Below are 72,089 nucleotides of genomic sequence, written 5' to 3'. Positions count from 1 at the left end.
AGTTAGGTAGGTAGCAAAAGAATTAAAAATTAATGTGAATGCTATTAAATATATTGCTTAAACACAGCAAAATGCTTTGTATGACATTACTGCTATGAAATTCAGAAGAACAAATATATTTGTGTCATTCCTACTCCATCAAAAACTCATCTGCTCAAGTCAAATTGAAAATATCACAGACTCAGATTTACAAATACTTAAACTGATTTTGTACAGATAACCCTAGAGGCCTGAGCTTTCCCTAATATGTGGAGATATTGAATCTAGCTTTCTGGGAGTTAAATGAGAAGAGCCATTAAGTAGTAATTTGCCAATGGAAAATCATTCATAAGCAGATAATGAAACAAAAAGAAAAGAACAGGTGTTTTATTGCAAGAAAAAATACTCATCATACTTCTTTACCCATATATCCAGGAGTAAGAAGTATTTATATTATTCAACAATCAGAATCACTTTCAGCTTCTCAGGTGTTGATGTGTCAAAATACACACACTGGCTAGGTCATAGGTAGGTCAACAAGCAGATACATATCAAATATAAAGACAGAACACAGGGCTCCAGCTGAAAGAGTCTGGAAAGGTGCTGCCAAAAGAAAGTGTGATCTCCAAAGATATCTCTACACTGAGAAATTTTTGTCTGGGTAAAGGTTGGACTTTCCTGACATATGCTCTATTTTTAGTTATGGTTAGGGATGAAACAAACAGAAAGCTAAGGGCTAGGTTTGTAGGAAAATGATCTTTTAAAGGAAGAGCTGAGGCTGAATAGACAGAACAGTCCACAGATGAGTACTGCACCTCTGATGGGACTGATATCCTCTCCAATCAAAGCAACCCTTTGCTATAAACTGAGGCCAAGACCATCATCAAGGGCTAGGGTAACAGTGAGGAGAGGGACAAAGCCTACAAATGCAGTTGGAGCAATGTTTCAAAGGAGCTACAAAAAGAAAGTGTAGGTTCCAAAAATGTATAGTCTCCCGACAACTCATTCATCTGAGTTGTGGTCCTGCATGGCATGAACTACTGCTCAGCTGAGGCCAAGATTTATAGTTAGGTTTAGGGTTAGGAAAGAGAGAAAGCCTAGGGTTGCAGTTGGAGGGGGGATACAAAAAGACCACCAAAGCCAGGTGAAGGCTGCCAGAAGAACTATCCTTGGAAAAAAAAAAAAAAAAAAAGAAGGCAATGCCATAGCCTGTGGGATTTGAGTCAAGGCTCAGCTGAGGCTAAAGCTAGGTTTGGAAAGAAAGCCATCCAAGAACAGCAGTTACAGTGGAGCTGCAAAGGAACTGCCAAAGCAAGGAATAAGCTGCAAAAAGAATTATCCCCTGAAGACTTGTTCACCTGGGCTGTTGCCTGGGGGATGCTGAGCTCAGCAGATGCTTTGATTAGGGTTACAACAGACCCTGTCATAGGGTTTGTCTGGGCTTGGCATCAGATGAACCTTCAGCCTAAGTTCCCCCTGACCGTAGCCCACATTAACTTGTTCTCTGGGGGCAATTCTTTTAGTAGCCCAAGCCTTGATCTGGCAGGCCCACTCTGACTGGTTTTCTGTGTTTGTTTTTTTTTTTTTTTTTCCTGAATCCTGAGAAACCCTAACAATACCCTGACTTCCCAGGCCACGGTTCCTACTTCAATCAATATTTCAGAGAAGAAAATAAAGTTTTGGTCTTTTTTTTCTTAGAGGATTTCCAAACTCCTAACCACAGATATTCAATACTTACTATGTGTTTTTCTCTTAATTGTAGCTTTATTCCTAAAAGTAATCTTAACCATAGGCTAAACCTAGATGCTGTCCTCCTCCTTACTCAGAAAAAGCTTTACTCAAGGGGGAAATCTAGCTTACAGTTTTTCTGGCAGCCCCTTTCCTGCACCACTCAAGCTGTAGCTCTAGGTTGTTTTTCTAAATCATTAAAGAGCTGTTAAAGAAACTGAGTGGTACAAAAATAATTGTTTCCTTAGGAATTTTTCATATTCACTAGCATTTTTTTATTATTATTGCTTAGGTTCATTTTAGGGTTTGGTTTAGGATTATTTTTTACTGAAAGAGAAAGCCCGGAGCTAAAGTGTGATTGCATCTGGACAGCAGCTGACAAAGAAACCCAAGGGCTAACTCTAATATTTTCTTCTGAAGAATACTGAATCTTTGGATAGAGCGCTGTCTTTGGCACATATGTCAGACAAGCATGTGGGTAAGAGTAGACACAGAGACAGAGCTCAGAGATGAATGTGGAGTGGAGATGCAACATATCCTTCAGTGTTAAATGGGAGCTGATGCTAAAACTGGGGAGTTGCATCAGATTTCTGAAAGCATATTTAATGGATGGATAAGGTTTCCTTCGCTATGGGTCAGCTTAGGTTAGAGTGTAGGGTTAGGGCTAGGTCTGTTGGGAAAAATAAAAAGGCAGGAGCTGCAGGTGCAATGGGACTTGAAAAGGGCTGCCAAAGGGATCTGGGAGTTGGAAAAAATATTATCCTGGGGACTTTTCAGTATGGGTAAGTCTGTCTGGCCTTTTGTGATGCTCATCACAGATTTAGGACTTGTTGATAAGGGTTTAGGTACTGTTATAAAAAAATAAATTCTAGAACAATATTTTGGAGGCATCTTTTAAAATTAGGTAAAGCCACCAACATGCTTTATCAGGAATATTGATTCCTTTGCTGAACATAGGGTTATGCCTAGAGTTAGGGTTGGGAGAAAGAAATCCCACAGTTGCCCTTGTAGGGGGACAGGAAATAGACTGCCAAAGGAAACTGAAAATTCTTCTGTAAGGAACTTTCTGTCATGGCTAAGAGAGGGTCCTTTTTCTGAGGCTCCCCTTAGCATTAGAGTTTGGGTTGAAAGAAAAAAAAACAATTTGCTTGAACATATAAGACATTTCCATACATACATGTTTTTACTAGCCTTAATGCATTCATGTGCCTGCATAGTAACCACCAGGAAGGATTACTTGTGCTATTCACAAGCTTACGCAGCAGGCATGCATTACCTTAGGCTAACTACAAAATCAGCTGTGGAGAAGAAAGTTACAAGGTCTTCCACAAAAGAATGGACATTTTGCTTTGTTTTCTAGCTTACAACAAATATACTTTATCCTCTTTTCACAATTATTTTGGTAATGAAAAAATAAACTGTTCTTGGTGTGTATGATATTATTTCTTTAATCTTCTATATGTCTATTCACACAACCACATGCACACAAGTCTACTCCAGAATTTTGCGCTGAGATATCTACCAGCCAACAAGGACTAGGACTGCCACTGATGGTATCAATCCCAAAGTTCATCCTAATAGTGTTTTTACTAAATCTAGGAGAGGAATAATGATTGACAATGGGCAAAGTTTTCAGCTGGAACATGTGGTCCTAAGACTGAAGGTAATGCAGCAACTGAAAGTACAGCCCAATAAATTGGTAATTTTGGGAACAGCTGTCAGGGTTGAAGGGGGCTAGAAAATAAGAAAAACAATTAAAGCACTATTCTAATTGCATTTGGCTTTTCTCCTCACTAGAAGCATGTTACAATACACATCAGAAGTCACTGAAAGTGTTTTCAGTGACTTCCAAGGCAATGTATGCGTGATATTCTATACAGTTAGTCTATTATTTCATACTAATTACTTCGTACTAGGGTTTTCTCATGAGCATAATCATCTATATCATCTATATGATTATGTGTGCAATTTACTGCAGAAAAGTAACACACCAACAGCTCCAGGATTGTAAATGTAACACATAGAGCATAGCTCATATTTCAGAGGACATAAATATAACTATTCCTCCTGGATAATCCTTGATAAACAAATTGAGGATGTTTGAGCAACGTGAGCCTGAGTGTATCTATATAGGAGGTCTTTCTTTAGTATAAAAACCTCTTCTCTCAGGAAGGAAGGAACTTAAGTCTTTGGCTCTCCTTAATAAGAGCCAGAATCAAATTTTCATAACTGGAGGAAGTTCAGATTTTGTTTTTTAGTTCAGTTCATTAAAAGCAACAAAGATCCACATCCAAATGTCACCAAGGGGTTATTGAACACATACTGGAATTAGGAATAAATAAATTAGTGTACATGAACTAAGGAGTCTCTCTGTAAGGCTTTGACAGAAGTAAGGATGTGTGTAGGAATAACAGTTATGGGAATAACCTTAACAGTGTTTCACTGACAGCTCATACTTAGCTTGCTTTTTTGGACTAGCCTCTTCCCATGAAGCTGACCCAGTTTATGCCTAGGCTGCTTACTGCTTCCTTGAGCGTGACATCCGTTTATCAAGTCAGAATCCAGACCACTGTTTTGCATTCTGCTGATCAGGCATCAGCCGAAATCCTCTTCTAGCTTGTACATGCCAATCTTTAGAGCTTGAAAGCAAAAAAAAAAGAGAGAGAGAGAGAGACTATTTCTTCCCAAGAAATGGCTGTTGTTACATTTCCCATTTAATCATTTTTTTCTAATATTTAAATATTTATAGCTGTCTACATGAAATATTTTACATCCTTGTATTATAAAATATATTCAAATGACAGTATATATGCATAGACTGTGCTGACAAAATGAATCCTAGAAAATCCAAATATTCCATTCCCACAGGGCGTATCACTAATGATTAAAATGAAGACATAACAGAACTAGAAAACAAAAATCTGCAGCATTCAGCTAGATAATACTGAAGGGTTTTTTTGATTGCTTCATAAACATGCAACACATCCAGGTATATAAGTCAGTTCCAGGTTGCTAATTGCCCAGAGCAGAAGGCTAAAACAAAAATAGATATGTGCTGCATTTTGTTGCTTTTCCTGCTTACCAATAGTGCAGATTCTAGTCTGTAAATCTACAGATGCCCAGATAATGACTGAAGCAAGAGCATCACAAGGGAAAACATATACAGAAGTTAATAGCTGGAAAGAAAAGCACTTGTGCTGCCCTCAAATAATTGCCTGTGTGGTAGAAATAAAGACAGAGCTCCTGGGAGAGGGGAAAAAAGTTTTTAAGGACAAATGTAAATTTTGGCATATTCTACTTTTCATATTTTACAAGTAACGCAGCATAACTTTCTATTTATATAGATGTAGGGGTAGGTTGCGCTCTGGAACAGCAAGCAAGTAAATTTAATAACTTGTCTTATTTTAAGTTACAGTATACATGTGAACTCACACATATATGGAGATAAGTGCTCATTGCACCCCTGGATGCAATTCTCCAAGTGTGAAGGAACAAAACTGAAATCCTTACAAATGCTCTAAGGAAGAAATTTAATCTCTGCAAGATATCACTGGGGCCCATTGTCCCAAAGAGATTTACCTGGGCAGTGGCAATGGTCCTGTCTATACTCTACTGGGGCACACGCATTTGCCCTAGGGCAATAGGATCAATCACAGCTGCAGCTGCTGGAATAAGAGATGCTGTTTACCCTCTAACTCTTATTATGGGCAGAAATGAAGATACCAGTGCAAAAGCAGTTGAGAATTTATTGTTATCTCAATGAAATACTTTTAATATTTCTTCCTTAAGTGGAAGTGGGGTGTGTTACACCATTTCCAGTATCCTGTGGCCCTTGTTGGGAGGAGAAGGATGTTTACGGTCAGGCTGGAGGGTCTTCTTCCTCAGTCTTGAATGAGTGGGTTTATTTTTAAACAATTTCTTAATAGTCCGCTTGCTTCTTACACCATCCGAGCTGTAGTTCAATGCATTAGCCTAGGACACTGCTAGGGCTTACAGGATAAAAATACACATTAGAAAGTGCAAAAGAAAAAATGGAAATGTTTTTAAGCAAGACAAGGCTACAACAACTATCAGTCCAGACATATTTGCTATGAGTTTGTAGTTTAGCACAAACATCTAATATTCATTCACATATGCTGCCACCTAGAGCCCAATGTCGTGGCATTATGGAAACTAAGGTGACAGGCTATCTTTCAAGCAAAATTATTCTATTTGGGTGGTTATTTTAAGCAGTAAAGGGAAATGGAGGTGTTGATATTAGGAGCAGCAGGTGTCAGGAAAAAGCAAGCAGTCAATAGATTTTGTAAGTGCCTTGCTTATAAAATCTTCAGTGGAAAACCAAATTCAGATCTTAGATTTCAAGGCTGAACTGAGCATTGGAAAGCAAGTCAGAGATACTATTCCACACACTTTGAAAATATATGCATTCCAGCTCAATTGTCAGGTCTGCCAAATAAAGGCCAGCAGCCTAAGAAATGTTCTACTTTAGAAGCCTTGCCTTCAATTTTGACGAAAAAGTCTCCCAGTTTTCACAGAAGTCTCAAAGAAACTATATTTAAGCCTCTCTGCGCCACTAGAATATTGCAGAAGACAAAATATCCCCATGAGCTGGCCTAGCTGGAAATCCAAGACAGCCTGGAAAATGAGCTATCCTGCTATGCTTTATAAATTACAACCAACAGCAACCCAATTTCTCAGCTAACCTGAGGGAGCTGGCAGCATTTGCTACAAGATGCCTAATGCAGCACCAGGACGTTCACACTGTGTGTAATTTGTTTAGAAATGAGATATGAACTTGGATCTCAATTTGCACAACAGGATATGATTTGATTAAATGTGTCTGGATGCATCTGTAATGGGATTATAGATTTCAATTAGGAGTGACAATCACTGCAAATTAATACTTTTTCATGCATGTCTTAACAGGCCGATTTTGGGGAAAGAAATAGGAATGTGATGGAAAAGCCTTTTGTCTCATTTTCCCCTATACATCTTTCTTACTGCTTCCTCACCTCAAGCACTTTTTTTCTAACCTAACTTTACAGGTGGCTCCTTTCCCTTTGCTATCAAAGCAATGGTTTCTAGTTCCACTGTGTTCTGAATGTTGTTGCGATCTCAGTAACAGTCCAGTCTGCAACTCTCCTGCCTGTTAATGACCACAGTTACTAGATTTTACTGTTTTCGACTGCTGAGCCAAGAGGATTAGGTCAATGTGTCCGCTCCATCAGAAGGAGTAGTACTTGGCTGTACTATCCACTCATTTACCTGGGCTTTTGTCCATGCTGCAAGGTGGATAGCAGGCTTGAGAAGCAAGTTTACGTTTACTGAGCCCCACTTCCTAACCCGCCCTCTATTACTCTGCTTCCCATTGGCCCCTCATGGAAACCCCCCAGGAGAAGGATGTCAAAGGTCCAAAGATCAGAGGTAAGCTGGAGCGTCTCACATGTAGTATGGCCTACAAGTTCAGAGGAACTCTGGCAACCAGCAGACTGGCAAGGAATGCCATAAATAGCCTGAATGATTCTTCCACTCACTTTTCGCTAAGCTGTTTCACACTGACACCCAGTCGGGGAAGATGAGAGGCAGCGAGGCCAACAAGACAGTTTTGACAAAGACAGCTCTTATCCTCCCCTTCCTCTTCTCCCACATGCCAACCCTCCAAACTGATAGCTCCAACCTAGCATTTTCCTAAGATTTCCATTTATATCGCAATACTGTTTATGACACATCCTCACTGCATTCACTGCCTTTCTGCACTGAGTTAAGACTAAAAGATGAGAATATGACAGGATTCAGGCAGTGATGGGATTAACATGTAATATCCAAAAGGTAGCATCTTGGGAGAATTAAATGCCAGCAGTCAAGAGCGGTGGTAAGTTCTTTTGGCAACATGTAGAGTTTGAGAAGTTTGAGAAGAAATACTTTTTTTTTAGGGAAAACAGAATGAGTTTGGAATTTCACACGCGAAAAGGAATATTCATTTTGCCTCATCTCACTCAATCTGGGAAGGTAATGTTGCGTCTGTGATCCCAATAACCTTTGTCTGCTTCCACTGAACAATTCCAGCTCCAGTATTGCTGCATTCCCTGTGACCATGCAGTAAAGTTCCTCAGAATCTCAGAAGACCCACACTGACTTCAGCACAGCATTTCCTCATGCTGTTCTAGGAAAGTTTTGATCTGTAATTCCCTGTGTAGTTAAAAGCAGCCGCTGTTCTTGTGTCTTACTCCATCACTTGAAATAAGTGAAATAAAGAGCCGTTTAGGCGTGTGTGTCTGGGCACCAGGCTGGGGATTTTCAGCAAGCAGCCTTGGCTTCTTACCCTTGATACCATGAAGCTGGAAGAGGTCTGACTTTCAGTTAATAGGGTGAGGCAGTGAGTGTTTTTTACGGGATTGGAAGGCAATTTCAGTGGGATTGCAGATAGAGGAAGCATTGCTGCACTTTCTTCGGAAAGAGAGTTAAGACACATATGAGAGTGAGGATTCAGGCACATATCTTCCCTTTGCACTCTCACCTCAAGGAAAGGGCTCAGCAGTTATACGGCTAGCAGAGCAGAGGCAAATCCTAGAGCGGGTTTACAGAGCCATAGGCTCTCCAATAAGTCTTCATCCATAAGACTGCGTTTAATGTGTCCATGCATGCGCATATTTAAACTATATAAAAAAGAGCACAAAGTTAATTGCTATTTTCTAAACTTGCTCTTAATAAAGCATCTGAATTGCCTTGCATGCTAGCTACTTCCAAAGGTTAAAAAATCTTAGCGCACTTATTCTTCACACTCTTCATGTTCATTTTTGTTTTGATTATTTATTCAGCAGCAGAACAGGAGCAGAGTACTGTTAGTGCCCTTTGGGCCTGCTTTAATTGAGATGAAATTGAGATGATGAGTTTAATATTCCTCATAAGCACTCTATCAAGAACTGATAGAAAAAGATGGCCAAGTTTTCACTCCAAGCCAACTACACCTGTTCAACACGCACAGTTTTAGGGTTACTGACAATGCTGTGCTAATAGGAAACACACAGCGCTTACATGAAGAGCATCTCCTATGGATTTTGTATAGCTTGAGACTGCATGATCCAAATCAGTTCTCTCCCAAAGGAACTATGGATAAAATACACTTGGGGATTCTGGCTTCTGAGGCACAGGAACTTGGTTTACTCTGTGACACACCTTGCATTACAGAAGATTTAAGAAAATATCCACCTGTTCTCTAGGGATGCAAAGCATTCCGTTATATTAGGGCATGATTTTGACCAACTTCTTTGGCCTCAGATTTCCCTTTCTATTCCTATTATACAATGTCAATCCCTTTCATTGGCAGTCTTAATAGCCAATACGTTTAGCTATACGTAATAGCTATACGTTTCTACTAAAGCAGCTAAATGGCCTAATAAAACATTAAAAAATAAAGTCTCCTACCTCAGGAATCCTTAATTCTAAATAAATAGGCAATGCAATTTAGATTCGCAGAATTTAAAAATCTGAGAATTGTAGCTGCGGTTAACAGTGATTACTTCATGCAGAAAAGTAAATGTGCTTAAGTGGTAACCCCTTTGATTATAGAATTAACTGCACAGGCATCTTATAAATTTATAAATAGCGTAATTTTTCATCTACTTTTAAACCATTTTCTCTCTTATGAATTTATATATATATATATTCATATATATATTCATATATATACACACACATGCACACCCTAAATATATATTAAATATATACATTAGATATATATATGAGCTTCCTAACAATTTCATGATGAAAAGCCATAATATAAGTGTTCAATTGCAGTTACTCAAAATCTTTGGCTTTTAAATTGCAGATCTCTCCTGTGCAAAATCCAAGGGTAAAATAGTGGAACTTAATGTGCATTCCTAATATCACTCGGATGAGTATAGACCATGCCTCTGGGTTTTGTGTATTTTGTTTTATAGTCCACTTAAAATACTGCTTCATCTACCCGCAAGCTGTGTTCTTGCCATGTAACCTGCAGATCTCACTGTCCATTTCAGAATAATCAGAGTTTTATAAAAGCATATTGAACGCACTGGCACACACATTTTGCTTCATTAGCTATCTCATACCTCATGTCATGAGATTTTATTTTATGTTATTTTATTTTATTTTTATTATTATATGGAAGTAGATTGCCAGTCATCTTAACAGATATGCAGGTCCCTGAATTGAATAAACTTTGTTACCTGGAAAGGAAAAAAAAGAGTTTGAAGAAGTGACAGCAGATTTCTGAAATTTCAATGGAGCAGCACACAGATCTTGGGGCACACAAATCCTGGTTTGTATTGAAATATCAGATCTTGTCTCTGCAAGTAGGCTTCTTAAAAATCCACTGTGTTCTCTTTGTAAAAAATCTTTTCCTTAAGAGTTCTGCTCAGGTCATTTTTTTCTCCACATATATTTTCCTTCCTTACAGTAAAAGTGGCTACCAACACTACAGACACAGGAATAAATCTTATGAATTCTCGTACATTATGAACAGACATTTCTCATTTTTACCTGATGTGACACAGTCCCAGTGAACACCAGATAATTCTCAAACACAAGATCTCTCTTTCTCTCCTTCCTTCCTTCCTTCCTTCCTTCCTTCCTTCCTTCCTTCCTTCCTTCCTTCCTTCCTTCCTTCCTTCCTTCCTTCCTTCCTTCCTTCCTTCCTTCCTTCCTTCCTTCCTTCCTTCCCTCCTTCCTTCCCTCCCTCCTTCCTTCCTTCCTTCCTTCCTTCCTTCCTTCCTTCCTTCCTTCCTTCCTTCCTTCCCTCCTTCCTTCCTTCCTTCTTCCTTCCCTCCTTCCTTCCCTCCTTCCTTCCCTCCTTCCTTCCTTCCTTCCTTCCTTCCCTCCTTCCTTCCTTCCTTCCTTCCTTCCTTCCTTCCTTCCTTCCTTCCTTCCTTCCTTCCTTCCTTCCTTCCTTCCTTCCTTCCCTCCTTCCTTCCTTCCTTCCTTCCTTCCCTCCTTCCTTCCCTCCTTCCTTCCCTCCTTCCTTCCTTCCTTCCTTCCTTCCCTCCTTCCTTCCTTCCTTCCTTCCTTCCTTCCTTCCTTCCTTCCTTCCTTCCTTCCTTCCTTCCTTCCTTCCTTCCTTCCTTCCTTCCTTCCTTCCTTCCTTCCTTCCTTTCTTCCTTCCTTCCCTCCTTCCTTCCTTCCCTCCTTCCTTCCTTCCTTCCTTCCTTCCTTCCTTCCTTCCCTCCTTCCCTCCTTCCTTCCTTCCTTCCTTCCTTCCTTCCTTCCTTCCTTCCTTCCTTCCTTCCTTCCTTCCTTCCTTCCTTCCTTCCTTCCTTCCTTCCTTCCTTCCTTCCTTCCTTCCTTCCTCCTTCCTCCTCCCTCCCTCCCTCCCTTCCTTCCTTCCTTCCTTCCTTCCTTCCTTCCTTCCTTCCTTCCTTCCTTCCTTCCTTCCTTCCTTCCTTCCTTCCTTCCTTCCTTCCTTCTCTCCTTTCCTTACTTCCTTGCCTTCCTTCCTGTTTCTTTTTCCAGGAGACATTTAACTTGTTCTAAGTAGTTTGGCTATGGATTCTTATGGCTGAGTAATGGACAAACTTGAATCATTTCCTGTGACACCTAGTTTGGAGATAAGACCAGAAGACAAAATCTTCTAATCGAAGAAATTTTACCATCCGGAAGCTAAATCTGAGCACTCAGTGTCAATAAAGCTTTGATGAAAAGCCTTAGATCTTGTTAGCACATCTCAATTGCACACATTCCAATTACAAAAGGGAAGACTCATATCATCAAATTCAGTCACCTGAAAGTTAGTGGACTGCTTCGAAATGAGTAACCTTAAGCCCTCTATATATCAAGGGAATGAATGAGGCACCTCCAAAGAGTTGTTCATCTAGCCATAAAAACTGGTGTTTTAGACACGATGAATCTCTGCAGACACTTGATTCATGTCACGGACTACAAAGCTCAGAGTTTAAACTTAGACAACTTCAAAGAGGCTAAGTAACGCAAGATAAAATCTAAACAAAATGTTGATTATCTGAACTCTGTTATATTGGCCTTCTACATGGGCATTTTCTTTGGGAATGTATGGAGAAGTCGTTTGTGGGTGTAAATCTTTCAGAATGCAGCAGTTAGTATACAGCCATTAGTTACTCATCCATGAAAACATTACATAACACAAAACAGCACGTATGAGCCTTCAGGAAAAAAATATGAAGTTGTGCAGAATCCTGCTCGTGGACTTTTTATGTATCATGCCCTGAACGTTTCAAAATGAGCAAATAGAAATTTACTAGGCAATGCACGTATCCAACAAAAAGGCTAATCTCGGCCCAAAGAGCCTGCAATCGAATTATAAGACAAGACGTAGCAGATAGAGATTGACTGGCACACAAAGAAGGCACAGAGAAAGCAGGACAGAGGACTGAGCTACAAGCGCCCTCAGCATACCAACAGTCTAACTATTAAGTTACTCAAAGGAAAGATAATTTATCTGAGAAGACTATTAGTTCCTAAATGCATCTGAAAGCTTTTTCAGAAAAGGAAATTTTAAAGGAAATTTTAAAAGCTTACCTCAGAAACAAAGACATGGAATTAAATGGATCTAAGCAGATAATACATTTTAAACCCTAGGCTGGTAACAGAAAACACACAGACACATAGAGTCTTGACTCCAGAATAGAGGGCTAGACACATGAATTCATGAATTCTAGGACTTTTTCTTGTTTGTTTGTTTTTGTTATTTAATCTTCCTATCACCTTCCAGCAGTTGTTTCCCCTGTGCTCTTTCATTAGTCTGATGGTATATTAAACCAGTATGATTGCTGTAACAAAAGAGCTAATTGTGTAATATCCACCATCCTGGGAGGATATGGCATGCAGAGGAAACAGAGGAGGAAAATCTTTACGATTTTCGGCGATTTGAAGTTTACGACAGTGAGATAACAGATATAATACCACACAGAAGGCAAAAATCCACGGGATATTTTTCCTACCTAAGCATGTGAATCATTAGCTTGGTTAGTTAGCACTTCAGCAGTCGGGAAGAGTTTCTTTCTCAAATCTAATATTTGCAGATGCAAATTTAGCAGAAGAAGGTTTGAATGTATTTTTATTTTCCCTTCCGCTGTGTTTGTTTCTAACAGAAGGATGCATTTGCTTCTCAGCATGCAGTGGCACTTCATACAGATCCATCTGAAAAATACTGAAGTTTTTTTATCCTAGCACATCTGTGCTATCTGCAGTGTGTGCAACAAGAAGGCACTCTTTAGCAAAACGATACAGCACGGAGTGGATTAAAATGTTCAGCTAAAATAGAACACAGTTGTTCTGCTTGAGCATGCCTATAATTTCAGAGATTTGGTGCAGAACTGAAATGTAACCAAAAAACATAAAAAATTCACAATGACCCTTTAAATGCCGTCTCCACAAACACGCTGCTTTTTGGTCCATTTAACTAGTGGCCTAGAAAGATGTTATGATTAACTTTTAGCCTGTCCCATTTACATCATAAAATATAGTTGCTCACCCTTGAGTTTATTTCACGGTTGGACAGGGTCAGGGGTCCCACATCCATAGACATTATTGTGCATTTTGATTGTGTCTCCATTTACAGAATCTGCTTAAATATAGCATGAAGCCACATAACGTATTAATGTCATTTGACTGAGAATCCAGACTTGCAATACTTTTCAAATAATTCAATTAGATTGGATCTTGAAATGTGGGGATCATCCTCAGTTTCTTCTGCTCAGCTTTACATAGTAATAAAATCTCTGAATCACATGAACTTTGAACCAGATCATTTTTCTTACAGAATCATCTAACCACATATAAGACTGAAAAATATCTTCTAAAGTGACTCAGGAGTCACTGTAGGACTCCTGGCTATTTTAGACAACCGAATCTCATAATTCTCTATTAGAAAATCTCAATATTAAACTAGTTTGTTTGCCACATAATAAACTGAAGTGGTTGCAGAATCTCATTGTTCTGGTTTTAGAAATGCTGTTTTCTCTAGCTTCAGTCTACATGTATTCATATAGTCCATATTTCATGGAATGATGTTTCATGCTAATTCATATTTATTCATTTTAGGGCCAATGTCTATAACTTAATTATAACTTCTCCCATAACTTCTCTTATAACTTCTTACTTTATCATTTAAGGATCAACCATATTTAAGCTTTTATTTTAAATAAATAAGTAAATAAATAAAGCAGGACAGATACTTCACATAAAACAGACTCTCCATTCCTCTTTCTTCATAAATCATCCCCCCAGCTCTTATGGGTTTTTTTTTTTTCCTCTCTTTTTAGCTTGGACACTTAGAATTGTACCCAGTTCTGATAAGGTCTAACTGGTCTTTTACAGTGGCATTAACACTCCCATAGATGTCTACAGAAATAGTTCACCCTTACCTCATATTGGTCTTTTTCACTAATAGTACATGTTTCTAGGTCATACTTAAGCTGTGACTGATAAAGAAACCCTTTCTTTATAACCCTTTCTTTTACTCTGTATAGACAGTAGTAAATAGCTTGGTTAGAGCACAAAGCTGTCACAAATACAAATGCTCACAAACTAATTCAGGCTGGAAATGAGATGATTTCTAAGCATCTAGATAGATTGACTCCAGGGTGGACTTCCAAATGTAAGAAAGCACAGGAGTACAACCCAACTATTATTAGTGCCTTGAAATGAGAAAGGGTCACCAGTTATATGCGAGAAGCAGAACTTAGGATGCAGAAGTCTCTGTTCTGGCGCAGGGCTGAAAGCAGCCCAAGGAGGATGGGAGAGAAATGGAGGAACAGGCAAAATGCTCCCTTCCAAGGGGATGGGAACCACGTGGGGCTCAAAGGGGAGACTGAGATGGCAGGAGGTGGGAGGAAAGCTTGGCCTTGGTTCTTTCCTTCCCATTATAATTCTTCCCTTTATGAAACACAGAATACCACATAGGTTTTATATTTTGTAAACAACAACAAAAAATCACAAACACAGATGATCTGCATGCAATAAACATTTACAGATGGGTATCTAGCTCCCTAATACTGGGTGGCAACAAGCCCACACTTCCACTTTAAGGCAGTGGGCCTCTGACACCTTGAGGGCTTAAACCTACCCTGGGCCACAAGCTCACACCTCTGCTGATAACGCAGTGCAAGCCAAGCCCAGCAAAGCCTCAGTTCAGTGCTGCCCTAAGATAGGAGCAACGTCACTTCAACTGCAACATAGGCTTAACATGTAAGAAACATCATGAAAAGGTATATGAAAATACATCACTGCGGGAGGAGTATTCTGGGACTAAAAATACCTGTTTTTCTTTGTATTTGCATGTGTGTTAATATAATTGCATTTTGAAATTATATCAGAAATAACTTTGCAATTGAGTTCTATCTTTAAGTGCTTTTATTTTACTTCTCTATTTTCAAATACTGCTCAAATCTTTCTTCGGCACTGGATTTTTGCTGACAAACCTCTTAAAAACTGTTTTTTGCCATCAATGGCATAAACGTGTGTTTATGCAAAAGCATATATTTTATAGCTTGCAATATTTTACAAGTGCTTCAGGTTTATTATAAATGAAGATTACACTGCTTCAATGTTGTGTTCCATGACAGCTCAGTGTATTAGAATAAGAGATATTTGATGTATAATGACATGTTAAGCCGTAAATGATAGACTGGACTTTACTCAGCGTGAGTCAAGACACTCTGTTGAAGGGCAAAATATCAGTGGTTCAGATAGTTCTTTTTTTTTTTTTTTTAATTTGCTCTGGAAGCACAGCAGTACCTTTGATTTTGAACTGGGCATGTGCCAAAAACCTATATAAATATGTCTCTCTTCACCCTAACAGTCTGTTCAAAGACAGGGTGAAACAAATGATTATTGCAAATTCTGTGTATTGTATTAAACCATTCCTCAAAAAAAAGATCAGAGCAAATTTGTTCGTTTATACACTTCTGTACATTTAGTCTTCTGATTCAAACAGAGAAAATAACCTTGTAAAACACAGATATAAACCAGACTTAGTATTTTGAAGGAGGGAAGATTTCACTAGCTCTGTTACCTGCACCAGCAAACATAGAGGAGTAACTTAAAACAATAAAATGATATCTATGCAAATATAATTTGCTGAATACATGTCTGAACCACATGCACAAAACCTATGAGAAACACAACCGTTCATACATTTAAGATTATTTATACTTGTAAAATTATTCACGTGCATGTGGTGTTCATGTGCTGTACATTTATTAGTATTTTAGTCAGGCAACCCTTTGTTATCAATATGAACATTCACTGAAAAGGAAGAACCAAATAAATACCTAATATTTAGTAAAATTCTAATTTATACATCAATTCATCTACCTTACCTACTATTTTTCAGCCAAGTATGTTTATATGTCCCACGTCTTGTTCCTAAGTATTTACTCACTTCTACTTCCATCATTACTACTTCATCATCATTGCAGCAGATACTGCGTTATTTCCTGACTTTGCAGATAGCTTAACCAAATATCCCATATCAAAAACATACAGTTTGCACATGGTCCCGTCTACCAAATAATCGTGTTTTCATGCTTTATTTCCCTGTCAATATCAGATCATTTTCTATTCCCAACTGAAAAAGGTAGTACTCGTCTCTTTCTGTGTAAAGGAAAAATATACTATGCATATCATAATACCTCTAATTCATTTTTATGCCATAAAGGTTTTCAATAAACCATGCCTCTTAGACCATGCCTATTTTGTATTACTCGTCCTTTTTTTTACATATTTTATATATATTACTAAAAGTCCTTTATGTCCTCAAAAATATGCCCTATACCATTAGCAGCACGTTTTGTTTACACACGACATTTATTATACCCTTTACACATTAATTTGACATTGTAGCATCTTGTCCTGTGAATTGTCCTTGTTCAACAGACTCATTTTGTAATCAATCTTGAGATGAACAGTGACTACACAAAGTGACACAGAAGTCATTTAACACCCATTCCCTAGCCCTTCAGATTCCATTGTCATGAATAACAACACTGTGTGTGTGTGTGTGACAGGTTCAACATGTGAGGACTGACTACATCTTCACATACTCTTCTTATCTGAGTAATTACAGGCAATTTCAGAAAAGAATGGCAGGGCAGACTGAAATTGGTGGTCTGCAGCCGAGTCTGTATGATTTAGTTCTCGTGTGTCGGACAGGAAGGGTTATTAACACTGAATTCAGAGTACACATTTTGCAAAGCAGGGTAAATACATGCATGGTCTCACCTTCAAGATTCAGGATCTTGCCTCTTCACTATTTGACAAGTCTGGTCTGCAGTAAAGAAGGATGCACCAGCAGCTAGACTACTAATTACCTCCAGAAGGCATTGCATCCCTGCCTTTTTATTCCAGGATAACACATTAAGGCAGCAAACATGCCATAAAACATTCAAGCAAAGTTTGTTTGAACATAGAGAAGAGACTAGGAAATAAAAGAGCACAGATTTCCTAGAGCTCCCTTTCCTTGCAGAAAGGCTACCGGAGATGTGATAGGTGAGTTCTCAAAAATTAAAGGCTCCTATTTGGCTCCATGAGCCAATATGCCAGAACGTGGGAACACGGATACCCCGAGTCACAACTCAGAAGCAGAGGTAGGTGCTTATACACATGGAATATAGCAGTGTACCCGAATGTCATATTGCACTGTCCCAGCCTCTTGCTCTAAGTGTTATAATGACTGTACTTTCTGATCCTTTAGCTAAAAGCAGAACTGATGTCTTCTCCTTTTCTTTGTGCCCTTTCAATGGACTGGCAGAAATTCCAGGTCCCCTGGAATTAATTCTCAGGTCCCCTGAGAAAAGAGTTCAGAATAATGTGTACGAACCTATCTGGGTATTACAAGATGAACTTTTATAATGCACTTCGTGTCATGCATATAGCACTGATTCACTTTGACACAATTAATATCTTCAGCATTTTCTTTTATTGTCTCTAACTGAGAAAGGGGAATTGATACTCCCAGGGCATATCAACGCAATAGTGTGCATGGCCTTCATAAGATATCATAGCATTTGCTTTGCTTTGTGCCTATGAAATGTGAACATAAGCCCATATTATCATCTTTATGTCAAGATTCAGTTAATCATTTGCTGCATCAAAGCTATATAAATCTTCACGCTTAGCTTATATACCTGAAACAATGAAACAAGCACATTTCTTTTACCAGCATGGATCTGGGATCAGTAAAATTCAGAACATGATGGTAAATAAAACCTATGAACTTTATTTTTAAGGAACCCAGCTACTGAAAAAGAAAGAAAGGAAGAAAGGAAGAAAGGAAGAAAGGAAGAAAGGAAGAAAGGAAGAAAGGAAGGAAGAAAGGAAGAAAGGAAGAAAGGAAGAAAGGAAGAAAGGAAGAAAGGAAGAAGGAAAGAAGGAAAGAAGGAAAGAAGGAAAGAAGGAAAGAAGGAAAGAAGGAAAGAAGGAAAGAAAGAAAGAAAGAAAGAAAGAAAGAAAGAAAGAAAGAAAGAAAGAAAGAAAGAAAGAAAGAAAGAAAGAAAGAAAGAAAGAAAAAGAAAGAAAGAAAGAAAGAAAGAAAGAAAAGAAAGAAAGAAAGAAAGAAAGAAAGAAAGAAAGAAAGAAAGAAAGAAGAAAAGAAAGAAAAAGAAAGAAAGAAAGAAAGAAAGGAAAGAAAGAAAGAAAGAAAGAAAGAAAGAAAGAAAGAAAGAAAGAAAGAAAGAAAGAAAGAAAGAAAGAAAGAAAGAAAGAAGAAAGAAAGAAAGAAAGAAAGAAAGAAAAAATCAAATCACTTGCTAGTATTGTTAAAGAGTAGATAACTGCAAGGTGTATTTAGAGAAGACCACTTCCACAGATTTTGCATATGTGGCTTCAGATCGGGTCATGTATGAAATGCTGATGTCTAAATCAAGGATCTGGCCCTACAGAGGTTTCCTTGCTAACTACTCCTGCAGGGGGAAAGCGGCACCGCCAGGGGGCAATTAATACAGCACGTTCCGAAAACATCCGGCAGCCTTCCGATTTCAGAAAAAACGCCATCACCCAAGGGGCCTGAATTCACAGTATCCTCGGCGTTTGTCTTAGCAGAGACAGGACACTTTGAAAACGCTGATCATAGAATAATTATGGTCGGAAAAGACCTTCAAGATCATCAAGTCCAACCATAAACTTATCCCATCCTGCCTGCTAAACCATGATCACAAGCATCTCATGTGCACGTTTCTTGAACATGACCAGGAATGGGGACTCCACCACTTCCCTGGGCAGCCTGTTCCTAGGCTTCTTCACTCTTTCCATGTAGAAATGCTTCCTAACGTCTAACCTGAACCTCCCCCTGGCACAACTTGAGGCCACTTCCTCTTGTCCTATGGGTAGTTTATCCTGGAGAAGAGATCAACCCCCACCTCACCACAACCTCTAGCTTCCTCCTCCTTTCCCACCAGCTTCCAGCTCCCAAGGCAGGGTTCAATGTGGAGTGTCATTTTATTATTATTCATTATTATTGTTGTTGTTGTTGTTGTTATTGTTGAGAAACACCTAAAACCTCACGGGAACGCCGTGAACTGGACCCATAAGGCAAAGCAGCCGTTAACGCCTAATGCCCGCGGCCGGGCCGGCGTTGCCTAGCGACGCGCCCGCCTCGCCCCGCCCACAGGAGGCGTGGCCTCGGAGCGAAGGGGTGAAGCGCGGGCGGGTGGCGGAGCGGCCGCGGCGCGTTGCTTTGTCCTCGCGCGGCCGCCGTCGGCGCTGACGTGTCGCGGCGCGGCGGCGGCCATGGCGGCCGCTTGGGAGGAGATCCGGCGCCTGGCGGCCGATTTCCAGCGCGCGCAGCTGGCGCAGGTGGCGCAGAGGTGAGCGCGGCCGCCCGCGCCCCGGGCGGCCCCCGCCGCGCCGCGGCCCGCCTCCCCGCGCCGCCTCCCCGCGCCCCCCGGCCCGCCCGGCGGCTGCGAGGCGCCTTTGAGGCCTCGTTGATCTGTGGCCTCTGTTTGCATTGCCGGGCGTTGAGGCTGGTGTCCACGCCTGCTTTTTTGTTAAAGGAACTTAAAAGAGTGGGGTCAAAGCTGTGCTGAAGTTGTCACGTAGAGTCCCGGTGCAGAACAGGCTGACAGTTGTTCAGGAAAAGAGTAGAAATTGTTTGAGAGAAGTGACTCAGGTGAGATACTAGGCAAAAGTTCTACACAGAGCGGAGAAGCCTTGGAACAGGCTGCCCAGGGAAGTGGTGGAGTCGCCATCCCCGGCAGAGTTTAAAAAACGTGGGGATGAGGCACTGAGGGACGTGGTTTAGCAGGCAGGGTGTTGGAGGGCTTATGGTTGGCCACAATGGTCTTGAAGGTCTTTCTCGACCTTAATGATTCTATAATTCTTTAACCATCAAGTGGAAGAGTATGGATTATGGCTTTTGGTCAAGAAGAATAGGGGTCTTTAGATGATTTTTTTTTGTCATTTTTAAAAGTAATTTGCACACAGTGGAGAGTGATATTCCTTGTATTTCCTGTGTTCTGTACTTTTAAAGCCACAGTTTCAAGACAAAGTTAGCATATTTGCTTTATCCTATTGGCAGATTGTCAGAACGGAACTGTATAGAGATCGTCACTAAACTGATTGCTGAGAAGCAGTTGGAAGTGGTGCACACGCTTGATGGAAAAGAGTATGTCACTCCAGCACAAATTTGTAAGGAGATCCGGGATGAGCTTCATGTCTGTGGTGGTAAGTGTGGCCTTTCCTTTCCTCTAGGTTCATAGCTCAATTCTAGAGACTCCAGAAAGAGGTTGAAAGTTATATTCAATAACCTTAATTTTCCAAAAAATGTCCATGCTTCTATCGCTTCCATCTCAAAATGAATCTGCCTACAATAATTTTAACTTCATTTCTGTATTAGATTTTTAGGTAAACATATCAAGATATGTTAGTTGTTTCATTTTCACCCATACAGAACTTCAGATGTAGAAATGACCCAAGAAACTTTTGAAGGGAATTTGACATTTAAATATTTTTGAGAAACTGGAACCAAATGTTCAGCCTGGACTCAGAATTTTGAAGTCATTCTCCTTTCCTGTTAGTAGTAGTAATAATCATATGTTAAAATTGTCATTGGTGGATTCAGACATCTTTTATTATACCACAGAATGAACAGACATCTGCTTTGTTAGCTGTGACTCAGATAGCAGTTTAAAATTTAAAGTTGTAAAGTTGTAAAGTTTAAAGATAGTAAAGATAGAAAGCTTTGATGGACTCCATTGTGATACCCGCAGACTTGTGATCAGAAAGTGACTGGCAACAAGGAGAAGACCTGTTGGAAGGGAGCCCTTTGGTTGATGAGTTGTTTGTTTGGTTTTGTCAATAAGGACACAGTTCAGGTTGATATGGGATATCTCACACTGACTGCATGTGCGCTCTTCCTGTCTTTTGGCAATGTTAAAGTTGAATTGGTTTTATTTAAGATGTTTAGGAAAAAATAATGAAAAGGTATTTCCTGCACACAACAGACTCTGCTGCATTCTAAATCTGTTCAAATGTACTTTTGTACACTAAAACTGCCTTTTTTTTTTTTTTTTTTTTTTTTTAGGTCGTGTAAACATTGTTGACTTACAACAGGTAGGTTTGGGGGAATATATATATATATATATATATAAAATATATATATTTTTTAACTTAACCTTGTATATTCTAAATATGGAGCTCATCGGTTAGACTCCAGCTAAGTTATCTTTTAAAATAAGGGCAGTAGAGTTTATGAAGAGCTGGTAGCTCTTACGAGAGTAATGCAGATTACTTGAGCAATCCATTTATTGATTTCAGAAATGTTGGTTATTGTTAATGGTTGCTATGATTTAGAGATAAATATAACCGTTTCTGTGTGAAAGTTCTTATTTGTTTAATGCTGTTCTGAGATCTCTGAAATCACTAGCAAAAAGAACATTTTTTGGATGGACTTTTCCTATGTTAGCTAAGGAGCGCAAATGGATAAAAAATATGTATTTCTCATTTAAGCTGTAGGAAAATGCATAATTAACTCTGCATGCCTCTCTGAGTCTTCCTTCTTCCTTCATTAATCTCTTGTCTCCAATAACCTTTATCCTGCAGTAATCCTTTTCTGGGACTAATTTTCCTTTCTGGCTTTAGCAAAATCATTTGCAATCAGAAAACCTTTCTGTAAGATAATTTAATATCTTCTGTTCATAACTGTCTTCAAATTCTTATTTTATAAGCTTCTTCTAACCTTGTCACAGTTGCAGATAGTTTTTTTTTTTGTTTTTTTTTGTTTGTTTGTTTGTTTTCTCTCTAGAGCACTGATGTTTTATTCTACATTCCAGATTTACTGCATATGTATGCAACTGTAGGAAAAATAAACAATTTTCCTTGAGATATACGAATGTGCAAGTATAATATCTCAATGTTTGAGAATTTCAGCTTGAAGTTGTGATAACCTTGTGGGTTGTTTTATTTTTTTTTTCTTCTGGGTCTATATGTTTCTGTTGGTTTTGGTTTGTTTGTTTGTTTTAGGTAATAAATGTGGACCTTTTGCACATTGAAAACAAAGCTAATGACATTGTTAAATCAGACAAAACAGTTCAGCTTGTGCTGGGACAACTTATAGATGAGTAAGTACATTCAGAAGCAACAGGTATAATTCCCACCTCTTCTGTTTTTCAAAATGCAGCCTAACTGTCTGGCCAGCTCCTTGCCTTCTGGTGCAAAATAATTTCTCTTGATTGGCACAAGGGCTGCTTGGTAGTCAGGGCTGCTTTTTCGCATGGCCAGTGAGGTTCTTCTCGGCTGAATACCTGGGGATTCATGGAACAAAAGCACTGAGTGTTTCTGCCTAGTATCTCATACTTAAGAAGCTTCCTATCCAGGAAGATCCTGGGTCTTTGTTTGCAGCACCTCAATCTCATCTACTCTGTAGCCTCACTCTCTCAGCTGCAGGCAAACCCTCTCATTTTTGCCCAAGTCACCTCACAAGTGACAAGTTATTTCATGACAGTCGGTGCACTGACAACTGCAGAAATAATATTTTTATGGGGTGCCTCAGTTAGTGACTGCATTGCAGGATTTATCCTTGAAAGGAAGGTAAAGCTCCTAGCTCTCTTAAGATAATTAGCAACAACTTTGTTCACTAAGGCTTTTTCTAAGTCTCCTTGACATATTTTCCTGGTCTTAGTCTTTGATGCTTTCATAAAAGCAAGTAAGTGACCAATTCTAAAATTGGCTGCCTGGATAGCAGGCTTTAAAAAAAGAAAAAAAAATGCACTGACATTGTTTTCCTTATTTTCATTTAAAATAACTTTTAGAATATGACTGAAAATATGCAATATGAGAAAGTATAGTACCAGATGTACCAATTAATAGTGCTGCGGGGAAGTACAGATTGATTTTTGAATTTCATGTTTTTTTTTTTTTTTTCCCCTCCCCTTGTGTTCAAATAAGGAGTTACCTAGATCAATTAGCAGAAGAAATAAACGATAAACTACAGCAAACTGGCCAGGTGACAATATCGGAGCTCTGTAAGGCATACGACCTTCCAGGAGACTTCTTGATACAGGTGATGCAAACCACCAACCTAGCAAATGTAGAAATGATGCTGAAGAAATGTTCACTTTTTTTGACATTTTTGTGATATCAGTGGTTTTAATTTTGACAAACTTTGATGTATTGAAGAGTTGATGTAGAGTTAACCTCATCAGTCTCATTAGCTATCCAGGAAGAAGAAATACTGAAAATTTCAGATTATCCAAAAAAGGTAAAATAAATTTAGTTTCTAGAAGCTGGAGCCAGATACTCAGAACAGAAACAAAAAAACACTTAGCTGTGTAATGAGTGTAAGTGTTTAAAAGGGTTGTGGTGTGTTTTAGTGACTTTGACTGAAAGTTGGGTATTTCTTTAAAAGATCGCATTTTTCAAATGGAAATTCTGTGGCTTGTGTTAGATGAGCAGTCATACTTGGTATCTTGGCTGTCTTGATTTATGAACAGAATTACTCTTTCTTGCATAATCAGTTTTTGGAAAAACTGTTCTAGAATAAAAAGATTACTGCACAGTTTCTTTCACTTCCCTGGGTAACCCTGATGTTTTGGTTTGCTTTGCTAGGATTCACATTTGTAAACTATTTGTGTCTTTTCATGTTTATCATTTCATAATTTTCACCTTGACTTTTTGAAAAAATAGGAAGTGAATTTCCATGCCATTGGTTCATAGTAAATGAATAAAAAGGTTACCTAGTTTGGATTATGCATATTCAAACCATACTGATTTCTTCCACAAAGTTTGTTTTTCTTCACTAGATGCACAATCCATTTAAGACTGATAGAGGAGAGCATTATTAGGGAAGTCTAATTCCCTGGAGTTTGGAGTGTGGCTCATAATGGCTTGAATGCATATTTAGCAGCAGACAGTCTCAATATATACCTCACTAGTAGTTTTCAGATGTAATTCTCATTTCCAAGTATATTATCCTTTTTAAGAAAAATAAATTACTGATTAGGTAATACATATTTATACACATACATTTCTATATATATATATAAATTTATGTATCTATCTGTATAGAGAGAGTACCCGTTTAGCTACTACTCCAGCTTTTATTTACAGGCATTATCCAAGCGTCTGGGTAAAATTATTCGTGGGCAGCTAGACCAGGACAACCGTGGGGTGATTTATACAGATGCCTTTGTCTCCCGGCACCGAGCTCGCATCCGTGGCCTCTTCTCTGCAATTACTCGGTAAATTAAAACACCTATAACTACACTTTGAAGTGTAGTGGATATTTTTTGTTTTTTGGGGTTTTTTTTTGGGTGGTTCTTAAACTTACTTGTGACTGAAAAAAAAAAAAAAACCACAAAAATTTCTTCAAGTAAAGTTTAGTTTATTGGGGAAAAGAATTGTGTGAAGCTTTTGAATATGCTCACCAAAATACTCACCTTAGATTCCCTTTTTTCTTTTTTTTCTTTTTCTTTTTCTTTTCTTTTTTTTTTTTTTTTTAAATAGAAGTCAGATGAATAAGGAAAATAACTGACACTTTTGACTGAAGAGTGTTAGTCAGTAGAACTTGTATTTGTCTGGAACGAATCTGTCACTACTCCCTAGGCAGTTATATATTAGCATCTACTTAACACATTGAATACAAAATAGTCTTTGTAACTTGACAAGTAGCTTTCTGTATCAGCAAAAGTTTATGTATGATAATTATTGATAATTATGGTAGCTGCATTTTAAAATGTACATAGCTACATTTGGACTTAAACTTCCTACGTTGTGCTAAAGTTCAGTGTAGCACCTGGGAGCTAAAATATGATGCAATTTTGTCTACCAGGGGCAATTCTACTATCTGGATTGTCCATGTGAGTTTTAGTTTAACTTACGTCATTTTGTTTTTCTTTTTTTCCAAGGCCTACCCCTGTAAGTAACTTGATCACTCGTTACGGATTTCAGGAACATTTACTTTACTGTGAGTTTCATTCAGACTGTTCTGTGGTTTTTCTAGTTAATTGTTTCTTTTTTCCTGAAAGTATGCTTTCAACTAAGCATTTTAGTGTATAGCACCAATTCTGAAATAGAGCTGCTAGCATAAAGTGTTGCACCTTTTATACTCTCCACCACTGAAGAGGTGCTTATGTGTATCTAAAGCAGTGAAAGCATTGATGAAATGACTCTGAGTGCAGAATGGTCCAATAATTTAGTACTTGATTTTTGTCATCTGTTTCCTTATTTGCCCTTAGCTACTGTCAGTTTTATCAGTGAAGCTCACAAAAGGGGACAGGTTTCATGTAGCCATATGATACTAACTGCTTTGGAGTTTGTTCGTTGGCTTTGCTCTGTGATAGCAGACAGAGCTTTTGTTATCCTCTTAGTTAAATGTCTTTATATGCTGAGAGATAAAGCGTACTTTTAGACTGTTTACTTTTTATTTTCTGCAACTCTTAAGTAGAAATCCATAATGACTTCCTTTGCAACTGCTGAAACTTTAGGAAGGACTTAGTTGTTTCTTGCTTCTAATGTTGCAGCTTTTCTTTGACTACCAAGACTCTTCTCCTGTCTGTTCAAAACACTGTTTCAAGCAGGATCATTAGTTATGTGTGCTGTCTGTCCAAGCACTGCTGCTTTTTGGAACCCTTTAGTGGCTTCTTTGCCTGTCTTCCCATGAAAGTCAGTATAGTAAGGTTGTTCTTTTGGGGCAGTGGGTTAACTTTTTGCCTTCAAGGTACTTCACACGTGAGCTTTACTGAAATATTTCTCTGCTTATTTCATGTTCTTTATTTTAAGTTTATTCAGTAAAATTGAAAACCTTAGCAGTTAAATCATATAAACATTTTGCTTTTACATAATTAGTGTAAGATTTGTGGAGGATTTTTTTTTTTTCTCCTAGGAATGTATCATGCAGGTACTCATATATTAAAAGGAAAATCTGCTCTACTGCTTTGTAGTAGTCTTACATTAGCCAACAAATTTCAGCATGCAGTTGCAATCTCGTTTTAAGACTGTCTGATCCTACCAGAACGTGATCATGCATTGCTTGTGTACAATTTCAGCCTGATTTGAAGTTGTAGTCTTAGTGAAAGTGTTTTTCTACATCACTATCTCCCTGAAAATAGCACAATGGCTATGTGAGGTTTTAGTACTTTTTTGGGTTTTTTTCAGTAAGTGTTCCTTTTTATATAGTTTATCCTTTTTACTCCCTTACAGTTTTTATTTTCTTCTATCCATTTTCTGTAATGCATTTTTTAATCTGACAAATTTTGGAATACTTTAAGTATTCTCTTTTTGTGCTCATCATTATTATCAGTGTTTGTCAGTTTTGTATCTCTTTCAGAAAAAAGTGTTCTAATATTCTAAATAGTCTGAGAATATTTAGTTGCAAGTTGAGTATATTACTTGCATAATTTATGAACAGCTGATTACTTAATCACCACTTAGTGTTAGATGAGACAGAAAACTGTTTTTGTGTCTTTCACATAGCCATGCTATTCTTCATATTAAGATGACCTCATGTTATGATGGGCAATAACTAATTTTAGAAAGGAGAAACCATTTGAGTTATTAATAACAGTAATTACTAAGCATAATTAAAGCACAATTTTTCCTCATTTCCAGACATTGTATCTGACCTAGACCAAGCACGGAGGAAAACTTGTGAACTTGAAGTTCTCTTGAAAGAGAACTAACATGACACTGCAAACTGCTCAGTCACCTTTAATTATAAGTGTGAGATTACTGTAGGTCTGTGCATGTTCTAGTGCTTTATTTTAAAACCAAGGCTATCTAGACGTGATTCCTGTATCAGCTGTGAGATCTGCAGTGAAAGCTTTTTCTCTGTCCTGATATTTTAGAATTGATACTTAAAATGATATAAACATTGTCACCTTCATGTCTTCACTTTTTTTTTTTTTTTTTTTTTTTTTTTTGCCTAAGACTGAGTCAGTGCTAACTTTCTACAAAATTGAGATACCTATTTAAATTTTATTCTTTTTGCAAGAATTGAACTAAAAACAAGTTAAGATTTCCAACAGAGAGCCAGACTCATTTTCTGGGTATTGTGTAAATAAGACCGACATGTTTTCCAGTTCCATGTTTTCCAACAGATTAAACTATTAGGAATTATAAAAATCTAGTTTGATTTTCAGCAGCTGTTTTGTAAGCTGCATTTTATACTAGGTAACTGAAACATGGCAGAATATGATTTTCAGCACTATTCTTAGTTTAGGTAAAATTGTTTCTTGTTTAAATCAGTTTTCTTATGTTTTTCCAGTGTAACGGCTGCTTAGGTTCTTTAGTGGCATTCTTGTCCAAAAGCTGGTAGAGTACAGGGACATATCTATACTGGGCATGTCTGGGGCGGGGGGAAAGAAGTCATGATATAGAATACAGTATTTCCTCTGGAATCAAATTTTCTGGTAAAGTTTGCTGAGAAGGAAACTAAACCTTCCTAGGTTGTAGCTGTACTAACCACGTTGAAGTGTTGGTCACTAACTCATATGTTACGAGTAAGGAGCCATACCATTTGATGTCTTTTCATGTTTGTCTGCAGGGTAACAGTATCAACATATTCCACACAATTAAACTGAGGTAAAAAAGCCACTAACAAAACTGTAGGAAGCAGCAGAATTTGGCAGTTGACTGATCCTTGATCTTTCGTGGAGGTTGGAAGGGGTTTTACATCTGGTGTCATGTAAAAGACAGTAACAGAACATAGGATGCAAATCAGCCATGCCTGAGCACCTTTAGTGAATTAACAATATGTTACTTAGCATCAAGAGAGCCTTGCTTTGGTACTAAGTAACCCACATGATCCTTGCCAGCAACATTTGTGCGTTGCCAGGTTGGTAATGGCGTGACTGTTGAAAACCATTAAGATAGTAACTATTACATTGTGTGCTCACATTTATTTGAGTGAAGTAGCAGCTTTTTACACTTTTCTAGTGTGTTCAGATATGTCTTCATCATGTTAACATGCATCCAGGGAACTGAAAGAGAACATTGTTAATAAAATGCTCATATACTTGGACTGTCTGGCCAGAGAAAGATAGTTTTATGGCTACAGTTCATAAATTAAAAGCTAAAACTTCCTAGGTAAGTGTTAAATAAAAAGTGTTTTAGTCCTGCCAATGTAGTTTCCTCTTTTGGAATGTGCGCAATTTCCAGAGATTTTATCTCATTTATCAACATTTTCAGAAGTGTTGAAAGTAATTGTTGGAACTCATGAATGTTTTGCTAGAAAAAGCACTTCGGCTTCTAGTTTGCTTCAACTAGTAATAAGAAGAGAAACAAATAATGAAGGAAAACGAAAGGAACGAAATAGGGAAAATAATTGCTATGTTTTGAATAGTGGTTACATCTAAGTGAAAAATATTTCTTCGTGTGTTTTTGTTTATTTTTTGTTTTTTTCAGCTGTGCTGGAAGAACTTGTTAACACTGGTCGTCTAAAAGGCACTGTGGTTGGTGGGAGACAGGATAAGGCTGTTTTTGTCCCAGACATCTATGCCAGAACACAGAGCAACTGGGTGGATTCCTTTTTCAAGCAGAATGGTTACTTAGGTAATTGATCTTAATTTATAGGGATAAAATATCTTTAAGATGTCTTTAGGTAATTAGATTTATCCTAAGATAGCTCCTGTCTAGGGTGAAGTCGCACAGGAATAAGTGAAAATTAATACAGTAGTTGATATTCCCCTTGCTTCAGTTAAGTGTGTCATTTTAGCACAAAGAACCGTATTTCAGCAGAAGGAACCGTGGTGCTAAACAGTAGCTTTCTTTCTCAGAGAATTAAAATGCTACTTGTACTGTGATGAAAATATTTAAGTTAACTGCTCATTTTGGACTTTTCAGAGTGTTGTATTTGAATGAGGTAGGTAGTTTCAGGTGAGGCAATAAAACGTAAGCTGTTATGCAGTGCACAGGAAGAACCTTTTCCAAAATAAGATTTCACAAAACTGAAGTGGGCACAGTGCCCATGCTGTGCCTGATTTGAGTCTAAACAAGTCTGTCCTGTTTTAAAACTGAGCAATGCTGATGCTAGTGTTTTAAAAGAGGAGCTATGGGAAAATATAGACCTGTATAAACATAGGGAAGTACCCCCACAGTCCCAAAGGGCTAGTCCCTAAATAACAGGCAGGCTCGCATTCCAAAAAGTCTCAGCATATTTTAATGTAGTACTACTAAGTGTTTCCATGATATTGCTTGACTGAAGGAGTATCTGTCAAAGTCCTTAGATGTTTTCAGAATGTCTAAGTATAAACTAAGTATTTGAGATATTTTGCTTGTGGGGCATTGCATGATCCTGCGAGTATATCTGAATAGCTTAAGAAAACAAAATGTTTGGACAGTATTGTGGATAAGTGCTCATTTTGCACTAGAATACATTTTCTTTTGCAAAAAGTATTTAGAATCTGATAAAAGCAGATTTAAAAAAAAAAAAGGCCAAAATCATATCTGTAAATTTCTGTATTTCTATTAATTATATCTAGCTGTACCATCTTTTACTGAACCAAGTTTTAAGTCATCATCTGCTTGAAGTAGTACTTGTTTGTGTTGTCTACATGTAAGTTTGTCCACATGTAAACTTGTTTTTTATACTGCTGTTCCTGCTTTCAGGAAGGTTTACCAGTTAAGATTTCATATGGTTTTGAAGATACTCATATTAACAGACTTATAACTATCTTTCAGAATTTGATGCGTTGTACAGACTTGGCATCCCGGATCCATCAGGCTACATTAAAAAAAGATACAAGTCTACACAGCTCTTATTCCTGAGAGCATCTTGTGTTGGTCAAGAAATTGTGGATCAAGTAGAAGCTTCTGTAGAGGAAGCCATCAGCTCTGGAAGCTGGATAGATGTAGCAGTAAGCTGTCTTATTTATTTTGCCAAATTTTTGTGTCCAGTGATATCCTTTGGAGATTAATGCATCTATAATGTAATTCCCATCTTGTTAGTTTTTTTTTTTTTTTTTTTTTTTTCCCTCCTAAGTAGTGAGGTGTTAGCGATTTCACCCTGGATAAATCCCGATTAGAAGCCTTAGAAGCTAGCTGTTCACTTACAGGATTTCTGTGTCTGGTGAGCTGCATTTTGAAAGAATTCCTGTGCTTTGTTCCAAAAATTATCCTGATATTCCAGATCAGTGTTGATCACATTGCATGACCTGTTGGCACATTAGAAGATTAAAAATAATATTTACTTTTAAGGTATTAATTTAATTTTAGAAGCGCAATACATTTTGAGTAGCTAACAGTATTGAATGGGGTGTCTATGGATCCTTTTTGTGCATCTAGAAGCATGATTTTCTATTTTCGAATAGGTGTTGTATATAAATGGTTTTCATTTTCTTTACCTTAGACTCTTCTGCCCAGCTCTTTGTCAGTAGAAGATGCTGGCATTTTGCTTCAGCAAGTGATGAGATCTTTCAACAAACATTCTTCAGGTTTAGTCTTCAGTGACACCATCGTGGTTAGTGAGAAATTTTTAAGCAGCTGTATTGATCTGTTTTCTGATCTGATGCAACAGAAAGCTGAAAAGGTACTTTTTCTTTAATTGAACTGTATGTGATACATTTTGAGTGTTGGGGTACAGTTTATCTAACTTTGTTTGCTGTTACCAACTCTACACCTCCTGTGAAGCGTAGCTCCAGGAGGAGGACAGGAATGAAAAAAGAATGTTTATGTAACATCTGAAATTTAATGTGCAGTAAATTGTTGCTCACGGAACACCATCATTCTAACAGTGAGATCAGATGTTGAATGAGAAAAGAAAAAATATGTCTTATGCTGTTACACTTGGAAAACATCATGTTAGATTAGTATGCTTCACAATGGCCAAGTGGCATGAATGTCCCTATATATATTTTTTTTTTTATTAATTTTTTTGCTATTAAGTGAATGATCTTTATTTTAGGAAATGAAAAATAACCCTGTTAATTTAATCACTGAAGAAGACTTAAAACAGGCATCTGTTTTGGAAAATGCATATACTAACAAAAAAGACAAAAAGGATGAAAGAAGGAAGAAAGCAACAGGTAAGGTATCAGCATGTAGTTTTATTTACAGGGAGAGCAAAATGCATTGTTGAGCCTTTGGAATATTTAAAGTTTAAACATAAAGTCCACTACCTACCTCTAGTCCATTGCAGAAGATAGGTAGGAAATAATCAGACGACTTCCTACGTTTATATTATCGGTATAGAGATAGCTGAGGTGTTTTTTACTCTTTCACATGTTTCTGGTTTTTAAAATATTATCCAGGCTAAGTGTTTTCAGTCCTAGAGAAGACTTTATATGGATGTTGTGTTGCTACAGCACTGCTGAGCACTCTGTGTTGAACCCACATGCAGAGTTGTATGTGCCATTGAAAGTAACAGAATTAGAGCGCTGATGCATCTAGCTTAATTGAATATACTCATTTGAAAAATAAAACATGAGATTCTGCTCTTAAAAAGGCCATGACTGAGTTGGCATGGAAACTGAACTTGCTCTTGCCACAAGAGACTGCAGACTTTTCTAGGCCATAACTGAAGCAGAGAAACTTGAACTTTGATTGAACTGTCAGAAATAGAATGTCTTCAGTTTCCAGCTTTCTGCAGAGTAAGACTCAATTATTAAGTCTATGTTTTTTATGGATACATTCACATCCACAGATAATGTATGCTGCACCATCAGCAAATGCTGTCCTGATTTATTTTCTGTATTGGTTCTTAGGTGTATTACCCCCAAGATGATTAATATTGTGGTATAAAAATTGGGTGTCATTATAAAATAATGACAAAAAGTGGCAAATGTCACATTGCCCATTTTATATATATATATATATACGTGTGTGTGTGTGTGTGTTTCACTTAGTTTTTCAAGACTATGTGTCTGTAGATTTAATTTTTCTGGAGTTCAGATTTCTTCCAAGTGGGGGGGGAGGGGGGAAACAGCAAGCAACAAGCAGCAAAGCAGCTGCTTTGTGAGGAGGAACTATATTGTAAATTAAGATGCTGTTGGCAGTGTTAGTACATTGTACATGGATTACTGCATCTAGGGACTAAATAATTTATGTTTGTCAGAACTGGATCACATCGTTGTTCTACAGTCATATAGGAAAAGCCGAACAGGAATAAGTGTTGTAGTTAATTGAGTGCACACTTGCAAGAGTATTTTTGGATAAGCTATGTAGGATTATTTCCCTTAACTCTTGTGCTGCCGCAGATTTTATGTGAAACATTTTTGAGTAGCTCAGTTATTTAGAATCAGTGAAGGGTGTTATTAAATGCTCTTTCAACCAGCAGAAAAATCTGTATCCGTGATATGGACACTGGTATTTCCTTTTTTGTTTGTTTGCTTTTTTGGGGTTTTTTTTGGCCTTTTTTTTTTTTTTTTTTCCTTGATGATGTGTACCTTTGATATGATTAGTATTTGTATTTATTAGTGACATTTGTTTAAATGAAGCTTTAGCTCTCTTTTAGTTTTTTTAAGTATAAAATCGTCATAGCTGTAATAAGACTCTGGAATGTGTGTTCTGGGTTGAGGGGGTTCAGTTCTGCTTTCCTGTTTACTAATCGCCTCTATCCCCACCAGAGGGCAGTGGAAGCGTGAGAGGAGGAGGAGGTGGTAACGCTAGAGAGATCAAGATTAAGAAAACTAAAAAGAAGGGAAGAAAAGATGCCGACAGCGATGAAGAATCGCAAACAACTAGCACAAGTTTGTCATTTGTTTTGAGCACTATCTTCAGTGGCATGCTCTTATCAATTGCTTCTGCATATCTCTGATCTCTGAAACATGATCACACTTAAATGTTCTTTTTTGTTATTTGATGGAATACCAATAGTGTACTTCCAACTAGACTCTGATAATGACAGAAAATACTTTTAAATGAGATATTTGATGTTATGAAGTGTAGTATATTTTCTGCGATGCAATTCTGAAAGATCCACTTAATTTGCATTTAAATTATTTTTCAAGATTGCTCAGCTATTACTTTTTTTTGTATAGCCTTACATGATTTGCAATTGATGTTGCTAAGACCGCTCACTTGTAGTAGCTGAACCGTATTTGAAGAATGCTGTTTGACAGACTTCACTTCTGAATGATTTCTTTTGTAGGAAAAAAATAGTCATCAGATTTCTGAACCAAAAATCTCACAATAAATCAGATACAGCTATTCAAATATAAATTATATCATTCCCAAAACATGATTTAACCCCCCTCTGCAGCTGCTTGTCTAGTCTTATAGTTCATTGCTGCTGTGGCCCAAGTGGGAAGCTCACTGATTTCCATTCATTCAGTTTCCTTATGTGCAGAATATTGCTCTTCTCATGCTGCACCTGGAACATGGAACGTCCGTCCTTTTCTGGTTCCCAGCTACTAGTCTGAATTCATTCTTAAATGTAAAAATCTCCTTTGCAACATCCAGATAAACTTGATAGTTTTCCCCAAAACAAAACATAGATGCACCAATTTAGCTTTATTTAAAGTGTTTTATCATAATTTCTGAACTAATGCATGGAGCCAGACAGTTTCAAAGTCTTTCAACAAGAACCCATGTCCTAGTATATTTCTTAAGTTGTCTGCAACAAAAGTAATTTTTAAGTGATCAGAAAATATGCATAAAATTTAACTAGCATTAGCTTTAGCTAGTCTCTTTTTTTAAGTTGTTTTTTATGCAGTTTTCAACTTTGAGCCATTTCAGTATCTCATGCCACAGTGTAACTGCAACAATATTAAATACAATGTTTTCTCAATGAATGTTGCTCATGGCCACTGCAGGCAGAAAAAAGCAGCTGGAGTTCCCTTTCCTGTCCCAAGAAGAAATTCAGGATGTTTTAAAGACCCACATAGAGGATTGCCCTGAGGAGCTTATTGCAGAACTCGCTGGACATATAATAAGGTAAGTGATAAGGTAATAAGATTAACTTAAGCTGATGGGAGAGGGTCTTCTATTTGTTTCAAATGCATCTTCTCTCTCTTTTTTTTTTTTTTTTTTTTTTTTTTTTTTTTTTTTTTTTTTGCATATGGATAGGTAGATTTGTTTGTGTGTTGCTGATGGAGGTGAACCACAGTATTTTCTTTCTGTGCAACTCTGTTTTACACAGTTCCTCACGTATAAGAAATCTGTGTTGGTACAGTAGTAAGAAATACTTCTGTCTGACAGCAGGTGATTTTTGTGTTCTTTGTCAGCAAGCATTTTCTGGTTCACGGGTGTCTTTTCACTGAAGCTTGTCCTGATCTGTGTTGGGATTTCCTCAGTCTCATCTTCTGTACAGTGCCTGCTACATATCCCCCTGACATCTGTGTGACTGGTAGTATGATAGGTCAGCAAACTGATCTAACACACCATGCATGGTGTAGCCAGTCATGCTTTTGTAAATGCCAAAAGTGTATTTTAATTTCCTAGGGCTTTGTTATGGTTTTGATTGTGTTTTCATTTATCTCATCAATCTGTGGCATTCATGTCCCACTCATTTATTGTGTAATGAAGTAGGTTTCACTACTACTGATATATTTGGAAAAGCATACAAAGTTTTACACTTTAACATCTCCCCTTTTATCTCTTTTTCCCTTTTCTAAGACCTCTGACAAAAAGTTACCAGGATGTTGTACGTTCTGTTTTTACATCTTCATCATCTTCTTCCTCTGGAGCCAGCAGAAGACAGACTATGAAGGACTTGCAGGAAGAATTCTCCAACTTGTACAATAACATTCGATTATTTGAAAAGGGAACAAAATATTTCACAGGTACAATAAATATATACTTTAAAAAATGTACCCCATCAAGGATGTAGAATTTGTTCTAGAATCAACATTTAAGATCAAAGAGCAACACCTTCTGAAAGGTGAACTTAAGGATGTGTTCACATTGCCTAGCTCTAACCAGAAGATACTGCTGGAGTGCATAAATGTGCACCTTAACTGAATTATGTTTTTTATTTCATACCCATAATCTTCATTCTATCAAGGTGATTGTGAGTTCTTGTTTGTTTTTCCAAATTGTTTTTCTCCCTTCCCTGATTTTGTTTTTTTTCTAAAATTAAGCTTTGTTCATTGTCTGCTGTTTCACTAATAAGATTATAGAATATGCCTATCCCTAAGAAGCTTCACTGAAAACCTTCCTTCAGGTTGATGGTGAAACATTAGTAATTGTTCCTTGAGAAAAGGTTCTCAAATAAGGGGTAGATACGTGTAGATTTACTTTGTAGTGGGTTACTCTACTGGAACTCTCTTCAACTGCATACACTTTTTTTTTTTTTTTTTTTTAACCAAGTAAAGTGATAAGAAAATATTATAGATATTTCCAGGATTCTCTGCTGTAATCAGCTTTTTTTGAGAATTTTCACCATGGAGGGTGTTCAGCAAAAGGAAATATTAATCAAAAATATGTTCCTATGTTTTGGAATAAATTTAGTTATTTCCCATTAGCTTCTGTTCTGCTACCTCTCTCTGCTACCTTCTCTGCTACCTCAAGTTCTTTTGGCTTGTTGACTGGCAATGTTTGTTCATTAGCAGTGTGTGCTATTGAACTGGATGCATCTCTGGACCAATAACCGTGTGCTCGAATGCACATACAGACTTGAAAGGTTATTTTCACTGAAGTGTGCTCTACAAGCAACCTCAAATGAGGGATGGTAGCCTCATACGTCCAGATGACTTTCCCATGGTTTATGGTTTATAGCCTGCATCTTGGGAAACACTATAGTGTCCTTTCCTCTGAAAACCACTAACTACTGAAAACTACTTTTAATGACAGGCAGTTTGTTTTTCTTTTGTTCTTTTTCAACAGATGAGACTCAGACTAACCTGGTCAAACACCTGCTGAAGACTGTCTGTACAGACATTACAAACCTTATTTTCAACTTCCTAGCATCTGATTCAATGATGACGACAGAAAATTCTTCTGCTATCACAAGTGAGGTCTGCAGATACCATTTATTTTTTAATAAGCTCAGGCACATCAGTGATGTTCACCTAATATATTTAATTATCTTCTGTTTAAATATTCATGCAGATAAGATATTATCGATGACTTCTACTCTTTCACCACAATAGGTCAGGATGAAGATTTTAGGTAAACTACCAGAAGACACCAGAGGTCCTTTAACTAAGCTGCATACTTCTCTGAATGGCAAGGTAAAGTTTTTCAGAATCTTTGAGTTCAGGTTTTCCATTCTGCCAATACTATATTAATAAGAAGCTGATTTATATAGTGTTGTATGGTTACTGCTGCTGTTGTAAAGGTTGAATCCAGCATTGTAATTTGAATTTGTGTAAGTGAATAAAGTACTTTTTCATACCCAGAAATTTTTAAAGGCAGAAAGCTGGTTTTATATTTGCTATTGATAGGCACCTAGCACTTTGCACTCTGCTTCTAGATGGATCCAGTGCTTCTTTTATGTGTAAAGGAGAAGAAACTGCAGATTCTCAGCTTTCATTTAAGTGGCTTGTATCTTTCCTTTTTGCTGAAACTCATGATCCTTATTCTGTGTATTCTGTAACTGATAACATCTTGGGTATTAAAAAAAAAAAATCAGACCCTAACCATTTAAGTACCAAGGAAGGTAGCTTACTTTTTTATGCAAGAATCCATACTGATACATTTCTTTCCTCTCTTGATATTTCATTTTTTTAAGACTTATTGGTCATAGTGTGTTTTAATGTTTAAATATGTGAGCTATTGAAAGATGAACAAAGTTAATTTTTATTAAATACTCTTTTTCTTGTTTTTTACGTGTTTATTCTAAGTGTATTCATTGTCATCTGTTTGGCAAAAATTGTGAAGTGTTTTGGATTTTTTTTTGTTTGCTTGTTTGTGGGTTTTTCATTGTTGTTTTTGTTTTAAACCTGATAATACAAATCAGATGTTTGAGTCTGTTCTTTGTTACAGAGTTTAGAAGATTTTCTTTCTTACCTTGATTCTGCAGCAGATGTTTGTGATATTATGGTGAAAAAAGGGGACAAAAAGAAGGAAAGGTACCTTTAATATTATTTGTTCTCTATATGATGCATGAACTGTAGCACTGTTGCTGCAGCAGTGTCAGGTGGCCAGTTCAGTAGCAATCACACAGAAAGGATACATGTGAGTTTGAGAAGGGGCTGTCATCTTTCCCAAACTGGTTAACTGGAAAACACAAAGGCAGATAGCCCTTATTTGCTGAGAAAAAGATGAGGGTTCTTAACTGCTTAACTGAATGGTTATTGCAACACTTCAAAACACTTCAGAAGTTCTCAAGGGGGATTTCTAAATCTCTGAGCTCTGCCAGTGCTAGCAGAGCACTTTCATCCTGGAATTTCACATCCAGAACCAGTCCCTTTGACAGGTTCAAAAATTAACATTAACGAAAATCAAAATAAAGATGTATGTTTTAGAACCCATTACAATAGGACAGAATGAGAAATGCATTTTATACTCCTTTTCCTTAGGCAAGTCCTGTTCCAGCATAGACAAGCTCTGACTGAACAGCTAAAAGTCACAGAGGATCCAGCTCTTGTTCTGCACTTGACATCCGTGCTGTTATTTCAATTTTCAACCCACTGTATGCTTCATGCACCGGGAAGATCGGTACCACAGATCATTAATTTCCTAAGCAGCAAGATCCCAGAGGTATTCCTTTTTCTGGCTTTTTAACGGGAGAATACCGTTTTGACAGAACGTAGGAATAGTGATTTATATTGATGACTACGGCTGTGTGAGGCTGGCATCTTTGTGTATTTGTAAGCATTACTTTATGAGCATAACGTACAAGGTCTCTGATCTGTATTGTACTTCAGACCTATTGTTTCAGGGATCTGAAACAATACCTTTTGTAGATATTTTGCTATTGAAATATTACTACTGAAATTAGTACTGTAGCTTTACCTTTACTTATAGAGCAGCCAGCTGTGCATTATTGGTTGTTACAAACTACTAAAAATTCTTAGTCTCATTTTTCACAGCTAGAATGTGTTTGAGCTTTTCTAACTCAATTTTGAATTCAGAGGTACCTCTTCCAAAATAAGAAGGTTCAATTCTATGCTGTAGTGTGCAAAAAGTGATATTGCTCATTTTACTCAGAATTTGGATTGTAAAATCTAGGAGTCCCTGCTGGGTTTGGGCTAGGTGATCCCTAGAGGTCCCTTCCAACCTTAAGCATTCTGTGAAAATATCTTGATTTGTTTATCAAAAATGTTTATCATTAATCCTCTTTAGGTAGTAATGTGAGTTTTGTTGTTGTTTTTTTTTATGTAGCTTGTCTGCATAGCTTTTTCATAATGTTGATACTTTGCTTTGTTCTGCTTTTTGCCTTAGGATCAGCATTCTCTTTTAGTCAAGTACCAGGGACTGGTAGTGAAACAACTGATCAGTCAGAGTAAGAAAACTGAGCAGGGAGATGGTGACATAACAGAAAACGTAGAAGAGGAGGAAGCAGATACCATTCGAAAAGAGCTCCAGGAAATCACTGCCTCTATCAAAGATCTCGTTCTTAGACCTAGAAAATCTTCTGTAACAGAGGAATAAAATCATAAATTCAGTGTATCCATATCCATAGCACCATCAGTTGTGTGGGGTTTGTTTGTTTGTTTATGTTTTTAATTCTGAAGGTAAATATCACAGAAAATGCTTGATGAAATTTTTTTTTTTTTTTTTTTTTTTACAGTTGCAAATTACAGCCAAGGAACATAGTTATTGGGTGATGGTGATAACTGGTGTTTAGCTCTTCATGCTGCTGCAACATACATAACATGTCTTGTAATGTATTAAATGTAAACGTGACGGAACTCAGTTGTGAACACTTCGGATATGAAATCTGTTTTAAATGGGCATCTTCATGTGAGCCCTCAAGAAATGGTTTGTTCAAATAATAGGGTATTCCTCTACGCTGAGCACAGGCTTATAGTTTTGCTTTTCTGATGTGGATTTCTAAGAATTGCAGCACTGCGTATAAGCCTGCGTATCTCCATTTCAAAGACCAGTTTTGAAACTGTAATACTTTTATCTAGTAGTGTACAAATGAAAGGCCATCTTTTCTTTGTAAGTAACTGATATTTTGAGCTTTGGTATGAACAACATAGAAATTCAAAATTGTTTGCTAAGCCACAAAAGTAAAAACAAGTACGAGTAAAAATCCCTGAATCTAAAAGATGCAGTATTACTGTGACTTTTCTAAATAGGCTGTAGTCTTATGAAAATCAGCGCACTCAGGTTCCTAATATATCCTGTTAATGTCTATAGTAGCTCATTTGAAAACTGGTATTTTAGGCAGAGGAGGAGATGCCCTTTAGCATGGGTGTTTTGTGGGCGAAGAAACACCATTATGCCTGTTGTATTTAACAGCCTCTGTGTTCGTTCCACCAACTGGTAGAGTCCTCAGTCCAGGTGTTATAGTGGGTAGAGACTTGAGCTTCACATTCTGTGGCCTGCTCTGAGGGAGCTTGTATTATCTGGAGTTTCTTGAAAGCAATTCTTAACTTTTAAAATCTTTTTACACAAGCTTTATATGCTGAAATCTGTCTGAAGAAGCTAAATATTAGTGTTTCCCTCAAGATTTTACCAGCCTTATTTGTACGTGAGTTGTATGACCGTCTTGGGAAAGTGGAAAAGGTAAAGTACATCAGAGTTCTGCCAGTTTAATGACATAATTTGTATATGTCAATTATTTTAACTATCTTTTTAGAGAAGATCGTTCTCAAATATGAACTACTTTAATGTTACTGAATCTTGTTTTACTTCCATAATGCCCAATAATGGTTTGGGTAATTTCAGGCTTTTGCATAAAATGAAGTTTGAGTAGTAAACAAGAAATATAGCTTCAAATACCACTGAAAATAATTCAACCTTTATGCCAGAATTCTTTGATACCAAAAGAAAATAGTTTGGATTCTGTGCAAGTTGTACTTTGTTTAAATATTTCTCTTTTCCAGCAGTATACATATTCTATAAACTTGGCCCAAAATATCTTCAAGCCTGAAATTGCAACAAACAAAGCTGACATGACCAAAGAAGGAAATTTGGCAACAATTTAGTAGAGTTTAAGTTAACTTTAAGGTTAAAAAAATGGACTATGCATCTATTGAAAATCACTAGTGTTTTACAATGTTTACATTGAAGCACTTTTCTTTACCAATTGTAAAGCAAAATAGTTGAATTCCTTTCCTTTGGAGACAGAAGCAAAGGTAGGGGCTCCCCTTTCTCTTGCTGGAGCTGACAGTAAAGGACATGGATGATTAAGAGATTAAAAAGTACTATGGCTATTTAAATTTGTTTAAGAAATAAAGTTTGCATAGAGTTAAAATGTTTGATTTCTTGTTAATTAGCCAAAGCAACTATAATATTCCTATGCTTGATGTAAATGACTTTATATGACATTGTTCTATTTTTAAAATAATATGCCATATGACATTATGCAAATATGAAATGATTTTAATAATATTAAATGATGATGTATTTAAAATACCTTCTGTTTGCTTAACCAGTGATCAATGGTCTTACATTTGCAGCTTTCGGATGGCATCTGCTAGGATGCATCATTTGATTTAACATCAGACTTTGAGTGTCCCTGTGTCTCTGTTCGATGCTGTGTGACTGGTTAATGTAAAATCTACTACGTAATGCATTGACTTGCTATAAGGTAGACAGTAATACGGATGATGAAAAGTATATGTATTCTTCCAAGGTATGTAGGAAGCACCAGGATTCAGAAGTGCCTGTTGGTTACTGACAGAATTCTAGGTGCCATTGCTTCAGAAACCTTCTCAGGTTATTGTCTGTTAATGTAGAAAATTGGGACCAAGAAATGTGGGGTGAAATTAGGGCTGAAATTGGCCCATGGGTGCCTTGGCAGTGGTGCCAGCAGGTTGGGGTTCCCCTCAGCCCTGCGGGAGAGCTGTGCCCACCTCTGGGCTCCCCAGTACCAGAGGGACATGGAGCTACTGGAGAGAGCCCAGCGTGGGGCTACCACGATGGTTGTATGAGGGGGCTGGAGCATCTCTCCTGTGAGGAAGGACTGGCAGGGCTGGCAGTGTTGAGCCTAAAGAAGAGAAGGCTGAGAGGGGAACTTACCAGTGTGTACAAATACACTAAGCGGCAGTGGGGGGAATGCCTCAGGAGGATGAGGCCAGGCTATTTCCAACGGTTCCCCATGGCGGGAAGAGAGGCAATAGTCCCAAACAGCAACGCAGGAAGTTGTTCCTTGAATTTGAGGAAGAACTTTTTTTCCTGTGAGGGTGACTGAGCACTGGAACAGCCTGCCCAGAGAGGTTGTGGACACGATCCTGTATAATGTGACCCTGGTTAAGCAGGCGATTGGATTAGATGGTCTCCAAAGATCCCTTCCAACCTAATCCTTTTGGTGAAAAATCAATCTTCTGTTTATCAAATGTTCTGAGAAAGAAAGAAAAGAAATACTCATTTTTCTGAGTATTTTTCTAATTGATACTTTTCCTCTCCCAAGAATGGATATACATGAGAGGAAGAGTGGTCTCATCTTAGAAATCAGAGTTCAGTTCGCAAAGTAAAACTGCTTATTGGCTTATCCAGGAAAATGAAATGTAATGCAGTGTACAATGTATAAGTCAAACTTTGGCATTAATAGTTCAAATCGTTCAATTATTCAGTTTGGCTTTAAGTAATAGTGCCAGTCTCTCCTATTCTTTAGCCTATAGTACTGGGGGGGGGGAAAAAAAAAAAAAAAATTATTTTTATAGACTCATACTGCTGATGGAGAATATGCACACAAATATTTACGAATGTGCTTCTCCTAGCCTTATTTGCTGGAACTCTCCACAAACAGGCCCAGAGAGGCTGTGGAGTCTCCTTCTCTGGAGATCTCCCAAACCTGTCTGGATGCCACCATGTGCCACATGCTCTGGGTGTCCCCGCTGGAGCAAGGCGTTGGACTAGATGATCCCTAGATGTCCCTTTCAACCTTAACTTCTATTTCACAGAATCACAGAATGGTTATCTTAAGCATAGCTAGAAAGTTGCTTTCCCCAGCAGCAGCCTTTCCTTTGCCTGTTTGTGATTAGCAAAATGGGAGTTTCATAAGTTTGGTTAATTGCAAGTTGGCGGGAAACAAGAAAACTTGAACTCGCAGCCTTCTTTGTTAAAGGAACTGCAAAAACAACAATCTTTTGGCACAATTTCCAAGTAATAGCTTTGGGGGTTGTGGTCTGCATAAATCCATCCTACAGCGTACTCAGTTGCAGCTCCAGTACTTTCACCCTGCATAGACCTGTGAAGCAGGCTAGTCACGTTGCTGCTTAAACCTTTTATAGATATCTAAAAGATTATATAAGTGTGTAGAATCACATACTTTATGTATATACATATATATGTGTTCATTTGTACAGTTATATTTTCCTTAGGATCAGGATCTAGAAAACAATATTGGATTGGGAAGGGGGGACTTAGGACTCTTGCAGAGAACCTAAGAGTAGCTGCACTGCATGACATCGAAGGTCTTTCAAGCCCAGTATTGTGTCTCCAGCAGTGGGCAAAAGGGGCACCTAGGGAGGAATATAAGAGCAAGGCATGTCAAGATGTTTCCCTTGAGCGCTGTTCAAGCCTCCAAGTATGTGCTGCTCAGCCTATCTGCACAGTGCGTGTACTTTAAGCATAAAAATGACAATGATTTGAAGCTTTTGGGTAAACAATTCTTGAGAGCAGAATTCCTTCTCTCTGCTCACCCACATAACTGAGAACATATTCAGCAAAGGCTGAAGATGTTTTCTCAGGAGAAAAAAAAAAAAAAAAGAGTATTTCTTTTGGAATTGTTGAGGAATTGCACTTTTTTTTTCCCCCCTCAAAGTGGAAAGGCCACTTTGAAAAGTTTAAAGAGGAACACCATGCTGATTATGTAGTTGATGAACTCCCAAGTTTTCAATAAGATGAAGCTTAGGTCAGGACAGGCTTGTGGTCAGATGAGATGGGCAACTTTCTATTTCAGGAAGCTCAGGAGAGAGAGTTGTATAAGATAATGTCTAACTGGTGACCTGAAGAAGCAGCAGGATTTATTTTCTTCCCCTTCAATTGTACTGTGATTAGCATCATTTGCAAAAAAAAAAAAAAAAAAAAAAAATAGCTTTGTTTTAAATGCACATAAGTGTGTCTTGCATTACTAATATGCGCATCAGAAAAAAAAATGGAAGTCTTTAGAGGTTTAGGAAGACAATATACTTGAGGAGACATCTGTATCTTTAGTCTCATCTCTGGAAAGAACATATTGTATTAGAACTGCTTCTAAGTGTCATTTGCTCTTGACAGATCCACTTGGATACTATTTTTGGCTTCTTTTCACTTGTGAGCTTCAAAAGATACTTAGTTAAGAATTGTACTTTTGGATTTTTCTGTTTGGAAGTAAAGGCAACAGGAAGCTTTTCTTGATTCTCTGTCTGGATTCTAGGTGAGATAGGACTGTTGCCCTTCCTTCTCAATCTGCAGTACCTCAGGCTTGAAAAATTAAAGTGCTAGATCTAATAGAATTCATAGTTCAGACAACAAACATGAGAAAAAAAAATCAATATAGTTTCTGTAGAGGAAAGTCAGTGTTTGCAGAGTTTTAATAAACCAATCAGCCACAGCTTGAGATGATGGATTCTTGGCAATAAAAATCCCAGTAATTATAGTCTTAATTACAAGCCATTACTTAGATACGGATAACCTCCAGAACACATTTTTCAGATCTGGAAATTCTAATGAAGGCTTCACGTGACAAGATACTTATTTAAACTGTTCAAATATTTACTTGGCTATGATATTTATTTAAAAAAAAAAAAAAAAAAGTTCCCACCCCCTTGACTTTATAGATTACTTGGATATATTGGCTCTTGGTGATGGAAAAAATCTGCCTGGAGGTCAATAGCGATTTAAACCACAAGCAGCCATCCTTCTTCTCAGTCTGTTTATCCTCAGCCTGCAACTTCCTCAAGCTGACATGATATTCTCACTTTCAGCGCAGCATCCCATGCAAAGTATAATTTATTCTGTATGCTTTGTGTATGTCCTAGGCTGTGTGTGGAAGCTATTTGGACCCTCTTCTGTCCAAACAGTAGACAATGACTGCGATTCAGTCTCAGCCATAGCAGAAAAATTGGGAAAGGATCTGTAAGAGGCTGGTGATACCACGAGTGAAATACAAAATAAACAACTTCTTGTGTGCTGTGAGAGTGGCAAAGCTTCCTGCCCAGAAATTGCAGTAATAGCATGAGAGGAGCTCTTCTAGATCCCCCAAAAATCTTTCCTTGGCTTGGAGAAAACTTTCTCATTATACTCCCCACCCATCTCCAGGATGTGACACTCAGACATTAGTCATCAGGATTTTTCTTCCATAAATTGTGAGTCCAAATCAGGTCTTTTGGATACGCTTTGGTCCGTGCACAATAAATCTGGGAATGAATGATGAGCCATCTCCTCCCCTCCTCGCCACCTTGTACTAGCCTATTTGGGTGGGGGGGTTGTGGATTCTTTTTTTTTTTTCTTTTTTCTTTTTTCTTTTCTCTTTCTCCCTCTTTTTTTTTGTTTACCTTTTTGTTTTTGTCACTTCTCTGAAATATATTCCTTTAAGAACCTCCTATGTGGTATGTATTTGTAATTTGTAAACACAAGATGTCAAAGAATGATTTGTCTCTGTGGTGAGGCAGCCAGCTATTTGCATGTCATGAGGTCTAAGGGAAACAAACTGACCCTCAGCCTTCTTCCAGGCAGCCAAATTCTGATGGGACCCTCAAATAGCTCTGGCAAAGCGTTCTGTTTCTTTTGGACTCACTGAGTGCTTGTTTCTGCAAAGACGTCCAATTACTTCTTCCTTTATTTTGCTCCACAAGTTACCAGGAGAAGCAGCTTGAAAGCAAGCGTGAGTATTGAGTATTTCCTTTTCTCCTTTATGTGATAATGTTTCAATGTGGTAGCGCAGCAGGTAACTGATTGAGTGTTTTAAGCACTTAAACAGGAGCTTTTGTCTTCAGGCACAAAACTGCTAAATTTCATGGCTACAGTTTTTTAAAAATTATTTACAGAATTCCTCATATATTCAATTTTTAAGTTTTGTGTATCAAAAAGAGATGCTACATTTTTTCAGCTGCAGTTGCTTTCTCTCGATTCATTGCCTCGTTAATTAATCTAAGGGAAGATTGCTTGGGTCTGGGGTTTCTTTCTCCCTTTGCGGTTGTATGAGGATTAATATTGTTTACTCAAAAACACAAGCCATAAAAAATGTATGTGCTATTTCCTGTGACATTTGAATCCTCATGTTTTTTCCCATGGTGAGCTTGCCTAGCTATTTGATATTGAAAGGGAACTCTCTAAACAGTGCCATTTCTGATATAGTAAGTCACTAGTGTCTAGTACAGTTAAATTCATTGCTTAGCATGGGTTGCTCTTGCTTTTTCTTTGAAGTAAAAACTGTTTCCAAGCTGGTGTTTATAGCAAAATTTTGCCTTCCTATCAAACCAAGTATCACTTCAAGATTCTCCCTGCCTAAAATACTTAGTTGTATCTTTTATCAATTCCATTTTTAAGATCATGATCTTGGTTTGGGATTTGAAAGGACTAGAGTTGAAAGGATAAATCTCTGTTCACTAAAATTGTTCTAGAAATATTGCAGAACTTAAAACTATGGGTAATAGAGTGGAAATTTTCCATACTGATTTCTTAAAGGCAGTCTTTCTGAGAATAAGCTTAAAATTAAACTTGGATTAAATTATCAAATGTAATTTATATTTCAATAAAATATTTTTAAATATCTATTTTTTTCTTCACTTTCAAAAGATATTTTTGTGTATTGGAACTTAACAAACATCTCTTATTTTTAAAAAGCCTATTTCAAATGTCTGTCTTAATTGTGTCTAATACTTTCACCCATTTTTCTTCTGTTTGCGTCATGAGTTGACATTTCTAGAGTTTTTTAACAGAACAGGCAGTAACAGATTTAATATGCTAACGTTAGAACAGATTTGACAATCTTGCTATGTAGTTCTATTGCGGTGTCAGAAAAGTCACTTTGATTTAGAGTTGTATAATCAGTAGGTGCTTAAGATGACATATTAACCCTCTTGTAACACAAGAGCAAAATGAAATCAAAAGCTGTTTGGAAGAGATCCTGATCAGTTGTGATCTAGGGTACCTCAAGGTTATTTGTAGACTGTCTTATCTAAGGAAATGTATATTTTTGGTTGACATGGTGAGACATAAGTTCTGTGGGCCATATACAAAATAAATGATGAAAAGAAACTTGGGCTTTTTTTCCAAGTTTGAGTTTTACTTATTCCCCCCTCAAAACATGTATTAGTTTTACCTAACCATGGATAGACGGGGAGAAACCTAAAAAAATCCCAAGCAGCAGGCCACCAAATGTCAAGCCTAAAATCAGAGGGTGAAATTCTAACCCTGTTCAAGTGAAAAATCCTCCTGCTGACTAAACAAGGCCTAGATTCTGCTCAAATCTTTAGATTAGCCAAAGTCTTTCTTTTTTTTTTTTTTTTCTGTATATTTCCCTGCCTGCCAATTAACAGTGGAATGTCTTAGGTCTAATCCTAGGATGTTCTTAAAGTTAATGATTTCCTTTTCAACTTTTCAGCTTTTCTACTAAAATTTCTAGAGCCCCAAGGTCTGGAAATTGGAAGGATGAAATGTTGCTCCTACTCCATGTGAGGTCATACTGTGGTATTCACTTTGCTGGGAGCGGGGCATGCAGTCCTGGGAACTCATTTCATAGGTTTATATTTTCCAGTAAAATGTAAGAGGGATGAAAGGGGCACAGTTTCATAGAATTACATAGGAACACTAAACTGATGTATTAAAAATAAGTTAATATTTTGTTCTAGGTCCATATAGAAAGACTAGTAAATTCTGCACTGTGTAAATTTCAAGAGATTATGAATAGTGGTTCTGAATGGGCTGAGAGTAAAAAGGCCCGGTGCCAGTTCCTCACCTGCAAAACCAGGTTTGTTACACTGAGGAGAAAATGAATTCAAAGCCCCTCTACACAAGCCTGACTGGAGGCAGGTTCACTGTGAAATCCTTAACGACTAGGAACTGTCTCAACTGCTGTGGCCTTAGGAGGTTTGCCACAGAACAGGTCGAATTTCCCTCACAATGTCCTGGGTAAGGATTACTCATAACCCCCAAGTCATCAAGGGCGATACTTAAGTGCTCAACAGGAGCGTTTTATTGCCCTGTCTCGTGGGGGTAGAGCTGCTGCTGGGAGTTGTCCACGGTCCCACCTCAGCGCTCCTTGCCAGGCCGCAGGTCACAGCCACCCTCGTGAGGCGGCGGCAGGGCAGGGAGCGCCTCTCCGCGCTCCTCCGGGCTCGCGCTCTGACCCCGCGTAGCTGCCATTCCATTCCTACAGGCATTAACCTTTCCTGTAGGCAAGCATCTCGCAACCGTGTTTCAGGATTACTTTATTATTGTTAGAAACGTTGCCCGGGATCTTTGCAAAGGGCTGTGTAAATACCTCGAGTATTAAGCTACTAGTCTATTTACCAGGAGCCCAAGTCTTCCTCAAGTGAGCTCCCCAAGGTACCCCTTCAGCAACATCAATATTCATTTATGTATTATAACATAAAAAAAAATTTACCATTCGAGGTCTTTGATTAGCTGAGTTTGTTCTTCCATTTGCATGCAGGAAAAAAAAAAAAAAAAGAAAAAGAAAGATCAGAGAAAATCTTTCATGTTGAACAGATCTTCTAATTGTGGACTTCTTGTTTTAGTTTTGTGTTTGAAAGTGGAAGAACAATGAGAAACATTTCTAATGAAAAGCACAGAACATTTTCTTATATAAAATGCAGTAGCAGAGTTCAGATTTGTGCTTAATCGCTTGTTTTTGCTTTTTGCTGAAAATCTTTGCCAAATTTAACATAAATCAGCAGAGAACTAGAACTGTATTCTTATCTCAACATAGTTTCTGTTGCCACATTCCTCCCACTCAGTCCAGTCCCATCCCATAACTCATTAGAGTTATGGGCTCTGAGGGCCAGCCCCTGCTACAAGTGGTCAGTTCTGTTCTAGTTTTGCAGAAGTAGTTGTTTTTCTATTGCTCACTGTCAGGGCTCATGCTGTCACTTGAATAGGTAGCATTGCTACCCAAAGCCCTTCCTTAAATTATATTGCCTCTTTGTAAAAAAACTCTTAAATATAAGAAAGTAATTTCTTCATTATCATTTAAGTGACGATTTTTAACCCAGATGATTTCTCAAAATTAAATGTCGTCTGTTTTGCATATTCAGATAATCTTTAGCCTTAATTTTCTGTCCATCAGAACAGGGCAATCTCATACTGTACCCAGCTTTGGGATATTATCCCTGTTTATAATTGTAGAAAGAAATCCACTTTATAAATAACACAGTGCCAAAATCCCCAAAATTACCTTTTCAGATGCCAGGATATTGCAAAAATCCCAGCAGAGCAGTAACTCAAGGGTCAGTAACCTCACATCATAATAATGTAAGACAGAATGATGAAATGTTCATATCAGTGACTAATTTTAATTCCTGGCCACTTTTAGCAAGACTGACTATGCTAAAATAGTAGGAAATATGTTTAAGGTATGGTACCAAGATTTTAGGACTTAAGTGAAAAGCTAACTATCCAATCACATAATTGTTCTGAAGACCTTATTGCCCAAGGAGGCCTCACAGAGAAAGTAGAAGAGGCATGGAGATTACTAGTGACACAGCAAAAGTCGCATAGCAAGTCTCTGGTAGGATATGAGCAGAACCCAGAATCGAGCCTAACGACTAGTCTATTTTTCTTCTTTTATTTTTTTTCTTTCAGAGCTATATATCTATTTACTATGTTGAAAAGAAGCATGCTGGATTACTACTAACAGTGAAAAAACCAGATCATCTGTTGTAAATTAGTGCATATATTTGAATGTTTTTTCCTTTTTCTCCTAGCTCCAAGAGCAGAAAGCTGCCCTTGATGCACCTGTGTAGTTATACTAATAAGGTATTCCAGCCTTGTAGCACATTTAAAGTAAATGCAGGGTGGAGGATGAAAGCACAATGTCAACCTGTCGTAATTCCATCTCTTTAGTGAAATAGACAATTGTACTGCTATGTTTCTGCAATGTGGAGAGTTAAAAAAATCTTCATTTCTAATCCAGCAATAACTAAGCTGCCTGATATGACGTTGAGTGATATTATTCAGCTGCATTAACTCACATGTAAGTGTTTCTGGCACTGTGGTCCAAGAGACGAGAAAGCACATGTCCGTGTAACACAAGGAGGAAACAAAACAAGTTATATAAGACTACTTAAGAACATCCACAGGGTATTTCCATGTGGTTGACTGGTGGCATCCTCCTGAAAACCTTTATTGCCCTCAAGTCGCAGTTATATAAGCAATTCCATAAGCATTTCACTGTTGTAAAAGCAGAAGAATATGAAGACATGGCATCTTTCATTGGCTTTCTCCCATGGATGAGACATTCACTGGTTTATCTGCCTAACAGATATATGCTTGTATATATATTTTAATAAGATTATGTTGTTATTGAATGTATTCCAAGGAGGTAGCAATTGCAGAGGATAATTCTTACTAGTTCTACTAGCAATGCCTCCTGAGCCTTATTGCCAGTAGAAATCCAGAACATATAGTCAGCCCTTGCTTTAGCAGCTGGCTGCTATGGTCTCTGCTCACTGCTCTGTGCAGCATCTCATAGGGCGTACACAGCAGTGACTCCCCAGACTGGACCGATGGCTCCAAATTGTCTGCAGAACTGCTGTCTGTGTTTTCCACGTGGAAGTGGGGTATAAGGTGGCAATGGATGGATACAGACTATATAAGCAACAGAGCTGACTGCTGGTTGAGCCTAAAAATCTAAATACCTGGAAACAGGGAGAATTGAAGTAGGCATCTCACATACCAATACTCCGTACACTAGCCCCCATGTCTCCAAAGCCACAATGCCACCTAGCTGGTGACAAGCTCTGAAAAGGACTGAGGCTAGAAACCTGTAGGTTTGGTTCATTTTGATAAGGTCTTATATTTTTATTAAAAAAAAAAATGCTGCAGCTGGGTTAATTTCTTTCCTCAGAAAACTAGGTCAGGTTGGCACAGTACAAGACTGTGCTGCTCCAGGAGATGCTATATTACCACTTGGGGATATTATGTTTGGTTTGGTGTTGTGGGGGGTGTTCTTCACTGGGTAATGAAAGTCCTTTCCAATTTTAGCTTGCTATAAAGCATATATGCTGCTGCTGCTCATCTCTTCCTTACCGCTCATTTTATTTCTTAAAGCAGTTCTAAAGTAGGTCACAGGCTTTTAAAGAACCCAACTAGAAAAAGTTGTGTTACACATTAGGCTCTTGTCATTTTTTAATAGGATTTTAACTCATGCAGTGTACGTGTTCTCAAAAAACAGGGTGCTGCTGCTCATCCTTCTATCTCTAACCTGAAATAAAATGAAATGGTGGGAGAAATCCAACCTATGCAGCTGGAGACATATATTAAAGCCTATTTTTAATTAAGATCTTAAAGATTACAGTCAGCATCGATGTTGCACATTGAAGATCTGCTACCTGTTGTTAGTGGCCAGACTTTCAGATCAGGACTTCATCACCTGTCTTCATTTGCAAATTTGTTTTTCTTTTATTTAAGCACGTTTACGTATTAGGGGATTGAGGGTGATTGCAGGAAAGGGAGCAGCAGGAAGCCAGGCCGAAGGGGAAGAAATTGAGGGAGAATTTCTGTTCATCACTGAAGTTCAGCTGTGGCCTCAGAAATCAGCTCTCATTGTGAGCAATTCAGGCCACAGTTATTAATGCTTCTTTTCCTCTTTTGAGAACATTTAGTAACATTTAGTACTTGCAAGGGTTTCATTTGATAGTAGTAAAAAATACATTAATATTTCTGTGCAAGTACATGTTATTCCCTGTCTTCTTACTATTTTAATTATGAAGCGACTGTATCCCAGTATAAACATCCTTTTGCTAATGAGTTTCTTATCTCAAAATGAGATAACTCCTTAACTCAGTTTCCCATTTTTCCTAGACTAAAATGTACAGCAAGATAGAGAACTGCTTCTCGCAATGAACATTTAGCTTTATATCAAAATTTAAGCTTTTACTAAAATATTTTTCTATCAAAAAATTGATATTTATTTTTAGATCAACATTTTTCTTGGGTTTCAGTTTTGTAAGTCATGCTTTTCTAAAGCATAATGACATTTTTCCCTGGAGTATTATTTATTCAAAAATATTTTTGATTAAAGTACATTCAATTTTTAAAGCTCAACTGCTAGAGTAGTGCAAAACAGTGCAAAACTCCTTTTCCTCCAAGAATACCCTGATGCAGTAACTCCTTTTAATTTACATTCGTTTTGGAAGCTTATGATCCAGAGCATGAACCTAATCCCCTAAATGGGATTAGGAAACATTCCCCATGAGCAGGTTGTCCCCTAGGCATCTTTTGTAGGGCTCTTTCCCCTTAAGATGGTTTTGCTTGCTACACTGAAAAAGATATGTACAACTATAGTCATGTTCCTTCACGCAGTCTTTAAATCACTGCTAAATCATTTTTAGATCTGCTTTCCCTCCTGAGGTCTGGTCAGGAGTATATTTAGGGTAGGCTGTCAGTGCCCAAAACACGTCTTTATTGCTCATCGCTCCATATACGGCAATGCCGGTGGAGCGGAGCGCTGTCACGCTCCTTCCCAGCCAAGTCACCCCAGGAGTCAGGATTACTGAGGGCGTCCAGACCTGCACATCACTTCTGTGGCCTCCTCTGTGGCAATTAGCTTAAGATACAGCCGAAAAAGGAGTCTTAACTTGCCCCAACCTGCAACAACAGCAGTAGCAAAACATTTGCCAAAAGGCAGATAGCACAGGTAAACCAGCTGAGGCCCCTTTCCATCAGGAAGGCCTCAGCTTCTGGGCAGTAGTCGTACCCAGATCAGGCTGATTGACAAAAAAGGACATGTGGATGATGCTTCGCACTCCATGACAACACAGAAAATACTGCCAGTGGAACTGGCTTTCTCTCTTAATTTCACACATGGCTGCGACTTGAGATTGTGGGAAGTGATTTTCCCCTGTGGAAATGCTGAGTCTACTGAAACTCTTCTGTTCTTTGACATAAATTGGCTAAAATCACTAGTTTTCTTTGCTTTTCCCTCCTGTAACCAAATTGTGTTCTTCCACTGCCTGTGCTTTCACTGAGAAGGATTTAGACACCATGTTTACCAGAAATTGCATATTGGGGGACATTGAAATGAATGGTAACGGATTTCCTCGTTTCAAAAATATTTTTCAAAATCCCACTTCTTGTTTATCTTTGAAAGTATCTTTCAAAAACCTGTGCTTTGTTGGACTCTCTCCAGTAGCTCCATGTCCCTCTGCATCCTCCCTGCACTGGGGAGCCCAGAGCTGGACCCAGCGCCCCAGGCCCCGCTTCACCGTGGCTGAGCAGAGGGGAAGGATCACCTCCCTCAGCCTAATGTGGAGCAGCTGCCTGCCGGCTTTCTGTTCTGCAAGGGCACATTACTGGCTCATGGTCAACTCAGTGTCCACTGGGACCCCCCAGAGCCTTTTCTGCCAAGGTGTTTTGCAGCTGGTATCGTCCAGCCTGTCCTGGTCCCTGGGTTGTTCTTCCCCAGGCAAAGGGCTCTTCATCTTCCTTTCCTGAACTTCATGAGGTTCCTCTCAGCCCAACTCTCCAGCCTGTCCAGACCCCTCCAGCTGCCAGCACAGCCCTTTGGTATAGCTCTGGTCTATCAGCCACTCTTCCTAATTTTGTATCGGCAGCAAACTTGCTGAGGGGGCACCCCTGTCCCTTATTTCAGATCATTAACTACAAATTTCAACAGTTTTGGCCCCAGTATTCCCCAGTGGGGGACATCATTGGTGACATTACTTTAAATTGCTGTAGGGTTGTACCTCGCATTCACTAATGATTTCTTAGCCACGTTTTAGGCCTGGGACTGCTTTGCCTTCAGGACTCAAACTTACACTCTGAACTTGGGCATCTGAAGCTACTCTATTTAAAACAGCCTTAAATGCATTTTAAGTATTTAGCTCATCAGCAGAGTCAGGTGTAGTTTTTCACATAGGGCTTTTGTGCCAGAAGTAATCTTCAAACTGGTGAAATGGTTAAATCTGTATAATATGGCCGAGAGGACTGGTATTTTTTTCTGAAAAGGTACACCCAATAAGGAGTGATTTATTTTCACAGGTTCATTTGGTTCTATAAATCTCACAATAATCTTAAAGAGTTCTGTAATGAACCTTTTAGGAGACCATTCTAACTGCCCAAGAATACATAAAAAAAAAACTGTAAAAATATAGATAAGAATCACTTTAGAAAAATAAGAAAGTGATCTAAATCCTAGTAATGCTTTTATTTGGTTAGTTGTTTATTTCTTGTACTGCTGCTGTTCAAGATATTCACTCAGGAATCTGAACAAGAAGGATTTGCACTTGGGAGAGATTGGATTCAATGCAGAACACACTGCAAACTGGTTATCTGTGCTTAAATACTAAAGAGCGGTACTGGTGGTCTGCCAAGCTTTTGTGTGGAGAATAACAAACAGTGCCGATTCTGATTTGAAACCCTGGGCACAAGAGTAATATTTTTATTTAATAATCAGTCACAGTCCCTAACTCTCACATGTTGATTAGTTTAAAAAATCCCAGCAAGTCATCTGGATTTAATTCTGTAGCCAGTCATCAGCTTCTCTGGCTCCTTCTTCTGAAAAACAGCTTTCAGCTGCTACATGTGATCTGCTTGCTTCTGATCTCCAGTTTCTCTGTACACTGGGTTTACTGTGATGGTAATTCTTGAGTTTGAATAGTAAAACTCACAATACGCTTCAGGAGAGAGGGATAAATTAATTCAAATATAGCCAACTAAATCTCTCGGTATGGCCTTGATCGTAAGTGCAGGTTGTATTAGACAAGAGAGAGTCTGTGGGTGAAAGCTGTGTAGATTAACTTAAAGGGAAAAACCTAAACGTCATGGACGTAACGGGGCCAGGAGATGCCCGTAGAGTTTGAGGGACATTGGCTAGTCAGGTCTTGTCTGCAGGATTTCTGTCTTTCTGCAAACCCTTACTGCGCATATTTTCATCACCTTGAAGTCTAAGCAAGTAACAAGTGATGTTGCCCTGAGATAAAGGAAGTGAATTTAGAGGGTGACAACAATGTTTGAATTTATGTGGAGTGAGCGAAGCTCACTACAATACCGATTAAGGAGAAAGCTGCAGAATTCCCGGGATGCTAAATCCCCTGTTTAAGCCATTTCCCCCCCTTTTTACTCACAGCCGTAGGGCATGTAAACATGGTACAGTGCAGTATGGTGCAGTTGCCACATCAACCACTCTATGGGCTGCTTTGCATAGACAAGTCACTAAAATGGTGTCACTTCTGGTCCTTGAAACGTTACAATCATGTTTTTATAGCCCAGTCTCAGTTAGTATGTTTTCCTGGCTACTTAACAGCAGAATTTTTTTAGTGAGAGCTCTGTGCCCACCCAAATGTTTGCAAAGATGGTGCTAGGATTTTGAAAATACAGCAAGTACTTTAACATCCCATTGTTTTTGTTTTTTTTTTTCCCCTTTATTATGTCTATAAAATAACAGATTTCTAGAGGATAGCAGAGTTTAAAAAAAAAACATAAAACTGTGATCTCTGAAATGAGAAAGATTTCTTTGCAGAGCATTCTTAGAAACTTTTATTTATAACATAATGGTATTGCTATCTGTAGAATGCAGTTCTAACCTTGCGTCGCTAATGTATTTTGCAAATGTATTTCTGATGAATAGTTCAGCAGCTTCCACCAAAAAACGGGAATATGGAAAATCAAATCAGCAAATGCATGCAAATGAGCAAAGCTATGTTCAGAGAAGAAAACATATTTAACTGAAAATAAGCAACTGCCTGGGGTGGCTTACAGGGGTGTGCCCCTCATAATAGATTGATTTGTTTTTCTTCCTCTTCAGTGCTATTGCAATGATTTATTTTGCCATCATTTTTCTTTCATTATGCCTGTTTCAGAGTCTAATGGAGAGCCTTGTTCCATTTATCACATGTTCTTAAGGAAAAAGATGAGGTAGTTCATGGCAGGCTTATTTAGATCAGGAAATAGTCCATGAGAATACTATAAATCAAAAGACATATTTTTACAAGTGCATATAAATATGTCTAATAGGTGTACATATATGTGTCTATTCATTCCATCTCAACAGAATTAATATTTCTGGGCTTCGTATATTTATATAATCTGAAGAGGATCAACATGCATTTATAGAAAAATATCAAGATAATTTATTAAGAGAGAGAGGAAAAAAAAATCCAGCTGTGCTTTTTAACTACAGAGAGCAAACAAGCATTGCTTTCCTGTTGATTCCACATTTGTCAGGTTTGGATAGACTTCACAACCATTTTCTTACGGCTTTCCTCTGGAAGCCTTTTAGCACTCCACATCTTACAGGAAAGAATTTAACTCTAGAGCAGGTCCCTCTCCTACTTTGTGCTAGCTGTGTTCCATCTTGCTCTGCTGGAACCACAGAAAAAAAACAGCTCTGTGTTGCTTTATTTTCATCTGCTCCATAATTTATATGCTGAGACTACTGCATTCTCCAATCTGACCCCAGGGACATGAATGGAGCATCCTCACGGTCTTGGCAACCTTCCTCTTCACCCTTTGGTGAAGGATTTGGGATTCTGATAGCCTCAAATCACATATCTCTGCTTACTATGCACATTAAAATCAACTGTAGGTTACCTTTGCTCCAGTTTAGATAACGAAATCTTTTCCCAAGGAATGCAGAAGTCTGAGTGTTTCCCTTTGCCCAGGACACATGCTAGCAGCTGGGATGCTGGACTCAGCATTTCATTCCATGAGAGTGAATAGCCTCAGACCCCAGAGATTTCCCAACTGACCTCCAAAACACAAAATCCCGCTTCCAGAAAACTTAAAGTAAACATATTTCTCCAGAGATTAGGATCAAAGCACAGGAAAAATATTCTACTTGACTGCATGTTGCTCGTAACATTATTTATTTAGTGGGACAAGGGTAAATGATGCTGGGGGAGACGCTTCACTTCTTTTGTTGTGTTGTCTAGCAGTAAAAGTAGTTCACAAGTATTACCTGAATATTTGCCAAGAAATTTGAAAATCTCATTCTTTTTCATGTCATCTCTGCTTCATTCCCAAACATGGTCTTACTTCATCATGACCAAAGTCTGAACACTTTTTCTGAAAAAGAGCATTATAGAACTCCAGTGCTTTGAAAAGCAGCTTCCAGATCTTCCCCTTGACTCTGGTCCTGTGGATCCTCACTTTTAATGTTTTCCAGCAACTGTTCACAGCTGTAAAACAGAAGTAATAGCACCGTGTTACCATAAGGGTTTTTTGGAGAATCTTATTCAAGATTATGAAGTTCTTGGGTATTACAATAGTGTGTCTCATAGAAGTACATAACTGAGACTTTCCAGAACAGATTTGCCTGGAGAAGAAGAAAAATAAATAAATAAATAAATGTGAGCTACTACTTCAAGAAATATGTAATGCCGAGTTTTCTTCAATAGTTTAATAGCTTATTGTATTCACTAGAAGGAACAAACAGAGGTGCATCTGCAGATGTCTGAAGCTCTTTCTTTGCTGGTGATCTTTGCGCTATAAAAACTCAGTAAGTATAAGCAAATAAGTTCTTCATGCATGCTCTGTTAGTATTTTACTGGTCCTATTGTTAAACTGCAGTAGGACTTTTTAGAAAGTTGAGGTCTCAGTTCAGCATGGAGGAACTCTTAAAAGTAGCCCAGTCAGGGTTATCCTCAGAGGCCATTTAAAGCCATAATTCACACACACACACACACACACACACACAAAAGAAAAAAATATATATATACATATAGAGAGAGAGAAATCAAAGTTCCTCTCAAATCCAGTTTCAAAACCTTGAATACGGAGCCCCAGCAAACACAAACATTCTTGACTGTGTCCCTAACCACCAATTTATACTGCTTCCTCATTATAGAAGAAAATGAGCAAAAGTTAACCTTGCTATTGGTGATAACTGTGGAATACTCTTGCACTGAACTCCTGCACTTTTTTATATGTCACATCGTGTAAATACACAGCGTGATGGATGTCATTTTCTCATGGGTTCATTCTTTGTGCATTCACATCCCTGGTACTAACGAGATGTAAGTCCAGACTCCAGCGTTATTATCCCAAGGCTAGGACATAACAGGCATTTGCAATATTTTGAAGTAAGCACATGTTTCCCTCTGACCTAAGTTGCAGATTATTTGACTTCTTTACTGAACCCTGTCTTGGCTAACACAAAGACTCAGGGCAATCGGGGGAAAATAAAAAAAAAGTAAATCAATCCTTAAAAAATGTCAATTTACAGAAACAAGAAGCTTTACATAGCTTGTGCCAAATACTCATTACTCCAGGTCTTAGGTAAGCATCCTAGTCTATCTGCTCCTTTTTCACAGTGTTTTACTACAGCCCCTCCAGAAACAGATTAAAAATTCTTGGCCTTAAGCATTTGTGCTAGTGGAAACCTGCAGTAATGGTTCTTTCCCACAGTTTAAACTATCATTTTGGATTACGTTTCGGGTTCACAGAGCAGAAATCCAGAAAAGGCCAAATGCCTCTTTAAAGATGAACTGTGGTTATGCGATAAACCATTAAAGCACAAAAATAAGTATTTGAGTGAGTACTTTTAAATGGGCTAAGTGTAAGCTCTGTGATGATAAGTGCTCCCTCAGTGCTCATTCCTCGTATGCTTTTCTTTCTTATTTTCATTCTTTGTATCTAGTTAAGATAAACTGGCTTACACCATTTTTAAAGTGCAAAGATTTCAGCTAAACAGTCACTGATCTGTAAATATTTTACAAGACCTTTAGCATTTTTCTTAAGTAAGTAAGTCCTCTAAAATTTATGATCCCTGGCACTGATTGCAGTGATTAATTTGATGACTTTAATGAAGATTGCAATCCAATGACTCCAGCAGATGTTTCTGGGTTTGCTTCTCCGGGAACTTTCTGGATTCTTCTTTCTCCATTCCCAGGAACTAAGACCCAATTTTAGCAAAGTGCTGATGAGCGAACCAGCAACAACAAGGCTGAAGTAAGTCTCCATCTCCACAGTCCTTAAAATGTTCAGCATTGCAGACATATAAGCAGCTGAAATTTGGGTGCTTAGCCAAGCTTCTGTAGCCTGGAAAAAAAAGATGGATGGGAAACATACAATTGGCTCTCAATAGATTTGTGGTATTTCCTGCACTTGGCTGGCACAGAAATATCATCTATTTCTCAATATTTTGGCACTGCCAGGATGGAACTTGGCAAAATACCATCATTCGCAGCACAACAAAAAGGAGGTTGCTTTGAGTTAGGATTTTGTTTGGATTTCATTAGTTTAGTTCTCTTTACATTTTGCTCTCTCACTATCCAAGGCTGTTTGCATCACCTGATATTGCCATTGAATATTAGCTCTATAATGGGGATTGTCATGTGAAAACTGATACGTAGTTTGGAGTCCTCTCTCTTCCTCCTGGTTATTCAGGTAGAGGCGGGAGCTTTTTGTAAAGAAAGGAATGAGCAGAAAGATGGGAATGGCAAGGGAAAGACAGGAACCCACTAAAAAGTGCTTGGCATTTCTCTTTGGCCCTTTAAGTCTATCCTTCAATTTTTAAACTATGTCTATGTCCAGTATAACCTCCATTCCCTGATTTCTGGATAAGCTATTCCTCACAAGCCGGTATGTAATGCTCACACTGATATATTTCAGTAAATTATTCATAGAGAATGTGAAGACAACTTCATTTCAGGTACAAAACTATCAGTGTAAGTAGCCTTCATTTCAGGTACAAAACTATCAGTGTAAGTAGCACTGGACTCAGCTGAAGCAACCTCCTTGCTCCCCATTATGTACTTAACACGATATACACAGAACATGTTGTTTTAGACTACCCATTCTATGCTATACGATCAAAAATCATACTATCATTTTAAGGACTATCACTTTATATATATATATATACATATATATATATATATATAAAAGTGGTAGTGATACATATATATATATATGTATTTTCATTTTATTATGGAACAGCCATGCATTAGAGACTGAATGTTATACAAACACCAAGAGCACCTGTTCTAACCTTCCATGGTACAGTTTTTTATTATTTGGGCAAGGAAACTGTCATTGATGGTTTAATGACACTGATATAAAGGGTTAATGATGACACTGCTGAATTGCACTCTGACTGTGGCAGAGACCTAATAAGGGAAACGATGGGTGCTGTCCCCAGCAGGAAGATAGGGAAGTGGAAAATCCTGTGGAATCAGAGGGGTCTCGCTTCACTAAAGACTGCCACAGTACCAACCTAGACAAGCAAACGCTGAGGCCCATCATGCTGACAGTGCAAAAAAAAAAAAAAAAAAAAAAAGCGGTTGCTCTTACAAATCTTGCCTGAAGATTTTGGAAAAAAGTGCTTTGTAAGAATGACCATAGCACAGCCATTTATACCCCACTAAGGGTATAAAATACAGAGTGATGAGTAGAGCAGGGATCGGGAATGACACCTGACCAACTCCTTTGGCTGGACTATGATGTGAGTATCCCTTTGCTCCCCTTAATGTGGGATGCTGGGCTAAGGTGACCCCTCATGAGGTTGAGAGTCCCCGCTATAGTCATTTTTATTTTATTTCATTTCATTTCAGCTTTTTATTTGTAGTTTTATTTCTCTTTTTGGGACAAGTAGTTACTTCATTTAGTTGTGCTAATTGCTAATTCCTCTTTACTGATTGATCCGCCGATTCCTATAACAATCATGTGAGTGAATAGTGGATGCTGTTATTGCAAAGCCCTTGCACTGGTGAATAAAATCAACTGACTAAAGCCCATTGGTTGTTGCCCCTCTGGATTATTTTACTGCCTCCTTTAACAACAGACAGCGTGACAGTCCTCCGCTGAATTACATGATTTTTCCATTTCTCCAGATCACAGGCAGAAGCCCACCAGAATGACTAGTAATCACACAGACTGTCATTACTGTCTGCAGTCTCTTCGGGGAAGGAAATATGCGCTAAGGGAAGAAAATGCATATTGTGTTAGATGTTATGACAGCTTATTTGCCAACTCCTGTGAAGAGTGCAAGCAACCTATTGAGTGTGATTCCAAGGTAAGGACTTAGCTTTGCCATGCCACTGCTTGTTAAATTACCAAAAAAAATCCCATTTCTTTAATGATAGGGTCTGTATTATTCCTGTTCTCATGAAGAGACCCAAGCACAGCCGTTGTGCTGATGTGCAGTAATACCCAGCAGGGAGGAACAGTGAGTTCTTACTTGGGATAGGAAAGCTCAGAGACAAACACTGGGGAATCTGCACTTATGTGCACCTGCTAAACACAAAAAGAGGGTGAAAAATACCAATTGGTTTTGGTTTACATGCTGGATTTCACCCTTTGCCTGCAAAGACTGCAAAATCCTTGAGGTTCATGAAATACCATGGAAAAAACAGAACTAGTACTTTTAAGTAGTTCAGGTTTCTATGCCTGATCAAGTGTGAGACAAAGGACTTACTTACTTAAAACACATGCTTCTAGTATTTGGCATTCATTGCACACTCATCTGCTTGAGAATAGGGAATTTACCTAAACGCTGTGATTATCAGAGATCAATAGCTTATGATCAAGTCCTGGCACAATTGCCACACAACATAATTCCTAGGCTTCTTTGCCTCAGGGTCCCCTGGATTCTCTAAATGGACTTTAAAAAGTCTACTTCAACGCATGTCCCAACTGCTGGTTCAGAAAGTTTTTGTTAAGCTTGTTACATTCTTTGAATTTCATTCAGTGACATACATGGATGTATATTCGAATTCTGCCTTTTACGTCTCCCCATTATACTACAAAAAACCTATTGGCTAGAGGAAATTTACAGCCTACAGAAAACCCACACTTGAATGCTTTGCTTAAGTTCAACCAAGTATTCCTACTTGCTCACATGTGCAATACCCTAACTGTTGTGCCTGCAGGGCTCTGACTTGACCCTCCTTCTGTCTCTCTGGGCGTTGTGAGGACACTTTAATGGAATTAAATATTCTCGAGTGAAAGCCAAGGAAACAGACTGATCTGTCCTTGTTGAGGACACCTGTTTGAGTGTGGGAGATCTGGATTTAAGGTCAGACAGGCCCAGATTCAAGGTGGGAAACACCACACCTCTTGGGGAAGTGATCAGAATCTGTGTTCTTTTGTACCTTCTTTATTGTATGGAAGGATCATTTCAGCACTGCATCTCAGGAAAGGATACACAAGTCAAAATCAGGAGTGGAAATAAGCACCTCCCTGTGGCCCAGCATTAGGTATGTAGATATTTCTGAAGTGCCAGGGTACCATTCACCTCTTGGCCATCACCGGCCATTTGCAGGTCACACTAAGTACCTGCAGCTGAAAACCTCATCACTGTGTGGTGATTAGGTCCTAAAGAGACAATATATTTGTGGTCTCTGGCTGTTATCTCATCTGTTAATTGTGAGGGATGTGTTTCACTGAGTAGAGGGAGTTAATTTTAGTTTAATTTCTTGTTTACTTTGCCTATCCCATAGGTGACATGTTAGTGGTGGTCGTTCTGGACCTTGCTTTCCTTTCATTTCTCTCCTTTTTAAGAAGATTAGATATTAATATAAGTTCCTCTGTGCTCTTTGTCAGGGTTTTGCCCACCCTTTAGTTCAATTTGCAGCCTGTACATTTGACTTTAAATTTTACATTCAGATGAATACTGTACAAACACCTTTGTTTTACTGAGTTCAGTATGTGCCCTCTCCCCATGCTTGCTTTGCCTATGTTCATTTGGAATAAAAGGTCATAAAGTTATTAAAATAAACCTCTCAGGAAGTCTTTCCAGCCAAGGCACCTCATGTTGCTCAAAGCACATGCTGTGAGCACAGCTCAGGACTGAAAGGAATCTGCAAAGGAAAATGCTGATTTGGATGAAAATTGTCCTGGAACACTTGACCAGCCATTTCAACAGCAGTTGTGTAGGTAGCCCCAGACAGCTTCATCTGCAGAACATATGCTGGAGAAGCTGAATAACTGCACTTTTAAAATTTAAAATTAAGTAAGTGGCAAGACCAGCAATCATTAATAAAAGAATATGCCTTTGAATTGAGTGGAAGGAAAAATTGGGACAAAAATACTGCGGGAGCAATATGAAATCAGTACGGCAGGCCAGGGTCAGCTAGAAAAAGGGCCCAGAGATCTATCAGTGCGACCCTTTCAGCACCAAAGATAGCAAAAGAGCTTCCTCCCCTTCTTCCCACTTCTGTGGTGATATCCTGTGTTTTAAAAATTACTAAATAAAGAAAACAAAAGTGGTAAGTGCTCGGTACCTCCTAAACTGCAGCCTCGTATTTACTGTGCTTCTTGTTTCAGTACTTTAAAAGGAGAGGTACTGACAAAGGAGAAAAATTAAATTGGATTTCTGCCCTTCCGCTTTGTTCATTATTTATAAAGCAGACCTGAAAGGGCCTGGTTTATTTTTAAAGGCTTTTTTTTTTTTTTTTTTTTTTGGTGGTGGTGGTGATGTGCATTCTTCCCTTGGAAAAATAAAATCTGCTATTTGCTCTTTTCTGAATTCTTAGTGGAGGTCTCATACATACACTTAGCTTTCTTGGCCCTTAAGCCTGCTGAGTCTTAAACAAACAGCTTCCTGCCAACTTTTTATGCGGAGTTATATTAGGTGTAAACAAAAGCAATGTTTTTTTAAATAATCTTCATAAGAATCATTTCTTTCTCAAATAATGAGGTTTTAAATGCTTGTTCTTTGCAATAGTTTGACCTTCTTTAGTCCTCTGTAGAGTCAACTGGAAGAAAAAGCAGAGATGTTAAAAAATATATGAAGTTCTCTTTGGAAGTGGTCTGTGCGCATTAAAAGAGCTTAACTGTTTGTTTCCCCTTCAAGGCCAACTTTGAGGTATAGAATGATGAGGGACATAAAAGAGATAAAAACAAAACCTATCTCTGCACTTAAATACGAAAAGGCAGGTGTCGGTGCCAGAGCAGGTGTTATACAAGAGATGTACAAAATCTCCTGACCCAGCAACTTTGAGTACTAATCTTGGACCACACTTTCTGCCATATCCACATACAAGTGCTCCAGTTGTTATGCAAGTGCTCCTCGTTTCTTTTCCCCCGCCTAGGAAGAGCTGGGGAGAAGGAACACAGTAAAGAAATGCCTGTACTAACATGGCCTTGCTTTTTCCAAGGACTTGGCCTACAAAGGCCGCCACTGGCACGAGGCGTGCTTCAAGTGTGCCAAATGCAACCGCTCGCTGGTGGAGAAGCCGTTCGCGGCCAAGGACGAGCTCCTGCTGTGTACTGGATGCTACTCGGATGAGTACTCGTCTAAGTGTTTCCACTGCCAGAGGACTATTATGCCAGGTAACGCACCAGGGACTCTGTAGTGAAAAATGAAACTGCATTTTTAATTAAAAGCTCATCCTTGAATAACCAAGCTACGGTGTCCCTGACATTCAGAGCAGCTTTTGGGTGACTACTTCTCCTTCAGGTATTAAATGCACTACCTAAAAGCTCTCCTAGCAGTAAATGGAGGGAAGATGGGTATCTCAGGTCCAGTATTGATGGGGCTTATAAAGGAATATTTAGAGTTTAAAAAACAGTAAAATGTGTTGGTGTTGAATTCTTGATTCTGCTTGCAGTTTTTAGGAAGCATTTTCCATTGTCTGTGTAGGTAGACAAGCAGAGCTATCGTTGGTGAGAATGTCAGAGTACACAAAAAAAAAATCTGTATTTTGTCTGTCACCTTGCCCAGATTTTGAGCATCAGACCTGGCTCACATTCTTTATAAACCATTTCTTTTGCTCAGAAATATTTTCTGCTTGAATTGTCAAAACATGACATTCTATGTTCAAATCATTATCAACATTTTTTGCTAAAAAGCATGCATACACAGATGTGGTTATGATAGGATTTCTTGCCATAAACAATGAAAACCCCCCGCTTTCACTAAACCGCTCCTCAGCTTTACATCATATCTTTTTGGGACATCCTCTAGCACTTTCCTTCTTTCCACATCAGTAAAGCTAACGCAGCAGAGAGGCTGCCTAAAAGCTGCCTCTTCAGAGCCATTTAAGGGAAGCGACAGCAGCCAAAAGCACAAAATAAGGTCGTTGTTCTAGGCAAGGGGGTCCCAAACTCTTTTTTACAGATATCTTTAAGGAGCCAATTCATTAACTAAATGGTTGGAACTACCAGCTGCAAGCTATCTGCCATGGCCTTGTAACCATTAATTTGGGAACCTGTAGCCAAGGACATCAGTAAATGTAGCAAAAACATAGGAAGTTTATTTTCCAGGAGATCTTTGTGCCAAACAATAAGGTCTGGTCTGCATGGAATTATTGTCTCAGTATAAATACTAGGTTACTGATGTGCTGTTCAACCCACGGCATTGACGCAATTTTGAGCTTTCACAGTTTATTTGCTTTTCATTGTCAGCGTAGACAAATATTGTTGCAATATCATTGTGTTCAGTTCAGGGGAGATATATTGCTTAGTTTTGATATAGTTAAAAAAGTGTTATCTAATAGATGTACCTTAGATGTGACCAGAACAACACCGTAACACAGTGCTTTTTGCAATATTGTCCACCAACCTCCTCTAACCCTATACTCCAGGAAGCAGGTGTTAAGTACTTGTATCAATGATTCTCTCTCTCTCTTTTTTATTTTTTTTTTCCTGTGAAAGGATTGTATAGCATCTGCCTCCCTCCACTGCAGTATGATGCTACCAGAGAGGCAGGAAGCTGTAGTGAGAGTCACTGAAAGACTATCTTACACGTCTCTATTAAAGTGCACAGTGCACCTGTATACAAAAGCTCTGAACCTCCTCGAGCAGGCTTTTAACTAAGTGGCTTCCTTTTGAGATTGTGCCAACTTTGCAATGGCACAAAACATCCAGTTGAGTAGGATAAAAAAGAACTGCTCATCTAGGTGGAAATGATGAACTGTGAGAAGAGAAAGTGCTACCTGTTTTGTTGCAGAAGATATTTTATTAAAAAAAAAAAAAAAAAAAAAAAGGTCAGCTTAAGATGAATAAGATAAATAATGCATTTATAGATGAAGGAGATTTAGCTTAACAAAGGCAAAACACAGGACTAAGATATACTAACTATCTGAGCAAATTCATCCTTAATTTATAGAATTGCTGAGTACCTGAACATTGTCACTAGCCAGAGAGAAACTCTGGGTCACCAAAGCATGTCAAAGTAAAGTTATCCTAAAACACACATATACTTAAGACTTTTAAAATCACATCTCAGACCAGTTAGCATGGCTTTTTCCAGGTTAGCATACATATTACCTGTGTTCTTGCAGTTAAGAGCATGCTTAGAAACTAATGAGTTGGGGTTAAGTGCTTTCTTGATCAATACCACTAGTATTAAGATAAAAGTTTAGAAACAAGAGTCTTCTCTCCTTATAAAATATATTACAAAGCTATATTTGAGGCCATTGTTTGCTTGGTTTCTACAGGTTCTCGCAAAATGGAATTTAAAGGAAGCTCCTGGCACGAATCCTGTTTTGTTTGCCAGCATTGCCGGCAACCATTGGGAACAAAACCGTTGATCACCAAGGACAATGAGAATTACTGCGTTCCTTGTTATGAGAAGCAATTTGCTCACCACTGCTACTCTTGCAAAAAGGTAATTAAATACACATTGGACAAATCAAAGCATTTCAAAGCACTACCATGTTATTTTTAATCAAGTCAAAGCCAGGTTGTCCAACAGCAAAAATAGCGCCAGTGAGGACTGTTTCTGTAATCTTTATAGTGCATACTTCAGAAAACCTCTGCAAATCCATACTTCTATTCTCAACCAGATGTTTAAAATCTAGGTCTTCATCATGGAGCAGGGAGCAAAGACAGTATCAACAGAGCACATGAATTCTTCAGTTCTTTCTTTCAAGTAGTCTGGAGAAAGGCCATAGGTAAATGATGCAGTTACAAGTTACAGCTTATGAGGACAAGTCACAAAGCTGATGAAAAGTTTAGACTGTATGCTTAACAAGCTTTAATGAAGAGCTTAATTGACTTTTTTTTGGTTTGTTGGTTATGACTCATTATGACTTATTTTACTGTTAACCTTTTTTTTTTTTTTCTTGTGAATATACAATTTTTTTAGTGGCTTAAAATGCTTTTCCAAAAGCAGATAATGAGCAGGAGAACATGATCTTGAAATAAACGGATTTCACTTGTCTGAATCTCTAGTATCTATTTGTAACTATTGCTTTACAGGAGCACCTAGACATGTTTTATTCTCTATAACAGTTATTTGGACTATCTGTTTTAATGTATTTAAGGTAGATAGATACTTAAATTAGAAGCATGTAGTCTCTCAAAATGTTTGAGAAAGCACCTGGGAGGATGTAGTGAACTTAAACTCCCCAGTCTGACCCCTAAGTCATATGGCTAAGCCTGGAGAAGTGGAAACACTAAGTGACTTTTCAATTATCTGAGATATCTGTAAAATCTGAGAGTCCAGGTCTGTTGGCAAGAGTTCTGTATCTGCTAGTGCTGCAGACAGGGTACAACGAGGAAAAGTTGCACTCACTGACTTTATGTGCCCAGCATAGATGCCTGTTCTCTCTAACTGTGCAATATTGCTTGTGAAGTGGGGATGGATTGTCTAAATTGCCTGGTGAACTAGGAGTATGAGCAGGAAGGGCAGCTTTCCTTTTGGCATCTAAGTAGGACACCAAGAGCTAATAGCGGCTCTGTTTACTACCTACTTATAATTAATATTGATGTAAGCCTGATTATATTTGAAATAAATGTATTTATCAATGTACTGTTGTATTTAGCTATAAACCTCTACCTTTAACAAAAGTTTTTAGTTTAGGCAAAATCTACTGCTTATGCTTTTTCCTCCAATATTTAGCCTTTAGAAAATACCTCTAAATACCACTGTGTTTCTACCTCTAGCCTTCAATTAGCACTAAATGGTCACATGACAAATATAGTCATTCCGCTCTATCTGTATTAGAGAAACTGAGGACAGCAGCATTTAAGCAAATTAATCTCAAAAACTCTAGGACTCCAAATAAGCCTCATGCTTAACAAACAGAAACAATTTTGCTATATAAGCTTCCATCAGTTCCCATAGATAAGAACTGGACCTGAAGAGATTAAATTACTAAACTGGAGTCTTGAATCTGGTGCCAGAGAATGAACATTTCAGATTTTGAGATGTTGTAAAGGCAAATAAGGGTTAGATGCAGACCAGTACTGGAATACTGAAGATACTGGGAACCATAAAATGTCTTTATTGGCTGACATAATCCAGTATTATTCATTCTTTATTTCTCTGAAACTATATTTCCCAACTTTATATCATCCTATTCCAACTATGTATTCTTTCATATGATGTCATACATGACTTGACAGCGGAAACATTGTGTTACAACTCCTCTATTTCCAGACAAACTACTCTCTACATTCTCTCACAAGCTCCGTGAAACCTAGTTTTCACCACACAGAGACAGAGCATTTGGAAATTTCACTGCTTATTTCTGAAGAAAGAAGAGCTCTGAACTGAGGGGAATGAGAAATTTGATGACCTTGATAAATCTCTTCTTCTGACAGCTTAGATCTCCTTCCTGTCTCACTTCATCTTATCTACTGGCTCTTTCCTCTTCTCAGAATAGGATTCAGTTTCAGATTTGAGACAGCAAATCGCCAGTTCCAACATGAAATCATCCCTAACCTCAACATCAATTATATCATCCACTGTCCATCTTTGAAAAATTGTTCTTCTGAGTACATGCCCAATGTTAAGCTTTTCTGCACATGTATAAAATAAGCATTTATTAACAAGTTATTCTCTTTACCACAAATAGGGGGGTTATTTTGAAGTAAAATCAAGAATAACAAAACAGTGGTAGGTAGAGCTCCACTGGTGTAGATCAAAGTTGATATTCCAGATGAAGAAAACTGAGATGACCATACTCTCTCTCTCTGCATGTGTGCATCAGAAAAGGAAAAAAAAAAAAAAAAAAAACAAGACCTTAAATAATCCTTCATTTAGATTGCATCTTGATAGCTACCTGAACTGCTGAAACAAGGCTCATGATTCATGACTGTTCCACTGTGGTTTGCTTTTTGTTAATACATCAGGTTATAACTTCTGGAGGAGTGACCTACCATGACCAGCCTTGGCATAAAGAATGCTTTTTGTGTGCTGGATGTAAAGCTCAGCTGTCAGGACAAAGGTTTATTTCCAAAGACGAGTATCCATACTGTGAAGATTGTTTCGGCAAATTACATGCAAAGAAGTGTGCGGCTTGTAAGAAACCTATTACAGGTGAGACCTACCTTTTAGAATGGGCCAAACACTGAGCTATCATCAGTCTGCTGTCAAGTCAGATCTTTACTTCAGAAAACAGCCTGAAAAACAATTCTGTCATGATGAAAGACTGAAGGAGTTAACTATTAGAGAGATCCCCTGTAACATGTCTTGCTAGAACGTACTGATCACATGAATCTCTTTGCTACTGAGGAATTATGTACTGAAAAGATTTTTGCCATGATTTGTTTTACTACCTGGTACAGTCTTAAAGTGGAAGGCCTTCAGATTACACTAAAAATCATCCCTAAAAAATATAAGACAGGGCATTTCTTGTCTCTCCCAGAGAGTGCACACAAGCCCATCTTGTACCTGTAGTTGGCTTGGCTGTGTTTTTAAATATAAAAGTGATAAGACTGGAAGTAAATTTGCTTAGCTGCCTGTTGATAAGGCATCTATATCAAATTGGAGAGGTTGGCAAGATAGAATCATAGAATCACAGAATGCTTAAGGTTGGAAGGGACCTCTAGAGGTCATCTAGTCCAAACTCCCTGCTAATGATGAATACCCAATCAAATTGGCATGATTTACCAAAATATGTTAAAGAGCAGTGGCTTATTTCAGATACTAGGAACTCCATAATCTGGTAATTTTCCAAATCCTACACCTTGAAGAAATTTAACTCAGTGTTGTACAGAAGCTATACGTATGGCAAATGACTTTCGTGAGAGTTTGTTGGGAGATCTGCAAAACTTAATGATCATTCTGTTTAACCTGCTCTGTTCAGAGTTTGTAATGGGATACGAAAGCACACAAGTGACTTGTGAGTTTATTTAAAATACTTCTATCTTAAATTTTAACTTTTTTTTCTACTCTGCAAAGGATATTTTAACCTACAGACTTGTGTTTGCTTGCTTGCTTGCTATATGAATACCAATGTGACCATGCATTTGAAAACAATCTGTTTCTTTTCTAAACCACATCCAGAAATACCGGATTCACCTCTTCTTTCTCCTTTCTCTTTCAGCTCTCGGAGGAGCCAAATTTGTCTCATTTGAAGAGCGCCAGTGGCATGAGGAATGCTTTAACTGTGCAAAATGCTCTGTCCCACTGGCAGACTTAGGATTCCTCACCCAGGGGAATGATGTCATTTGCCACAGATGTGGCTCCGCTACATAAATCTAGGGAGAGCTATACAGATACTTTATTCTCTCTCTATAACCATATAATTCATTACTATGCAGTAAGAAAATCAGAAAATACACATAATGGTTATTTAGTCGCTCAAGTAACTTTCCAACAACAGTTTAATTCTATCATAGTTTTAATCTGCTTATAAAAAATAAGGAACTCCATATTGGCTAAGAAAACAATAATAAAAAAAAAACCCAAATATTTTAAATCTAACTGCAGTAGGCTTCTCCTTGTAACACACTGCACTCTGCTGTTAGAAGATAAAAAAAACCTTACATTTTATCTCCCACGAACCAAGTTGGAATATGAAAAGTCTATATGGCATAGGACTGGTGACAAGGCATTAGCTCTACTCCATGAATGCAGATTTTGGTGTCAAAAGCCAGGCACATGTGCTTTTCTATTGGTGCACAATATTAATTATTAAAAAGATGATGTCTCATCTCTCTCCAAACTTCAGACAAAGAAGCTGCTGGCAAAGCAGCTCTCCCACTGTGAGCAGAAGGGAGAAGGAGGAGGAAGAGGAACTGCCCTCCAAAGGGACATCACAAGATTTCTTCTGTTCCAAAGGAAGTCCATTCCAAGCCTCGACAAAAGGACAAAAGTTCATTTTCCTCTCATTACTAATTCGTCATTATTCTTCAGGAAAAAAAAAAGTTTCCCTTGATTCTAGTCATCCAAAAGACAGGTTCTTTTCCAAAATTGTTTGGCTGTACTTTTCTTTGAGGCATAAATATTTTAGAATGTACATATATATAAAGCCATACCATGATCCACTGTGAGAGGTGTCAGCTGCAATTGAATAGTGCTAATGTAGAGTTTCCCTCAACTGATATGCCATAAGACCTGGACTCCACTGTCTTCACTAGACATTCAATACCTGATAAAAATACTTTCTTATAAGGAGAGGCAAGAGATGTCTCCCTCCCCTCGAAACCCGTTTGCCAGCCATTGTTAATGACCTTACCATTTCCATACTGTTATGTCTTTGACTCACACTTTATTGCATTGCTGACAAATATATGCTTACCTACAGCAGGCTATATGTGCCTTAGAGTCAATATGTGATTCTTTTGCTATGTGACATATGCATTTGGCATTATTATATCACAAATTTGTAATATTGTCACTGCAAGCTAGGCAGTCCTCACTTGTGATAGTAGAACAAGCTCTCAGTTTCCAGGCAATTGGCTTTGAGAGGATTATATCTGCTGTTTGCTGAGCTTTGGAGCTCAAGAGCTATTACTAAAGACCATCTAGAGCAGAGTTACCAGCATTTTTCCACTTTCTTGCTCCAAACTTTTTGCACTTGTAGCAAGCCACTGTGGACAGTGCAGATTACGCACCACTCAGCACTACTTTTAATCTTGCATGTCTTCAAGTTACACATTCTCTTTAGATTTTGATAGTAAGTGCATGGAGTTATTTTGCAAACTCCAGCAGGCTTTATTTGTAATAGACAGCCATTACATTAAGTAGAAAAGTAGGTGGGAAAAAAAAAAAAAAGAGCAAGAACTTGTGAGCATGGCTAAGCCAGAGCTGAACTGCAGTGGCGTAAAATCAATATGGGTAATGACTGACCAACAAGTATATAGCACTCTGTTTTCCAGTCAATAAAATATTGATCTTTTGCTCTATGTGGTGTTCATTTTTTGTTTTCAGTCCCTTCTATCATAGCAGCTTTTATTGGAATTTGGAATTTGATTAGTTTATACCTTTTCATTTTATCCCAGCTGCTTCCTTTACCATTCTCACATGGCTGACATAGGCTCTTAGTAAGACTTAGATTCCTATAGATAGCATTAAGTTGCACCATCTATAAAAAAAGATTTTTGTGATCCAGTTATGCACTCTATTCTAGAAATGTGCACCGAGTTATTAGAAATCAGCCCATTAGTAAATGTCAAAGGACTTTGATTTTAAAAATCACAATGATGAATCACCAGAAACAGCCATAGCTGTGGTGTGCACATTTCATTTTTGTTGCATGAAATAACATTCAGCAAGTGCAGGAATGTGGTTTGGGCCCTTTCTTCAATCTTGTCCAAACATTATTCTAGCTTAATTACCAACTGATGCAAGAAGTAGAAGGCAAAATTCTAAGACGTGACATAGCCCCAGAGCAGACTCTCTGATCACGATAATCCCATCCTTCCAGTCTTAACATTTAGGGAAATGAAATTCTGCTCTGACTCATCAGCTAATTATAGTTTTGGAAATACTGACTGAATTATTTACTTCGACATTAAATGCACTAGAGTCAGATCTAAAACTGAGCATTTTCACTTCAGAGTAATAGTATGAAATAACTGCGATTGCTATAAATAACTTGAATAAAAAGTTGTATCAGATATCAGGTTATGATTTTCTTGTCTCTATCCCCAGCTATTGATGCCTAGACATAAAACCAGTAATACTCTCTACCATTTCCATCACCTTTTTTTGCGATAGATGAAACGCAATTTTAATAGGAACA

The 72,089-nt window shown here is 38.1% G+C and overlaps 2 protein-coding genes across 2 annotated transcripts; both read left to right on the top strand.

Annotated features, from left to right (window-relative positions):
• The first annotated feature begins 19,434 nt into the window (after nt 1-19,434).
• On the top strand, nt 19,435-38,674 carry UFL1 (UFM1 specific ligase 1). Its single transcript, XM_088520406.1, has 19 exons — nt 19,435-19,520; nt 20,231-20,376; nt 21,236-21,264; nt 22,174-22,271; nt 23,098-23,212; nt 24,259-24,389; nt 25,056-25,114; nt 28,552-28,698; nt 29,827-30,002; nt 30,494-30,673; nt 31,049-31,169; nt 32,709-32,831; nt 33,897-34,017; nt 34,699-34,865; nt 35,908-36,038; nt 36,174-36,254; nt 37,009-37,094; nt 37,545-37,725; nt 38,410-38,674. The coding sequence occupies exons 1-19, from the start codon at nt 19,444-19,446 to the stop codon at nt 38,617-38,619; spliced, it is 2,379 nt and encodes a 792-aa protein (XP_088376532.1). The 5' UTR covers nt 19,435-19,443; the 3' UTR covers nt 38,620-38,674.
• A 5,961-nt stretch (nt 38,675-44,635) lies between these two features.
• Nucleotides 44,636-69,765, top strand: FHL5 (four and a half LIM domains 5). The gene is made up of 6 exons (XM_010217013.2): nt 44,636-44,950; nt 60,060-60,241; nt 63,327-63,501; nt 65,610-65,779; nt 68,251-68,437; nt 69,447-69,765. Exons 2-6 carry the CDS (start codon nt 60,083-60,085, stop codon nt 69,596-69,598), a joined length of 843 nt encoding a protein of 280 aa, XP_010215315.1. The 5' UTR covers nt 44,636-44,950; nt 60,060-60,082; the 3' UTR covers nt 69,599-69,765.
• The last annotated feature ends 2,324 nt before the right edge of the window (nt 69,766-72,089 follow it).

The sequence above is a fragment of the Tinamus guttatus genome, unplaced genomic scaffold (genome assembly GCF_059628265.1).
Source record: "Tinamus guttatus ecotype Peru unplaced genomic scaffold, ASM5962826v1 Tinamus_guttatus_pri_ptg000088l, whole genome shotgun sequence".
Lineage (NCBI taxonomy): Eukaryota > Metazoa > Chordata > Aves > Tinamiformes > Tinamidae > Tinamus > Tinamus guttatus.
This window is presented reverse-complemented; position numbering and strand designations above follow the sequence as displayed.

Excerpts from the sequence above, each read along its gene's own strand:
- UFL1 (XM_088520406.1), top strand. The coding sequence starts at position 19,444 with ATGGCGGCCGCTTGGGAGGAGATCCGGCGCCTGGCGGCCGATTTCCAG. Across the intron at positions 19,521-20,230 it reads CTGGCGCAGGTGGCGCAGAG|ATTGTCAGAACGGAACTGTA; the intron begins GTGAGCGCGGCC and ends TCCTATTGGCAG. Across the intron at positions 37,726-38,409 it reads TAAGCAGCAAGATCCCAGAG|GATCAGCATTCTCTTTTAGT; the intron begins GTATTCCTTTTT and ends TTTTTGCCTTAG.
- FHL5 (XM_010217013.2), top strand. The coding sequence starts at position 60,083 with ATGACTAGTAATCACACAGACTGTCATTACTGTCTGCAGTCTCTTCGG. Across the intron at positions 60,242-63,326 it reads CTATTGAGTGTGATTCCAAG|GACTTGGCCTACAAAGGCCG; the intron begins GTAAGGACTTAG and ends GCTTTTTCCAAG. Across the intron at positions 68,438-69,446 it reads TTGTAAGAAACCTATTACAG|CTCTCGGAGGAGCCAAATTT; the intron begins GTGAGACCTACC and ends TTTCTCTTTCAG.